This window comes from Haemaphysalis longicornis, unplaced genomic scaffold (assembly GCF_048455015.1).
Source record: "Haemaphysalis longicornis isolate Haplotype H1 unplaced genomic scaffold, Haemaphysalis longicornis Haplotype H1 scaffold_12, whole genome shotgun sequence".
NCBI classification, from domain to species: domain Eukaryota; kingdom Metazoa; phylum Arthropoda; class Arachnida; order Ixodida; family Ixodidae; genus Haemaphysalis; species Haemaphysalis longicornis.
In genome coordinates, this window is record NW_027526225.1 from 117,872,372 (window position 1) to 117,943,091 (window position 70,720).

The window sequence follows — 70,720 nt, forward strand, 5'->3', positions numbered from 1 at the left end:
TCCGTCCGTGTCCCTTTTTAGCGCAATCATTTTATTTAAAGGGATGAAGACCATCTGTTCAAACTCCACAAGCCGCAAGATCTGTCGAATAATTACAATGGAGCCCTATAGAGTTCTCAACAAAGTTTTATCACTAAATTAACATTTCAGGTGCAAGCCTGGGTGGCCATGAAATACTGCATTGACAAATCAATTTTTCTGCACTATTGAAACCAGCACCGAATGTCCGAAACCCTTGGGTATGTTGAGTACGGCAGAAGGAACCCTCTATTGGCAACTCCAAGTTCCGCGACGCAGTCTGGCAACACTAGTCAGAACAATCAATATGGCGTCGCAAAACAGGTCATCCGTCATAGCTTCCCTTGCGGCCGTAGACTGCAGCGTTGATTCGCGTTGTTTTGGCGAGGAATGGCCCATGATCTCAGCCGGCGACCTGATCTTGATCGGGGTCAATGATCGGAGCGATGAAAACGCCGGGATCGTCGCTATGTGCGTGCAAACGTTGGGGGGCGACCAAGGCACCGCATCGCATTTAGCTCAAGATGAGCTGCCTCTCTAGGGAGCTAAAAATCGAGGGAGGGCGGTGCGCACGTGCACCAAGGCTCTCAGAAAAGTGCAAGCACCTTGCTGCGGCTTTCATCAAGTGCTACAGGTAACACGTACAGTTTTAACTGCCACTGGTAGGGCTGTGACTGAGCTTCGCCGTCGCCTTATGAATGAACCTTCAGGGCATCATGAACCCCTTATGAACCCCGTTCAGGGCATCATAAGCCACGACAACACGCAAATTTAAATGCAAACCATTGCCCATATCTGCTCAGTGCTGAAAAAAAGTCGGTTTAGGACAACTTATATCGAATATCCGTAAACATTTTTTCGAAAAATATGGGGCTTGTTGTGACAACGCTTACAGCATGCAGCTTACAGGTGCTGGATAAACTTGTGAACCGAACATCTTACGCCGAGGCGTAATTTCCTAGGGCGTTGGGTAGCTGCCGGTGAAGTCAGATTCTATACAACCGGGCTGTTCATCAAAGGGCTCGACATTCGGGGCGCACGTTAAGTTTCCGCTACAGTTTTTTTTTTTCTCTAAAGTTCGTAATTTGGCGCTTTGAGACCCAAGTTCGACCATTTTGATTTGCAGGCGCCCGCGACGTTCGCTAATTAACTAGTACAAATTCGTATTACTTGGTTAGCAGGCGCGCGGATCACTGCTGCCGTTTGGAACATGCACAACTTACTCCCGGCAAACGACTAAACTAGAAGCTCACGTGCGATAAGAGTAAACACGAAAGGCAACACAGCGTGCGCCGATAAGATAATGTCGTGCGCTTGCTCCTTAGAAGCTGTGGGAGTCCTGCCCTTCACTGACTTGAGCGTCAAGTACGGCGAAGTGCACGCGTCCGGGGCGCGTGAAATAAATTGCCCGGACGCTCAGACGCGAAAGGGAGAAAAGGAGGAGTGCGAGTGGGAAAGGCGAAGGGCGCTTGGCTTTTCCGCCGTTGTGCACACTCCCCGCGCTCTGGGACCTGCCGGAGCCGCCTCAATCGGCATGTTGTATTTCGCTTTCTGCGACGGCCGCGCTGTGGATTGAACGCCTAATCATTCATATTCTAACGAAGTTACGAGTGCTTCAACCGTGCCTGTGTTGGATTTCGCGTTCTCAACAGGTGTTTCCCGCCGCTTATGCACTTACGTGAAGCGGCAAGTGTTTGGATCAAGCCGGTCGTGGTTTGGGTCACGACAGCCGGTCGTGGTTTGGATACACAGTGTGCGCTACCGCATCCGCTCCTCATGCTCTTACGTGAAGTGCTTCAACCGTGCCTCTGTGCGTGCTTACGCGTTCTCAGGCGTTGCCCGCTGCTGTAGATTTCGAAGTGCCTCAACCGTTCGCCAATCGCCGTGTATATGAACCGGGTGTTTCTCGAGCGTGTATCTAGATCTACACCATTCACCCTGTGGTGATCGACCGCTGCTGTAAAAGTTATAAAGTCAACCTTTAATTGTCAGGTGTTGCCCCCCGCTGTGGATTTCGAAGTGCCTCCTCAGCCGTTCGCAAATCGCCGCGTGGTTGGAACGGCTGTTTGTCAAACGTGGATCTGCACTGTTTACCCTACATGGAATCAGCTTAACCTTTGGCCCGAAAATTGCATTTTGTGCCCTGATTGTTTCTGCGATAGTGCAGACCACGGGTGCAGACAACCGTGTTGCTTCAGATATATTTTTTTCCTAGCGTTCCGTGCTGACGAGACGGCAATTTGAACTCCCTAAAGTTTCGTCAGGCGGAATGATAACTGGCCAGAGTCCTTCAGTGATTTACTATTGCTCTATTTCACGCGTCCGGGGCGGCCGCGCAGACGCGCATTTGAGGCCCGCTTCAAGCGCTGATTAAAAAAAAAAATTTCCCCCAGCTAACTAAAATCAAGGCTTCATTTCAAACAAGTATCTTGACATAATTAGCACCTAAGATATATCCTTAGCGCCTAACAAATATCTTAAAAAGCAGGTACATGCTTGAGCAGATATACGGGCAATCGCGCCGACAGAAAGTACCCGCGCGCATGCAATGTGACTCCATTACAATGAAAAAGCAAGTGGCTGCCGACGTGGAAGGTAGCAGTCGTCCTGAGCGAACTGCTTTGAGCAAACATGCATGGCGTGCGTCCCTTTTTTCTAATGCGTAGGTTCCGTCTCCAAAACGCCTCGCGAGGCGCGTCGTCTGCTTCTCGCGTGAAGCCGTAAAAGTATCCACTGCTGCACTTGCGTCGTGCCGACACATCAAAGGGGACGCAATAAAGCTCCTTACACGTCCGCTTTATTGTCTTCGGGTCTTCGTTCGGCGGTATCACGCCAACTACGCAGTTACGACGATATACAAGTGCGGTGCGCCATTGGGAAGTACGCAACCGGACCTGATCACGGCGATCCTCGCGACGGCCGCTAGGTGGCGAGCACAAACGCGGAGTCACCAATAGCTACTCACCGAAGCAGAGGCGTATTTTCCGCAGACGTACTCGTAGAAGTTGTCGCAGGGCTTCTTGGAATCGTCGATTGAGTTCGACATCTCCTTGATCCAGTTCTGGCACGTGGGTTGCTGGCACCCAATGTAGAGCCTGTAGAGACGCGCCACACTCGCCACGCTTATCAAAAGGAAACCTCGGCACTACGCGGCGCGGTGCAGTACAGATAGCTTTATATGACGTTGGAAATAATCTGTTCCGGACTCATGATGGTCCCAGAGATTGGTACAAATTGCATCCGGCTTATTTATCGCAGCGCTGGTGGAGCAGGCGTTGCGCAGTCACCTCGTCTTCAAACGTATATCGCGCGGCCATTCAATGTACTTCTGAGACCAGTGCATGCGTCATTATGTAGCACCCCACCTAACGTGGTAGAGCCTGCCAGCCATGGATTACCGCGGATACGTTGGTACGAAAATAGAAGCACACAATCAATCAATCAATCAATCAATCAATCAATCAATCAATCAATCAACAAAGATACAATCAACAGGGTTCATTTTGAGTGCCTCAGTCATTTGCAAACGTGCAAGAACATAGCAGGTGGAGTTAGTCCAGCACCACGAACTCTGCAGCTCTCAAAATGGCGGGAAAGCGTGGATGACCCGAAGTTGACATCAGTTCGGGAATGGCGTGTGAAGTGGCATAAGACGCGGTCAAACTACTATGACATTTGGTTTCTTTGTCAGAGACAAGGTTGAAGTGTTTTGTTATTTTGCGCGCAATCGTTCAGTATGTTTATCGAATGCAGAATATGGATCGGCCGCCAAACGACAATAAAAAATATCCCTCAGCTGAAGCCTTCTGCAGTAAAAAAAAAAAGAAGGGGGGGGGGGGGGAGCTTTTTCTAAACATGCGGTTCGTTTCCAACTACGTGTGCTGTAAAGATTGCTTTTCTGCATAGCGGCAGAGCTCCGCAAAGATGCGAGCCGTTTTTCAAAAGGGGCGCCTAAGTTGACCAGTTGAAGTCTTGCATGCGGTTCCCTTGGCCGTTTAAGCCACCACACTACGTGGAATAAAGGAGAACATCTCGTACTGCTTCCGGCCAGAACGACAACTATAGCGCAATCCCATCACACTGGTTTGCCGAGTTTTCTTTCCATCTCGGCTTTCAAAATCTCCGCTCTCTACCGTATCAATATCGACTGTTTGGTTTCTTCGTGCATACGTAACACAGATTAAACGCGTCAAAAGCCCTGTACACTAGCCCTACCCTGTAAACTAGCCCTACGGAATCCACAGTGTAGTGCCATAGCCAGCGTCCGTATAGTGGAGGGAGGGGTGTTTTGAGGCAAACGGCGCTTCGGACGGCGCTTCCTCGTTAAACATGCACGTAGGTCTTCCGGTAGAACTCACAACTGCACTGCGTATGTTTCTAAACTTAAGCCTGTTCAGGCAATTAGGCAACCAGGGACAATTCAAGCCCACGACCCATTCTCTCGAGTGAGCCTTTACTCCCGCGATCCTTCGGACGCCGTACATTTTGTGCCGGACCACTTGAAACAGTATTTGTTGCCAGCACGAGTTTGCCGCAATGGCGCCGTATTTCCTCGCACAATGCAAGAGAGGCCGAGTAAGCAGTAGAGTCGCGCATGCGCCTTGGTGCTTTGTGAGAACGATGTATTGCTATAGAGTGGTGGAAAGAAAAACGCAGGGTAATTTTATATTTTCGAACGTTACAGTATTCAGTCCCCCTTTCCTCGCATATTCTTTTGCCACTTTTGGCAGTCTTTGATTGCACGGTTACGGTTTCCAACCGCTGTTTAGGTGAAAGAGCTCATACGTTCCCTGCTGCAGAGAGGCTCACCGGATGGAGATGAGCGGTACCAGGCAGATGAGGATGGAGAGCGCGGTGGTGACCAGGACGCAACTTGCGTAGCGGCGCCAGTGGGGTCTGCCGTAGAAATTGTGGAACTGATCGGGGTGTTCCACTGCGGTCTGCACCGAAGGCGGTTGAGACTCCGACGAGGAAGAAGAAGATCCTTCTCGGCCCTTGGCCGGCTTGCTTCCCTCCTGAAGGGACCGTTCCGTGGGGTCCGTCGTGTTCTCTCTGGCGTCCCCGCGGCTGCCTGCCGCCTTCGCGCGAGAGAACTGTCTGGACATCTCGACTGGAGTTGCTGCCGAAGACAAGCAATTGGCAGCAAGAAGCACATTACAGCACACAGGGAAAAATCGGCGCCATTAAACGTTGTCCATACAATGATTCGGTATCGCCCATTCATTGCCCATACAAACATTGCCCATACAATGAATCAACAATGATTCTGCACCGATTGTAGCCACACTAACGGCAGAGTCCAATCAGCCGACAGCCGAAAGAATTAGCCTTTGCTATTACTCATAGAGAGTCTCTCTAAGGGCGCGGTGAATCTAACGCTACCTTCCTTATAATTTTCGGCCTAAGCTAAACGTATACGTGAAGTGGTCTTTTCAGAGCTAAGGGTCACTTTGCCCATTTTTTTCTTGGGGTAAGCTAATGCGACTTCAAATTGCCAGGGCTCGAACTCGCGACCACCCCATTTCACTTCAAGCATTATTGATCTGTGACACGGAAGCGGATGTCAATTAAGGTATTCGGAGCGCATTTGTGTTGGTGATGATCTGGTGGTCTTGTTGAGCCAATCACGTGACAGTTGCATGACAAATGCATTAGAAGCTTTCCCCAAAACGTAATACTATGGCATTGCCATCACGTAATACGTATTGGAGTACCATAACGTTATGGTACACTATCATATAAGGATGAAATGATGCCAATGTGCACTTAGGCACTGCACTTCGGAGATTACCGGTGTTCGCCTCTTACCTTCTCGTATGCTATCGCGAAGCCTTTGTTCAGCTGTATTTTGTGCGGGAAAATATTACGATGGCAATATCAGTAACACCCTCGAAAGAATGCAGGAAAGAAGACTGCGCTATTTCGAGCAGTTAGCGAGCACAGCGCTCACAGTTAGTAACGTTATTTCCCACCAATAACCTAGTTTAGCAAATGTGCCGACACGGGCAATGGAACGTTAAGCGCGTCTTTCCGCGCTTTATGCGACTGTCCTCCACAAATGAAGCTACTTGAAATAAGTAGCTTAAATGAAGAACTGGATGGCTGTGGGGAAAGTGTATGAAGGCAAAGACGAGCATTCAACAGAGGAAGCCATTCAAAAGCATCGCACTCAAAGTGATGCATGCTCTCCATTACAAAATGGCGGACCGGCCACACCGGCGGACGCCATTACTGGAAGCGACCAGGGTTACCCGGGACGATACATTCGTTGCTGTCACGCTCCCCCGCTTCTGAGCAGACTGACGGGCCGTAGGTGCGCGCAGTGACTTACTTGTGGCGTAAGTTAGAGCGGGGTGAGGCGGAGGTCCGCAGTGAGCTGCTGCTGTCCCTCGGTGAAGCCGTTCTTCCTCGAGAGCTGGCGCGTGAGGATGACGATGCCGATAGCGGACTCGCGGGAGCGGGGCCGCGCGCACACTTCGTCCCCTTCTTTTCCCTCCCGTCGGCATGGTGTGGAGCCTCGGGCCCCCGCATGGGGAAGGACTACTCCGAACATCCAGGGCTCACCGACTATCAGGAACGCCTCTAGCGACTCCTGCAAACGAATGCCCTCACTTGCCGGGCAGTACTTCATCGTATGCACTCCGATCAGTATCCCTCACCGAATGGCCTCGTTTGTGGCGCCCCCGCCGCACTTGCCCACTCTATGTGGGCATGCCCCCAAGATCCCTTCTCGTATGTAAATAGAGCTGAGCAGTGGGAGCGTGCGCTGGGCAGCTGGGACTTGGACGCGCAAACGCTCCTGGGACGGTATTCTCGGGTTTGCCCGTTTCGAAAACGTCCGTTTTGAGTCCCTTTTATTGTGACGTACTTCCAGTTGTAGGCGGGCTTTGGGTTGACTTTTGCGCAACTGTACTTGTAAACAAATTTTAAACGACTAAACCTATTTTAAACTATTGATTGACTGATTGTAGGGCTTAACGCGCCGACGCAACGCAGGCGATGAGGCGCGCTGTAGTGGAGGGCACCGGGCGTTTTTGCTTTTCGCCTCCATCAGAAAGGCGGCCGCCGCGGCCGGGAATCGAGCCCGCGACCTCGTGCTCAGAAGCGCAACGCCTTAGCCACTGAGCCACTGCGGCGGGTCCTACTTTAAACTATCTTTTATGTGTATTGTCCCGTCAGCGAACCAACAATAAGGCGACGAAAAATCGTCTGCTCCGAGGAGCCGTGCCTCATAGCTCCGGCCTGCTTGCATAGCGTCACAAACGGGTGTTCGCTTTTAGCCAATCAGGACTTGCTGAAAACGGACACTTTTGAAACAGACACAAAACGCACAAAACACGAGGGTACCGCCCCTCCTCAGAAGAGCTGCCACCGTCGCCGCCAGACTTCAACCGGCGGTCACCACGAACCGCTAAACCACAGGACTCAATATGTGTTTCTCTCTCTCTCTCTCTCTCTCTCTCTCTCTCTCTCTCTCTCTCTCTCTCTCTCTCTCTCTCTCTCTCTCTCTCTTAAGTAACTGCACTCCGGGCACCTCCGGTGCGATGGAGAGCGGTGAAGAACGATGAAGAATTAAACGTGGCGGTATGCTCCTGTCCCCAGCTAAACCTACCTAGAATGTATTAAACAACCCTTATTTACGAAAAGAATACTCAGAGCTAAGCTACGAGAGAATTTTTCTGAATGAAAAATCCCGGAAATAAAGAAGTAGACCTAATGGTTCTTGAACCCAGTAAGTAATCGTTGAAAGTCGCAACGCTACACGCTAGGCCGCAGAGGCCGAACAGCGGGCCCGTGTTAGCAGTTGATCAGCAAGATAGCGGCAGGGTTGAAGAAAACCACCAGACGGCGGGAGGAGCAACAGGGCTGCAGTGAATTGGAAATGGGCGAGGGAAGGAGGAATGCCTTTATGACAAAGAGAAGTCAGCCTCGCAGTGAGCTTGAGTTTGGCCATAAGGACATGAGAGGGACGAAAATGGACGAAATAAGCGAAGGCACAAAACCCCATACGAACACTAACAAACGCAGATGTATTAGTGTGAGCTTTGTTGGAGGCTACAGTTTGTCTGCCACCGTAGGTAGCACTTGCTCACTATCATCACCACCAGCTTGAGGTGATCACTTCTTCATTCCTTGTGCGTCATCGACGATCCCGCTTCATCGGAGATCATCATCAGTTCTTGGGCTTAATTGTCACCTTGGCTTCTCTGCCACTCGCGTCCGAATAAAGGAGCTACAAAGCCATGGTCTGGCCGCCTCCTATCTACGGCCTCACAGTGCGTATTTATTGTTCATTGGAAAAGGAAGATCCACCAACAGGCGTAAATTGACTCGCCTTGGGGGCGGACACCGGAAGGCCTGCTGGTGTAGGGGGAGGGGGTAGGGAGGAAAGAATACATAGGAATAGGAGGATATGGGAGAAGGTTGACATTGTAATGTATATAACACAAAAGAAAAAAAAACAAGAGAAAAGGAGCTAAACATTGTGGAAATTGGCATTATAGAGAAACACTACAGATATAGACAACACATGAATCTACAAAGGACAATGTTTAGCACACATGTAAAAGGGGTCACACACACACACACACACACACACACGCACACAGAAGTAGAGAAGCTGCTTCAGCAGCAGCACTCCACTACAGTCTGGGCAGTTAGGCGGAGTTGTAGTGGAGTGCACTGTGCAGCCCCGCGGTCCCCAGGTATCTACCCAGGCCCCCGAGCACTTGGTCCCGCTCTCTAGCACTGCCCGGGGGCCAAAGCAGCTCCTCAAGTGGCCGCACTCCTTGAACCACGACCAGGAGCTTTGCCCGCCCTGCCGCAAACTTTGGGCACTAGTAGAGTACGTGCCGCAGGGTCTGCACGGTCGCTCGGCCGTGAGTGCAAGCGGGGCTGGCCACCCGCACCAGTCGGTGCTTCCGCTCCGCCGTCCACGCGTTCCCCACGTGGAGGCGCAGGACGGCCGAGCGCAGTCGCCGAGGCAGGCGCGAGGCCCGCACAGGCGGCAGGCCCCCTCCGACACGCAGCCGCGGGTCTGGATGCCTGGTCCGGATGTGTCGCTGGATGAGCAGGCGGGCGTCGTCCGCTGCCGCCTGGGCCACCATGTCCGGGGGAGGCAGTGCGTGTGCCCCGGCAGCCAGCTCGTCCGCCCGCTTGTTGCCATCCAGCCCGATGTGGGCGGGAACCCACTGCAGAAGCACAGTTGAGTTCTCCGGTCCGCCAGCTGTGCCGCCTTCTCCCGGATGCCCTGCATCAACAGGGAGTGCGAGTCTCCGTCCCGAAGACGCACCAGGGCCACCCGGGAGTCGCACAGCAGGGCGCAGCGCTAGGGCAAGGGCTCCATCTCCAGCAGCAGGTAGGCCCAGTCCGACCCCTACCAGCGCAGCCGGGGCCGAAGAAGAGGCATAGGGCACCCGCGCCTGTCGGGTGGCCTCTCCCAGCACGGCGGCCGCTGTGGCCGACCCCTGCTGCTGCCGCACCGAGCTGTCCGTGTACACTAGGGCGGGGCCGTCTAGGTCGCCCCAGACAACGCCCCGAGCCAGCTGCAGTTGCCCGCAGTGGAGCGTACGCCGCTTGCTGCGCAGCCCCGGAATGTCCAGCCGCGCGTCAGCTGCCAGAACAGGAGCGTTGCGATTAGGTCTTGCGTCCACGGGGGCCACCACCTCCTCGTAGAGCCCCAGCATGTGCCCCATGCGCGAGTGGTGGCGGCCCCTCAGCCGCTGCAGCAGCGGACCGCATCCCTCGGCGCGCCACAGCCGGTCAATCTGGCCAAGCGTCCGCAGGTCAGCCGTCATCTCAAGGGTCCACGCCCCCGCCACGGCCAGCGTCTTCTCGCACGGCGAGCTCTGCGGTAGGCCGAGGCAAGCGCGGACCCCCTTGCTGTGGTCTCTTTCCAGCTGCCGCCAGGTGGTTTTCCGCAGGCTCACCAGCGGGAGCGCGTACATAAGGAGACCCACCGCCAAGGCACTGTACAGCCGGAGGGCCGTCCGCTGTTAGCAGCCACTGTCCCGGGCGCGTATTTCCAAACGCTTCGCTGCACAGAGCACCCACGTGACATGTCTGTTTGTGCGATGCAGAACGGTAATTAAACGTCGTCATTGGCTGCGCCCCAGACCTAAAGCGACCTAAAACATAGCAAATCACTATAATGAACAAAAACAACCCGTACATTTGAGTTTACAGAGAGAGAGAGAAATAAACGTTTATTTGCTGAAAAGACTAGCCAGGACTTGATCCTTGCCAGTCCGAGGTGGTAGGTCTCCTCAGTCCTGGAAACCTTTGGCGGTGGCTGCCGTCTTCGCCCGGTTCACCAGATTCTTCTGGTTCTCCGGATCCTCGTAGACGAGCAGTGCCTCCCACTTTTCAGCGATGTCGTGGTCACCGGTGGTAAGGGCGCTTGCAATATCTTGTGGTGCGGTAGTCAGGGTTGTTGAGGATGCTCGGCTATCCACAGGTGGGTCTGGACGGCGGTCATCGCAAGGGCACTCCAGGATCATGTGTGCCAAGGTGTCGGGTATGTCGCAGTAAGGGCAGAGATATGAAAATTGCGTGGGGTAGATGCGGTTCATGATTATTCCGTGTGTGTACGTGTTTGTTTGGAGCCGACGAAAGATTACGCTCTCTTCCTTGGTGAGGTCGGGGTGTGGTGGGGGATATCTCCTCCGCTCAAGTCGGTAGTGCTGAAGTATGGCCCTGTAGGTGATGGGTACGTCTGCTGCGCCCGTCGCAGCACGGATGTTGGGTGGCAGGAAGGCCCGGCTGGTGTGCTCTCGGGCTGCAGCGTGCGCTGCTTCGTTTCCCGCCATCCCTTCATGCCCCGGGATCCAGGTGACGTAGGTGTCAGGAAGTTGGGGGCGCGTCTTTAAGATATGAAGAGCCGTCGCGGACACGCGTCCTTTCTGGAAGTTCCGACATGCCGCTTGGGAGTCGGTGAATATCAATGCTCGGTCGCTGCAGGTCGTCATTGCCAAGGCGATGGCTGCTTCTTCTGCAGTTTCGGGGTTACGAGCCGGTATTGTTGCCGACGTCAATTCCCTGCCTCGTGGGTCCGTGACGCTTATTGCGAAAGCAGTGTGGTCTGGATATCGAGCAGCGTCTGTGTATCTGGTATTAGGATCCTTTTCATATTTCGGAGGAGTGCCTTCGATCTTGCCTGTCTTCTTTCTTTGTGGTAAGTGGGATGCATGTTACGTGGTATGCGTGCTATACAGATTGTCTCTCGGAGTTCCGATGGTAGTCTCGCTTTTTGGTCGGTGTCCGCGATGTAGGTTTCACTGTAATTGAGGAAACGGAGTACTGCTCTGCCTGTAGGAGTGAGCTTGAGGCGTTCGCGTTGGCTGGCTTTGTGGGCTTCGACCATCTCTTCCCACGTATTATGTACGCCTAATTTAAGGAGCTTGTCGGTGGATGTCATGAAAGGAAGGCCTAGAGCAGTCTTGGTTGCTTTCCTAATAATTATGTCCAATTTGTTTATTTCAGCGTTTTTTAAGGCTAAGTATGGGGTGCCATGCGTGATCCTACTGGTTATTAATGCTTGAATGATCCGCAAGGTGTCTTGTTCTTTGAGCCACCTTCGTTGATTCGCGATTCTTTTAACGAGGTGGGTGACTTGTGTCACCGTTTGTTGTAGCTTGGGAAGATGAGCTGCACCCGATCCATCCTTGTGTATGGTCAGACCTAGTACACGAAGGGAGTTGACCCTGGGAATTTCCACTCCATAAAGAGTGACGCTGGGATCCGGATCAAGAAGTTTAGGTGGTCGTCCTCGAGTTCGAGCCTTCAGCACGAGAAGTTCGGACTTCTCCGGAACACACTGGAGACCGCAAGAGTCCAAGTACTTTACTATCACGTCGATAGCCTCCTGCAGGGCATCCTGTTGTCTTCCAGTTGTAGGATCAGTCCTTCGATAGTTTGAAGTTTCTTTGGCAGGTGCAGCATGGCGATGTTAAAAAGCAGCGGGGAGACCACTGAACCTTGAGGCGTTCCTTTGTTTGGTAGGGGGAATTTTGCGCCTCGAAGGTTGCCGATGCCCACCGTTGCCGTGCGATTCGTGAGAAAGTTTTGAACATAACTGTAAGCTTTGGGGCCGCAATTAGTACTTTGCAGATTTTCGAGGATCTTTTCATGCTTGACATTGTTAAAAGCGCCCTTGACGTCGATAGCAAGTATACAGGACTTGTGATGGCGATCCAAGCGGTCTATGATGTCCTCCTTCAGAAGCAGAAGGATATCTTGGGTAGACAGATGCTGTCGGAACCCAAACATTGTGTCCGGTATGTACCCGTTGTCCTCGAGATATGGCGTGAGCTGATCATGGACCATGTGCTCAAGAAGTTTACCCGCGCAGGAAGTCAGTGATATAGGGCGAAGATTCTCAATACGTAGAGGCTTGTTTGGCTTAGGAATCATTGTCACATCCGAGTGCTTCCACGTTGCCGGTAGTTCGCCTGTTTCCCAACATACGTTAAAATACTCTAGGAGCGCTTGTGTTGCGTTTGGAGGTAGGTTACGGAGGAGCTTATTGGTAATCTTGTCTTTGCCGGGTGAAGTATTCCTTGTGAGTTTGGCCAGGGCTGCCTCCATTTCAGCTTTTGTGAAGGGTCTATCGAGGTCGGGGTTATGTTGGCCACGGTACGGATCAGTACTTGTCGGACTCGATGGGTTGTCACCGGCAAAATTGCGTTGAATCTCATCTAGTATGTCTTGTTGGGTGCCTGCGTATGAATGGACGATTTTTTGAAGGTCTTGCTTTTGCTGCATTTTTGTCCGTGTAGTCGCCAGAAGGCCTCGTAAAATATGCCAGGTCCTTTTTGTACTGAGGGTGCCCTGAAGTTGGTCACATGCCTTGTCCCAATTTTGCCGGTAGAGGAGGGCGCCATATTCTTCGGCTTTCTTAGTGATGGCGGCGATTTTCAGCTTGAGTTTTCTGTTGTGCTTTTGTCTTTTCCACCGTTTGAGGAGGCTTCTTCTTGCTTCCCAAAGGTGGGAAAGGTGTAGGTCAACAGCGGGAATATCTGTGTTCAGTTTAATTATTTTTGTGTGCTCCTCCGCTTTTTCAAGTATCTTAGAAAGCCATTTGTCAATTTATTCGATGTTTCCAGGATTGACGTCGGTACGGAAGGCTTTCCAATCTGTGATCTTTGCTGTCCCGGACCGAATGGTTCTTTTTCGGTGGCTTATCTCGAGTTGTAGGATGTGATGATCACTTCCTAACGTCTCCTCCAGTCGGGTCCACTCTGCCTGGTGGATGCCGTGGGTAAAGGTGAGGTCGGGATTAGTGTCTCTGGAGACGCTGTTGCCTACTCGGGTTGGTTGCAGCGGATCGTTCCAGAGACTTAAATTGTGAGATTGGGCGGCGTCATGTATGCGGGTCCCTTTCCTGGTTGTTGACGGGTACCCCCACACCGTGTGAGGAGCATTAAAATCACCCGCGATCACGACTTTGTGCCCTTTCGTGATGTTCCTGATTTTCCTTATAAATTGCTCGAAGTTCGCCAGTTGGTCTCGAGGGGGGCTGTAGACGCTTAAAATGAAGAGACTTTGCTGAGTCTTTCTGCCAGGTAAGATTTCGACAAGTGTATGGTCCACGTTGGTGTCCATGATTTCGTGCAATTGGGCGGTAAGGGTCTTTTTAGTCAGGACTGCGGTGCGCTCTGTTCTGCTGAAGGCGTTGTATCCTTGAAGGCGAATGTTAGTGCTGTACGTTTCCTGGAGGGCTATCGCATCTGGTTCATCTTGTTTAGTGAGTTCTAGGAGGTTAGGTATTTTGCGCTTGATAGATCTACAGTTCCATTGCCAGATTTTGGTTTGAAAGACGTCTGTGGTGCCGTTAGTTTGGACTGCCATCTTCGATAGATTCAATGTCAGAGAGCTCTTCTCGACTTAATGAGCAAGAACGGGAAGCGTCATGGCTATCTTTTCGTGCCTTTTTCCGCGCCGCAACTATAGGGCTGAGGATTGAGTCGAGCGTCGTTTTGGTGATGTAGTTCTTCCTGGCGTATGCGACGAAGTTGTCCATGATTACCGTGTTGTGGGATGCTTGCTCCGCAAAAGGCGCTATAGCTTTCTGGATTTCTGCCGCGACGACCTGCTGTATGTTTGCCATGATCCTCTGTTCAAGTGCGGCTATTCTGTCTTCAGTTAGTTGAATGACTCGCTCCTCTGTGAGTAGCACTCAGTGTTGTACGGAACGGCGTTACATGGAACCGCGTTCCTGGAACTAGTTCCTTTTTGGAGGAACGGAGGAACGCCACCGTTCCATTAAGGGTCGGTGGAACGGTAACGGTAACTCGTTACGTTTGTGAAGGAACGGCAGGAACGGCGTTCCTGTCGTTACATCGTTAGAATTTGGCTGTTTTGGATGTCAAGGATCGGGTACAAAAATCCACAAGTCGCTGCTGCGTTTCTCTTCCTATCAGACGGTCAATTTGCCCGCCCTTCAGCCGTAAATGCTTCCTCGAAAGTCAAAGGCAGAAGAATAACCACGCAGCAGGCCGCAGCTTGTGCCTGTTTTCATGCTGGTTAAACTTACGCGGCGTTCCACGGCTGAATTGCGTAGCCGCGAGAATGCTTTTCACCTTTCATCGTTTGCCTGGGGAGGCCAGGACGCGCGTCTAGCCGATAGAATTGGTCCCTGGCGGGGAAAGATTGTCTAATACGGGATCCAGAGATTTCGGTGTCGGACATTAGGCGCAGGACGTTTAGGCGCGGACATTTCTGTGCACGGACATTTTGGTGCACGACGTCTTGGCCCAGACATTTTGAGTCACGGGATGTCCCAGGCATTCTTTGAACATTTTAGCTTTAATATTGTAATTTCGTGACAAATTGATATGATTTTGCGTTCGAGACTTGTGCTTGCACCGCCGTCTGTGGAAACGAACGCTAAACCCTGGAGGAGCATTGCCACGTAAAACCCAATTTCTGTAGTAGATGGTAAAAATTTACGGTGTTAATTTGCATTCGTTCAACCTTTTTTTTTTAACCTTCATGTGAACAACCCTACTAATTTAAGTGTTACCAAAGCGCTTTGCTTTTACTTCATCCAACGTGCAAGACGCTGCTGCTTTTAATCCATCCTCCCCCCCCCTCCCCCACTGCAAAACATCCGAGAAAAAAAACATCAGAAACACGATGTAGATTAAGCGCGTGCGCATTCCGTTTTAATTATTTTCTCAATCAATCTCGTATTCGTTGCATTCGGTGCCGGTTCTACTTAGAACTTACCAACCAATGATCGCACTTACGGTGGCGTTACTTAGCGGAGGGGAAGGCTGAGCCCCGCCGGCTACCAGCCCCCTTGGTAGAGAGATAGGGTTGTCGCTTGTGGTTCACCATTGCGTCAACTGGACTTCGAAAACTTGAAGACGACTGTTGCCGCTCTCCTCACACTAGCCTATTCAATTTTTTTGCTCCTTATAATGGGAGAAAGCAATGTATGCCTGGAGTGTCCATGATATGCGCGACTTGAAGAGTTAATTCCCAATGGGGAGACTGAAGGCGAATAAAGAGCGATTCCTGGAGTGGGGGCGCCATCGGTATGACCGCGACGCGCGGAAGGGCGTAGCCAGCAAACGATAGTGGCCATTGTGTTATCAGCGGCTTTTTGGGTGGCTCTTTGTTGCACATTATAGAGGTTTCGTGAGCTCCTGGTGAATGTAAAGCTTTTTCCTGTATCACTGCGGTGAGGCTTCGGAGAATGTGAACTCCGCCACGCCTGTAGGATTTTCAGGGGAAACCGAAAATAATATGACTGAAAAAAAAAATCTGGTCGAGATTCGAGCATGCAGGCGGGGAGGGGAGGGGGGGGGGGGCGCTAGGACAAAGCATTAAAATGTGGTGAATGTATGCATGTAAACATAAAACGAAGGTTGGTTTTCCCGAACAGGATAGGTGCAATTTGTATGCACAACCCGTACGCGCTTAATCAACATTTAAGACATTAGAAGCTGCGGCTGTTTTAAAAAAGGCCCGTTCTTCCTCCACGGCAATATCCTAGACCAGCGTTCGCAAATTCATTTTAGCAAGGCAGCCCAGCCTACGTAATATCCTTCATAAGGTTTTCTGCATTCTGGGGGGCTAGCTAATGTTTGTTATGTTTTGGATATTGAGAGTGTGCATGTAATTTAAGTAATTTGAGGTTGTGTAATTTTTAAAAACTACAAAAAAGGCGTCGGACCATCGTAAACACCGGTTAATTGCCTTAGCTAAAAAGAGCGAATATAAATTAACAACCTGTCGTAAATGAAAAAAAAAGAACGTGTAAAGATTTTAATCGGCTGCATAACAGCAGTCCCCAGGAATAGGTATATTAAACAAAACTATATAAATGCAGAATTTATAAAAAAAACAAAAAATAAATTCACTGCTCCAGATCATTGTCCATAACCCACGTTAAGCGGAAATAAAAATATAACCGCTGTCGCAAACAGGCAAGCCCCGGATAATTTGGTCCCCAAAAAGTTTGCACACCGAAATGTCCGTACACCGAAATTTCCGCACCAAAACATCCTGCACCGAAATGTCCTAGACCCGTCTGGAGTTTGTCCGGTGCTCCCTGAAAAAATTCGCGTAGGAGATTTTCTTTTGATTATTTTTATCACCAGATAATCTGCTGCCGGCGGTGTTAATATTCGTATAATATACGTAGTTTGATGTGAGTTTTAAATTTCTCACTTAATTTCGCCCCAGGATTATCCGACACTATATTTTGATTTAAAAACCTAATTGTAACGTTAATGTAACGACACGTTCCAATTTTGAAAGTTGAACTGGAACGCGTTCGTTTTGCAATAAAGGAACTTGTAACGGGAACTCGTTTCCCGTTACAAGTTGGGAAGGAACGAGGAACGAGCTTTCGTTCCTATTTTAGAGGAACGTGTACAACACTGGTAGCACTTGTTGTGGAGGGCGTTTAGCAGCTTCTTGCTCTCGACAGCGCTGGAGCAGCTTATCAATGAGTGTTTGCTGGCTTTGGATCTTCATCTCTAAGGCTTTGATTGCAGCTTCGTCTTCGGAGCTTCTTCCAGATTCGCTTGCCACATTGGCGTAGCTTACTCTCTTTTGGGATGGAGCTCGCGAGCCGGATCGAGATTTCGAATGCGATCTGGATCTGTCTCTGCTTCTTCTCTGTGCGTTGTTATTGCTGCTTTTTGAAGTGGTGCTGTTGGCTGCTTGTAGATCCGGGAAGTCTTCTGTGCGGGGCCGCCATCCGCTCCGTGGATCTTGGCTCTTTACTTCCCATTGCTGCCGAACCTTGTGGGGGGGTGGTCCTGGCTTCAGCTTCTGCCTGCAGTCTGTTCCTGCCGTCTCATGCTGTTGTTTGCAGATTTTGCAGTAAGGCCGGCACTCGTGGTCAGGTGGTTGATTTGTCTGGCCGCATTTGTGGCAGAAGTTTTGAGCTGGATGCGGGCATATGTCTTGGCGGTGACCCAGCTCCCCGCAGGAGCGGCAGTACTGTACTGTCTTGCGATAGGGCCGGCAACGATAGTCCCCACTCTGATATGTCACGTTGAACGGTACATGCGGGCCGTTAAAGTAGATCACGGCTGCAGACGATTTTCCCAGCATTCGGGCTGCAACAACCGTATATCTCTCTGGCACGCGGAGTCCGTCCATGAGTTCTCCGGGACTGGTATTCGGTGGAACGCCGCTGATGACTCCCCTGCTGATCCATTCTGGTGTTTTCACATGGGCTCGCACGGTGCATATGTCTCGTCCTAGTTGTATGCTGCTGATTTCTCACAGAAAGTCGAAAGCCAGATCTTTCCTTGGAGTACTTGCAATGACGAGGTTTTCGATGCGCTGCACTTGAATGCGAACATTGTCGTAGAATTCCTTCTGCATGATTTTGCTTGCTCTTCCGATGGCGTTAGTAATTTCTGCGAGGGACCATTTTGAGAGTTGAAGGCCGGCTTGTGGGCGATAAATGATTTTCGTGTCGTCTACGGGCAATGGTGGCATCCGGGAACGTTTCTGCTGCGCCGTCTCCGGGGCCGAGTGCTGGGAGGTGGGTTGTGCGGCTGGTGGTGCTCCATGAGTGGCGGCGGTCTTGTTTCGTTTCCTTTCGGTCACTTTCCATTGATGCTGCAAATCGATTGTTCTGCCGCTATTTTCATCGTATGTCCACTTCGCTGGCGAGCCGCTTTCTTCGGTGGAGTCGGTGTGCATAGCGTTGTCTTCCTCGTTTTGTTCCTTGCTTTGCGCGTGCATCGCCGCGTCGGGTGCTTGGTTCATCGTGGGGTAGTGGGAGCTTGCGTCAGCGACGAGCAGCTGCGGCTGGACCGGCTCGTGGAGCTCTTGTCCAGCCGCAGCTTGCCGAGGAGAGCTCGTGCTGCTGCTCATGCGCGTGGTGCGCGCATGTGCCACTGGCTCCTCGAGGCGCTCTCCTCCGCCGGCCTTGGAACGTTGCTCTCGTGAGGCTTAGCCTGATGCGATATTTTAACTGCTTGAAATCTTGGCGTAAAATGCACTCACCGCGGCAAACGTGGCAACGGGAGATTCCTTGTGACTTGCCGGTGTTCTTGATGCACAACTGGGAAAGGTGAATGGCCTTTTTCCGCATGAAAAGTCGCAAAAGCGAGAGCTCGTGTGGAGCAGCTTATGACTCCATATCCCCCTGGCGGCAGTCCTCTTGAGTTTACAAAAAAAAGAATTAAGAAAAAAAAGTCAGGCAATGAAAAAAAAAAAAACTATGAGATAGACCTGCGGGGGCTCGAACCCAAGCCTTCAGCGCCAGAACTGAGTACTGCACATCAACGTCACAGAGCCGCAATGCGGGACTCCTTTTAGCAGGCGCTCAAAAGAATGGCGCGCGCAGTGACATCACACATGTCACGTGGGTGCTCTGTGCAGCGAAGCGTTTGGAATCACGCGTCCCGGGCCACCATCTTGTGCACTGCCGTTGTGGCCAGCTGCGCCCTGGCTCAAAGCTCCTTGGCTGCCTGTCGGAAGTTCAGCCGGTGGTCCAGGGCACGGAGCAATAATTATTGAGGAGGCGCAGCAGGGCTTGCTCCGGCGGTGCGATAAAGTCACGGCGCCGGGCACGGCACCGACGCGCCCTCTGTCGCGAGGCGCCAAAGGGAAAAGGCTCGCCGGTCCAAGGTCAGTCAGTGCGTAGCCGGCTACCACCGTGGGCAGACGACGCCGATGAATCCCTCGCGCGAATGGACTTTCATTGGAGTCGGCTTGCAGAAATCATCGCGTATCAAACATTTTTCGTAAGACTAAGGGGCTAATTTAAGGCCTAATTTAAGGCTTGAAGGTTAGTGTGATGGGCGATTCGACAGCGACAATTGCGATTTCAACAAAAAAGGAAAGGGGAGAAAATATACCCAACCGTCATATCTGTTGGCAGTGGCTTTATAAATAGTCGGTAGGACAACATACATTCTGGGCGAGAAACTAGGTGGTAAATTGTCGCCACTTCTTATGTTTTTCTAATATCTCGTAATTGTTTAAAGTTTCCTTTGGCATTGCGCCACTTCCCTTGGGTAACAGCAGCATTTTTAATTTTTGTTTGTATTTTGATTTGACTGCCATTTTAAACTACTAATTGTTCTTTTTTCTAATTTCAGTGATAATTCGCAAACCGAACCGGTTCGCGAACCGGTTCGGTACGTGATTTTGTCGAACTGGAACTGAACCGGAACGAAATGATTTCACCTGAACCAGAACCGTAATCGAACCGGTATTTTTTTCGGTTCGACACATTGATACATGCATGCATACATACATACATACATACATACATACATACATACATACATACATACATACATACATACATACATACATACATACATACATACATACATACATACATACATACATACATACATAGGCGCACACGCATACACATACACATACGCACGCATACACTATACATACGCACACGCATATATACATGCATGCATGCATACAAAAACAGGCGCGCGGACACATGCGTATGCCTCCAGACGCACGCGCGGAAACTGAGTAATATTAACAGGCGCGGATTAACTCCTCGGAACACTTAGTATGACGAAACTGCGTACTTATTGTTTGTAGGTTCGAATCCCTTGCTTGTGAAAACTTCGGTACGGTCAAGAGGACGGTTGTTTCGGGACATACATACATACATACATACATACATACATACATACATACATACATACATACATACATACATACATACATACATACAAACAGAAATAAGGGTTGGCAGTCAAGAAAACCTCGGAAAGCAAAGGGGAGGTTGTGGTAGGTCACTGAAACAGATAAAGAATTTGGAAAGAAAGAAAGAAAGCGTAGCAAAAATGCCCGCCAGGTGGGATCCGAACCCACGACCTCCAGAATACCGGTCTGGTGCGATAACCACTACGCTACCGGCGGGGCGATTTCCCCCCCCCCCCCCGCTTTCTGGGGTATTTATGTCAATGTAATTTTTTCCTGTGCTTGGGGTACATACATACATACATACATACATACATACATACATACATACATACATACATACATACATACATACATACATACATACATACATACATACATACATACATACATACATGCACGCATAAAAATAGCAGAGGGACGAGGAGGAAGAGGAGGAGGAATCACTTTATTGACGCTTAGGATGGTTTACGGAAGCCGCGTGGCCGCCGATTTCAGGCCAGCAGCGACATTGACAGCACGGGTGACCAGAAGTGTGGTGGTGGTAAAAACATTTATTCAAAAGATTTGAGCTTGAAAGCGGGAGAAGCCCCCAGTCCAGGGCCCCTGCGGCGGCTGCGGTCCTGCATGCTCGGTCCACCAACTGTCGCTGGTCCTCAGGGTCCGAACTGCACAGCGCGGCCTCCCACTGCTCGAGGGTGGGGGTGCGAATAATGGGGGCTGCTGGTGTGTTCTGGCAAGCCCACGTGGTGTGGTACAGTGTTGCATGTTCGCTGCAGTGTGGGCATGTTGGCGGATATATTGTGGGGTGTATGATGTGCAGGAAGCTAAGGTGGGGGTATGTGTTGGTCTGTAGTTGCTGCCAGGCTACAGCCTCTTCTCGGGTAAGCTTCTGGTGCGGTGGTGGGTAGGCACATCTGGCAAGGCGGTGGTGTTGCAGAAGTTCACGGTACTCTGGACCTCAGGGTCCGAGCTGCCCAGCCCTACCTGCCACTGCTCTTCATTAACTATGGGTGCAAAGGGGTCTTGGGGACATGCCCACATGGAGTGGATTAGCGTGGCTAGGTCCCCGAGGGAAGCAGACGCCGCTGTGCGTGGCGAGCAACATACACGACTCGGGAAAGTGGGGAGGGGGCGGAAAAGAGTATAATGTGGGGCAGTAACCATACGCCCTCCGGAGAGGGCCGTGATTCACTGCGCAACACACAATGTCTGAAAGCCAGCATAGCAAGACCAAGATTACACCGATTTCCCTAAAGTCGCCTTCACCTGCAAACACAAATACACTGCTTGGAAGACACAGGGACAATATCAGACATTTTATAGGAAAGTGTAGATGCTCTTAGACATTTTCTTTAATTTTTTTATGAATTTGTCTATACGCTGCACACAACTCCCCCAGTTTTCGTTCCACACGGGCGCGAGAACTGAGGGGCGGGGGGATAAGACATGTGCAGCTTCGCTGTAACAGCCCTCACGCTTCCACCGTTCGCGCTTAATGAGCGATTCCATCGGATCGGGGTGACAAATATACTCTCGAAATGATGGAGCCACACTGATAGCACAGAAATCCCGAATCACCCGCACACCCCAGGGCAGCTATGTTCTGCCGACTTTAGGCTAGCCCAAACCACTCGCTCCCACCCTCCCTCACACACTCCTCTCCCCTGGTGCCACGTCCTCCCTCCACGCATTCCCTATCCACCGACTTATGCACCCTGAGCACAACGCCGAGCATCGTGCTCACCTCACCTTCCCATCTGACAACCATCCTTCACACCGACGCGTACTCTACCACCTTCTGCGGATTCGGTGCTGTGGTCGGCCCAAACCCGCGGGATCAGAGCTAGGTTCCAGTGATCCCGCCATCCTCGAAGAGCGGTCCATCGCACGTGCTATTTCCTGAACCCCCGCTTACCTCTATTGGACAACGCAGTCTACGTCTTCACAGTTTCACAGATTCCGTGTCGGCATGTCAGTGATACCTCTCTAACTTCCTCACCTAACGTAATGCCTCTCGCCTTGAACCACTCCTTCCCACCCTCACGCGAGACGTGGCCCTTGTGTGGATTTCTGACCATGCCGACATTCCGGGATAACAGGCGCGCTCACGCCTCGGCCCTAACTCGCCTGTCCGACCGCTGGAGGGGCTGACAGCGAACCCGCGTCTTTAGAGCCCCGTTACGCTGACCATATCTTTTGCGCCCGGCTTTCCCGACGAATATTCCCACCACCCCAACTCTCCCTATCGCGGCACCAGGCTGCGCTGTGGCGGCAACTAAACAAATACATTACCAGCTCCTATTGAACGTGCCTTCGACAGTCACGATCCCCGACCCCTTGGAGAGCATCTTTCCTATAGAGTCTGTATCCGCAAGGGGTCGGGGATCGTGACTGTGGAAGGCACGTTCAATAGGAGCTGGAAATGGATTTGTTTAGTTGCCGCCACAGCGCAGCCTGGTGCCGCGATAGGGAGAGTTGGGGTGGTGGGAATATTCGAAGCCACGGACATTGTGCAGTCTTACGCATTGTCAGTGGGTCTTTATTGCACACCTCATAAGTCAGAATTAATAATTGTGCGCAAGCACCCACCTGCTCGAACGATTGAGCCCATCTCCTTACATTTGGACGGCCAGGACGTCAAACCCAGCTCTTCAATCAAAATTTTCGGTCTCACCATACAAGCAAATACGCGGAACAATCTGACCTTATCCAAATTGTCCGAGACGTTCACTCATGTTACGCACATGCTCCGACGCATCTCTAACCGCCATCGGGGCCTGAAAGAACAAGATATGATTAGACTGATTCGTGCACTTCTGATCTCTAGAGTTATCTACGTTGCTCCATACCTCTGCCTCACGAAAGGAGACTTGGACGCCCTTGACAAGTCCATACGCAAAGCATTCAAACAGTCATTGGGCCTACCTATGAACACCTCAACTCAGCGGCTTCTACAACTGGGTCTTCATAATATGATTTCAGAATTAATTGAAGGCCACCTTGCCAGCCAACGTGTCCGGCTCACTCAAACACCTGCGGGCCTTTGGTTACTCAAACGCCTACGACTCGCGCACCCAGCATCTCATCCTGCTCTTCTTGTCCTCCCCGAGGCTTGGAGATCTGCTGTACGGGTTCGCCCAATGCCGAAGAACATGCACCCTGATCTCCACCCGGGCAGAAGACAAGCACGGAGTCAAGCCCACGAGAACATCTATGGGAACCGTCTGGACGTCGCGTATACAGACGCTAGCTCGTATCCAGGCGGGCAGCACAAGGTTGCAACCGTCACCACCAAATCGGCCCTTATAATCTGTGCTTCAATTACCACGACATCCACGCATATTGCTGAGGAACTGGCGATCGCACTCGCACTTATTCACACCAAGAGCGCGGTCATCTTAACCGACTCCCAAGCTGCCTGTCAGAGCTTCTTGGCGGGGAGGGTGGCCCCCCCAACTTTCCGCCTCCTCTCGCAACATCAGCCACAAAGAAACGTCGCCCTCGTCTGGACACCCGCCCTCTGTACATTGACAGGCAATAATTTTGTCCATCATCAAGCCTGCGCACTCTCCTCCCAGGCCCCAGAAGAACAAGCGGAGTCCACACCACTGGTTACGTTTCAGGACATCACACATTACTATCGACTCGACAGGCAACAATTCCCTCAACCTCACTCCAAGCTGTCCAAATCAGAAGAAACGACTCTTCGTCGCATCCAAACGAATACCTTCGTCCATCCAATTCGCTTACACCACATGTTTCCTACTCAATTTCCCGCCCAATGCACTTTTTGCTCTAAGCCTGGCACACTCGTCCACATTTTATTAGAGTGTACGCATAACCCTGACCTCCCACCCTTTCCTTCCCCCCTCCCCCTCCATGAGCTGTGGGAGAACCTGATCACCAGTGACCACCTGGACGTCCAGCGACTACTGGCATCTAGGGCGTCGGTCGCCCGGTCGTCACTTGGATTCCCGGACTAGCGAACCACTCCTACTTTATTAGGCTCATTAAAGTTTCATACTACTACTACTACTCCCCGACCCCTTGAGCTAACCTTCCGCGGAGATGCCCCCGCCCTCCCGCAGTGTGCACGCCATAATACCCTCCTACCCACCTCTCCCGACCCCACAGTCAAAGCCTGGGCGGAACAGCTCACTGTCACATCGGCGCGCCTGGTCAGATACGGCAGATCGACCGCGCCGAAGCTGCGGCTGACGCATATGGATTCCTGAACTAAAGGCCTCACCGGTTTTAGCTTCTTTTTCGCTTTTGTACTCAAAAACGTTTATTCTACACTGCGTGCATTCGTCTCCTTTGTTTTTCATCCCGGAGTACCGAACCGCAACCTCTCCACACCCACACCATTCTTCAAACCTGTCCTCTCTCACCCTTCTTCCCCTCGGCGTAAGCCAAGAACCGCGTAGGAATAAATACTTCAAACAAACAAACTAACTAAAAGTAATAGCCACTCCACGAAAACGACGACGAAGACAGTTATCGTTGGTGCCTCGGGACACCTCTGTACACCAACGATTAAAACATTGATTCTTGCACCGTCAATAGATGTACCACATTACTTCTTGTAGCTTCTTCCCGAACAGGTACCATCATCTCATATCACAACGAAAACCGCTCTTCTACGCTGCACTTCGCGTGGCTGCGTTCTGTCATCATCACTGGTTGCTGCACAGGAATTCATGTTAACTTGCGAACAAAGATCATTATTCTTCAGAAAAGTTGTGCTTAATTTACCAGAGAAACTGTAATTATCGAATAGGGATGATTTTGCATGTTATTCAGGGCTTGCGATACCTCCGCAATCCCGCCATCGCTCGTGCAAACAAAACCGAAACTGAAACTGTGGCTCAGTCTCGACTGTGATTGGCTAATTTTTTGCACGCGCATTTAAGTGCGGTTCGCCTTTTCCGGGTCTCGCGATTTGCCGTGTTCGCGATGTCACGCAGATTTCTCTCGCATGCATCGTCTGCGCAGCAAGCTGCAACGACCGGTCATGTCCGATGTCTCTTTTTTCGTACGTATTCGTCTTGCAAGGATCAGTCGTTACGCTATCACCGTAGCACAATCGCGTAGAATCGACGTTGATTTCGCTGTGTTCGCCACAAGGCGATAGCGACGCTTGCGTCGCAGTTATCTGTACGTGTAATCGACGTTACTGAATTGCGAATGATCGAACCTTTCCCGCGCGCGCTATCTACAAATGTCATCGTAAACTCGTGTCCGATGAAGCTCGCATGAACATGCAACAGGAATCGTACCGCCGAAGCGCCAGGCATCTTTCGAGGGATGAAGACGTTTGCGACGGTGACGGTGAATGACTGTGCAATTCATATAACGGGCGTCGGCCGGAGCCTAGGCGCTTGCTCGCAGACGACGACTGAGTGGCGGGTTAGCGCGATCGTGTCTCGACGTCTGCCCAAACTGCCCCTTCGACGACTTGGTGAGTTTACCACGATTTTGATCACTTTTCTGGCAAATCGGAACACCTTTGTAGCCCTGTCAGATTGTTTTCAGCTAGTTGCAGAGGAATCGAGACTGTATTTCGTGTCTATTCTGCTCGTTTTCTTGTTTGAACACGGTGCCGCCATGTTATGTGTGGCGATGAATTACGACAGGGTAGCCTGCAAAATAAAGCTCGTGATCGTCTCCTTGCCGTCGATCATGAGTTGGATCACGATCACGAACGTGTTGCCGGCATTGCCAGGATTTGTTCGTGTCGCGATTGCTTAGTCTGAAGTGTAGTCAGATCGGTGTTTTTGCGCACGATCGGGAGAATGCCATCTCGCTGGGTGTCTGCACCGTTACCCGGGGTTCCTTCGGGGTTGGTGCTACCGATCTTGTCTTAATGAGCGTAGTGCTTGAACGTCACTCTTGATTATCAAGTTTTCGTTTTTCTTTGCATCATCCATCGTCTACGCGCCTTTGGGGGTGGTTTCGCGTGTTGTGTTTGCGGTTTCGACGTTATTCCGTTTAGCCTAACCATCAGGGGCATCTGAGCCGTGCCATTGGGAGGGTAGGAGGGGACTGGCCGCCTCCATTTCATTTTAGTTCGATGTTGCCACACAGATATTTCGCCTTGTGCCCTATTCTGTCTACCCTAATTATCTCATCCATTTGCTATTTTACGCACACCTTAATTGCACAATCTGGCCCCTATTTTCCTCCTACCCCATCTAACCGCAAAATGTTCTTACTCCCGCACTCACTGGCTGTCAGGATGTCCTGTCGACGCTTTTTCAAACTTATTTTTTGTTTCAATCGGCACACTAGTACTGCTGCCTTGACTGCAGCGATTGCTTTTGTGTGCGCGCGTGCGTGCGTGCGTGCTAAAACAGGGCGGTTTTGCTTATTGCGACTTTCCTTTTAATTCAACTAGATTATCGTGTGTGAAGATGTAACGCCAATACCAGTCGAGCGGCAGTGATCGTGGCTTCGTAAAGATACAAGCGCGTAAGGTCGTTGATGATCTGTCCTTTTTATCGCTTTTAAAGCAGAACTGCGCCGAGCAACGGATGGCTACTGACGTAGCTCTCTCGCTCTCTCCAATTTTTTTTTTTTGTTCGGTGTTGTTCTCTTGTTAAACCGCGCAGGTTTGCCTTCGGCTTTCATCTTCAGTCGTCGTCGTCCCGTCCACCGGTGCCTCTGTTGTCAGCGCGGCAAAAAATATTTCGCGCTAAGCGAAGCGGCTCGTCATCCCAGCCTTCTGGCCGCAGGGAAAGCTATGGCATCGCAGACTGGCTGCAGCTTCTTCGATGTACGGGATTCCGCCGACTGCTTCGAACGTGTCGGCGTCACGTCGGCCGCACAGCAAGCAGTGGACGCCTATTACAGGACGAGCAAGCAATCTGGCGAATACGGAGACCTGCCGTCTGTCCGGTCCTGTGCGGATGCCGTCGCCGCCCGACGTCAATACGACGACGGCGACTCCAAAGTGACCTTCGCCTTCGACGCCGACCCAGAATTATCCTACACGTTGTCCTCCGAGTCTTCGTACGCGGAGTCCTCGGCTGTGTTCGGCAACGCGGACTCCGACGAACCCTTTGACACCTCCAGCGAGTCTGAGAGACTCATGAAGATTCACGACCTGGCAGAGCAGATAGTGGCGAGTGAAGCCGCCTCGCAGATCCGCACGGACGTCTCCACCGCCGCTGCGGGAACCGAGTCATCACAGACGTCTCTTTCGAAGATTCAGGCGGAATCGCCGCTTATGCCGCTAGCCGAAGCGGCAGGCAGTTCGGCCCGTGCCTGCATCGTGTCGGGCTCGAACGAGGAGACTTCGAAGAGGAAGACCTCGCAGGGGGAAGTTCCGAAAGAGCGTAGCAGTGACACCGACAGTTCCCGCCGGCCTTCTGGCAGCAACCTCAATGCCTCGGCAGCCGACTCTCCTGGAGACTGTCCCGCGCCGGTGGTTGCGACCTCGCAGCAGACTCGTGGCCGTCGAAGGAAGCAGGCGGCGCCGTACAAGAGTCCCACGGCCGACGACCCGAACTTCAAGGGCGCCGTTGTTCACATGCGGCTCCAGATGGTGCGTGGACAACCGCATCTGAAGATGGAGCATTACTACAAGTGAGGAGGCGGGGTTTATACGACTCGTGCACTCTCTTTTCCGTGAACGTTGTCTGTCTTGAGTTGCGAAATATGTTCGCAAAGAACCGAAAAACAAATGTCGACAATCTTTGCCCCGGAGCGGATGGCATTAAGTCTGGAAACACGTATAGAATGTGTGTTTTTTTTTTTTTTTTTGGTACGAAGGAATGAAATAAAAAAAAACACGCCTGGCACTATGCGGCATGTTTCTCGAGTAGTGTGGCGCTTAGAGCTCGCTGTTGCGAATCATGTGGCAGATTGCTGGCAGCGCGTGGGTGTTGTCGACGCCGAAAAAAAAAATGGTACTTGCACCGGCGACACTGAAGTTGATTGCGGGCGACTTGCTGCGCTTGGAAGCCGTCGGCACACCGCATACGTCAGCACCAATTTAGTGAAACTCGTTGCAGGCGCCGTCGTTGGCAGTATGATTCGATTGGGAATTGACGTACCTTCCTGCTTGTTTGTTCTTTCGCGGTGGGTGCTTGGGTGACACCGATAGTTTTGCGAAGTTAGCCTCGGCAACTTGTTCTGCAACGCAAGACCGCCGTCGCCTATTGAAACCACGGCATGGGAACACCGTCTGTAGGCGACTTACTTGCCGATACTTGGCTTGTCGATTAGCATAAATGCAATAATCCCAAACGAGCTACATGCCCTCATCGCAAATGCCTTGCATTGGAAGCGTCAGACCAGCGCTGTGTCCGCGGCGGCATGTTGAGATAACTCCTTTCGTTGAAAGGGTTTCCAAAATAGTTACATTGCCAGTAATCCTTCGTCTATGTGTATTCGGTCGATACGGCGCTTCAGCACCGTCCTAAACTAGTAGTTAAGCTAAGTCCATCCGAAAAACTACCGTTGCCGTTCGGGGTCGAACCTGAACCCTTTAGCTCAGCAGCACAACGCATTTGCCTCTGAGTGGTGTGGGAACTTGGGAGTGCATGTTTTTAGGCTCTTATCCCGGAGTGGACATGCAAGTGATCTTACCATGCAATCTAAAGCGCTTGTTACGGTGTCTAGAGCTCGCTTCACGGTGTGGCGTCGGCGGATCGTAGTGGTCAAGTCGCTGAATATCCTTTCGCATTCTCCGCAAACAGATCTACTGCCCCGTTGTTCTGTGCTATTTTCCGGCCGATCGTGTGCCGTCCAGCTGAGGGACTGCTCTACGCCGGACTGGAGAAGTTGCAAAGGAAAGTCGTTGAAGAGGAAAGGGAAAAAAAGGGGGCTATTCCGTCCTTTTTGTTCAAGCTTCCCTGGGCAGCACTTGAAACACATTCAACTGCCACACTTATAGCGGCTTTGGTACGAACGGAAGTGTCGAAAATTCCGTTTCGATTCTTTCCGGTTTTTTTTTTTTTTTTTTTTTAACTGCAGGTTCTTGCGGCAATGAGCGCTTAGAACACGACCAGCGCTTTGTTGCTGCGATTCGGGTTCGGTAACGGGGACTTTGTTTGCTATGGCTAGATGTCCAGAAAAGTCCGTGCGTTGTCAAAAGAGCAACGCCAAGGACTCGCGGCCTTTCGTCCTGGCGGTGTGCTTGGCGTTCCTTGACAACTTGTCGTTCTGCGCACATTGCCGCTCCTTGCAGACAGTTAATTGCTAATTTGTTTGTTTTATTTGAATATTTATTTACTTGTTTTATTTATTTATTTTATTTTATTATTTAAATTTATTTAGTTAGTTTGTTTGTTAGTTAGTTAATTAGTTCGTTATTTATTTATTGTGAGTTCTCACCAACAGCGCTGGGTCTTGTAGGGTGATGCACTGTGTACTGTCTTGGGCAAAATTTCCTGGGCCAAGCCCATAGGGCGCAGACCACAAAGAATTCAGTGTACAAACTTCCGTTTCAAGCGAGGCTGGAACGTTTTGTGCCAGAAAGCTAGAGAAAGCACCTTTCTTTCTTACTGCCATAAAATAACTTTGTCACATTTAAAGGTGAAGCTTCTTATTTGAGTTCTTTGTAGTCCAGAAGTCTTAGGATTGGCGAATGAAATATATACGAAGGTGGTACATGCGGAATAAAAGGCATACAAACGGACACCGTACAAGGTAGGGTATTAAACCGGAGATGAGTAAAAATAACTGTGCAGGTGTGTGCAGAAGTGGAATGGGGACGAAGAAGGCAAACATTTCGTGCATGGTAGAGGTGGCTGGTAGTATAAAAAGAGATAACGCAATTCCTTGTGATGTAATCGTGCAGGTTACTCTCGAGTTAGGCTACTCGTGAACAAACCTTGAGTAGAGTGCATTTTCGTTCGTTTCAGTAACCTGCAGCGCCGGAGGATGGTGCGTCAGGACTACGCTGAGCTGAGCGAATCGGAGGACGATGTCGAATTCGCCAGAACGGATAACCCCGAACGCAAAGGTATACGAAGTTCCGTTCAGTTTACTTCTGTAGAGCTCTCTATGCGGGTCCCTTGTCGAGAAGCAGTGTACGAGGCTGCCTCTGTGTAGGTCCGGTATACATGACTGGAGGGAACGACGTGAAATCGAAGCAGAAAAATCGAACGTTGAAACTTCCGAATCAAGTAAATTTGGCACTCAAAAAAAAAAAAAAAAAAACCTAAAGCTAAGCAGCTAACTGCTTTGAGGGAAAAAATTGGCTGCGTATCTGCTCTTTTCGTTGCATATGTCGACGCAACACTAGTCGACTGGCGCCCCTGGCAAGTGAATGCATCCCTTCTATCCTATCTAGTGGAACCTTCCGTTGCTGTTGCCATTTGATTTTTTTAGAATTCCGCCAGGTAGCGCGGGCAACAGCAGGCGGCGGTTTTCTGCAGTTTATGTAGTATTTTATTTGCTATCCCAAAAAGCAAACATCCGTAAATTTTGAATGAAGAAACACTGCAAATATCACTCATGTATTGATTTTCTGCCTTATATTTGCGTAATGTCCTGTTCTTGTTCAGCTATGTTGACAAGTATGAACATTAACACTGGACTTAGGCGTTTACATTTGGCTGTGAGTATATGACTTGCGCAGCATATTTCACTTCGGCCGGCTGGCTGAATCGAGGGACGTACATACAGACAGACCAAAATTTTCCCGTTCAAGTAATCTAAGAAAGGCTATCGTCTTCAAAATAAAGGGACCCTGCAACGCGCTCCAATAAAACTTTATTTAGAGGCCAACCGGAGTTCCTAGGCGTCGGCCAGAATCCCCTGGGCTCTGGCAGAGTTTTCGGCCAATTAAATGCCTGGAGAAGGTAGTCAACGAATACATCCAGTACTTAGATTAGGGGGTCGCAATGTACCCCGCAGGCAAAAATTACTGCTCTACGCACATCAGATAACTTAGAAACTTGCTCGAAATATTGTTTCCTCTTTCCCGGTCTTGCCGTTGTTCGACCACTCGAATCACGTCCTTACAGCGGTGTAGCCTCTATTGGCCGTCTTTCCTTCATGTTGCAGCAATGAACGCATTCGATAGCCACTTCAAACGAAAGCCGCAAAAGCTAAGCAGAAACGGAAGGCGTATACTATCTGCTGCGACGAGCAAATCACGCAGTGCTGCTCCGTGCTGGCGATAACTTAAGCTTTCGCAGTGCTTCCAGCCGCGAAGGAAATGGTGAAGGCGTTTATCGGAGGTGCTGCAGAGTCTCTTTAAGCATGTAAGAAGTGAGAAGGAATTTTGTGACGTAGTATATTGTGGCTCAAAAAAGAAGGCGTGCCTTCTATTTTATTACTGATTCGGTTGTGGTAAGTGTTCCCACTGCTGCTTTCAGAACGAGTGGCTTGGATTTCCGCAGTGCTGCGAGAATGGTCTTATCATGGTTTGCGGAACGAAAAGTGCCCCTAAGCACGCGGGCGCGTTTGTCTGGTGCGATGAATTGAGCTATCATCGCACTCTTGGCGCACAGCATTTCCTTTGGGTTTGTAGCGAGGGCGTTGGCTTTGGACTTGGCCGCGGGTTCTAACGCACGCTATCACGGTCTACTCTGGGAGAGATGTGAAAGCCCGCGGACAAAACTATCCGGGCCTGCCAGTCATGGAGAACTTTCAGTAACAAGTTTCGGAGAGTCCGAGATGGTGGCTTGGGGCTGGCGCACCTGTATGTGCTACAGCTGGTAAACCGGTTTTTGTTTCGGTGAAATGTTCGCGACCCGCTCTTGCAGAGCGTCATGCAAGTACGGCTGGCGCGTGCTATACCGGAATGTGTCAACGATGGTGCATGCCTGGTGGCGTGTATGGGTATTTGAAGGAAATAGTTATGACGGCCGGTTTTCGCACGTTTTTCTGGCGGGTACCTGTCCTCTGTGACACGCCAAAAACTGTATAAGGACATTAGCGATGTTGTTTTCCCCGTCCCTATGTACAAATATCATTACCGTGCTGGGCCAGGCCAAAATGTGCTACCGTGCTGGGCCAGGGCCAAAATGTGCTAAAGCGCGTCGAAAGAATGGACGTTCACCCTGGAGTGAAAACTTTTTTCTTAAAAGTACACACAGACACTTTGTCTGTTGAAACCTGGATGCAGGATAGAGGGATATTTGCGCCATGGGGAATTCAGTGTTCAATTTGTAAACAGCCAGAAACGATAGAGCACGTTTTTCTGCATTGTTCGGCTGCGGTATTTTTGTGGAATGTTCTCCAGAGGACCCTTCATAAAGACTTCCCGCTGAGCCCCCATGGCATACGCTTTCTAGCTGTAAAAAACGCGGAGGGGGCACCCTTGGACCTCGTTATGTTGGTGGCCTTGCATAGCATATGGCGCTCGCGCATGGCCTGGCTCCACGGTGATGTGGACGCCCGCCCTACGCGGCAATGTTTTCGTAAGTCCATATCACAGTACTTTGAAGTGCAGGAGCGCAAGGCATGCGCTCCTGAGTGGCTGGCAACGATAGAACCCTTGGCTACGCTTAGGGAATTTTAGAGAGACATCAGCCTTCATATAGGTTGGTGGCTTGTCCCTTGAGTTGCTCATGTAAATAAGTTTGTTTTGTGTTTCCGTGTTGTGTCGAAGACCGGCATTAAATAAAAAAAACGATGATAGCTCAACGGGATAGACACCGGTTTCATAACGCGAGGGATCCAGATTCGATTCCCACCACGGGAAGCGTTGTGGTTTTTTTTTTTCTTTCCAATTTGGGGGCACATGTTATTGCTCAGTGTTCCTCGGCGAACTGTCGAGACGCAACGGATGAACGTGAAATTTGGGCGGGTGATTAGATGCTTCCCCGTTTACAAAAAAAAAAAAAAGCACTTTTATTTTTTTGCTGCGGCAGAGGCCACGGAATGTCATTCGAAAGCACGTGTTCTTGCACAAAGTTAGACAATACTATGCTGTTCTTGCCCGGCCGCTAATTAAATGGTTCACGATGGCGATCTTGCTGTTCGCTGTTGCTTTATTCACACATGCGGTCACTTTTTTTCGGTGGGCGTCACTGCAACACTCAATGTGGGAAAGTCAGCTTACAACAACCAAGCTAACACGATGATGATGACGGTGTTGATTGCTATTGGTTTCCTCTTTATAGCGGGGCGATGACATGTCATCTTACCAAAAAGGACTAATAGGCCTTTGTTTTATGCTTTTGGTTTAATCTTAGCTCTGCTTAGGGCAGACACAAAATACTTATTTTTTCTGTTACACGAGCTAGCTGTCCTAGGCAATATTCCCCTGTCTGCTTTTCCTCCACCAGCATTCTAATCTTCTTTTCATCGCCTCGACAGCCTTGAAGTTAACTTCCTCTGTGCTACCCTTGAATCATAGGGCTTCTGGAAGCCGAATATTTCCCTCATGTAGATAGACTGAAACCAATAAAGTCGGCTTCACCGTTGAACATAATTGCGTTGCTGAGAAGTCATATTTCTCGAAGAAAACTTCATCGAGTGATTAGTGAGAAGTTTAGGACAATAGTGTTAGGGAGACCTGCACCGATAACATCAGCGCCACAAAAGACTGCGGAAAGGGAAATAAGTTCGAGCAACCTTGATTGGAAAAAAGCAGAGCAAAAGGTTTCCCCCCAGACATCAGTGAGCCCGGACGGAATACCAATGCAAGTGATAAACCTACTTGGACCTAAAAGTAAGGAATCGTTTATGAGGGCAATAGATAAGGTGATAGAAACCAAACAAATACCAAAGGACTGGTTAGAAAGTAGGATGAATTTAATATATAAAGGCAGAGGAGACAAAGCCAGTATTCATTCATACAGACCACTCACAGTAACGTCAGTGGTGTATAGATTCGTAAATCAGGCGATAAAATCAGAAATTCAAGCATGGATGGAAGAAAATGAAATACTTGGGGAACTGCAGAATGGATTTAGACAAGACAGGCGACTGGATGACAATCTGTTCGTGATAACGCAATGCATTGAAATTGCGAAAGCACAGAATAGACCACTATGGATTACGTTCTTGGACATTAAAGGGGCATATGACAACGTAAACAGAGAACGGCTGTGGAGAATGCTGAAACTCCAGGGATTAGATGACGAGTTAGTACAGTTTCTTATAGCAATCTATAAAGACAATAGAGTGCACCTTACTTGGGAAGGACAGAAATGCGCCCAGCAGGTCAACATCCATCGGGGACTGAAACAGGGATGCCCTTTGAGCCCAATACTGTTCATGCTTTACATGGCAGGGTTAGAAAAGAAACTGGAAGAAAGTCAAGTAGGGTTTAGCCTAACCCATATGCTGCAAGGCGAAGTGGTACAACAGCATATTCCGGGAATGTTATACGCAGACGACATTGTTCTTTTAGCTGATAACCAAACCGATATGCAGCGGCTAATAAATATTTGCGGCCAGGAAGCCACTGACCTCGGATTAAATTTCAGTGCAGAAAAATCAGGAATAATGGTTTTCAATGACGCTACCACCGACGTAGTGTCTATCCAGCAAGGCGAATTACCTAGAGTGAAGGAATATAAATATTTGGGAGTGTGGATAAACGAAGGGGATAACTACTTAAGTACTCACGAGGAGCAACTTAAGGTTAAGGGAAATCGAAACGCAGCTATAATGAAGCATAGAGCTCTGTGGGGGTATAACAAATATGAAGTAGTAAGAGGAATGTGGAAAGGAGTAATGGTTCCGGGCCTCACGTTTGCGAAGGCTGTACTCTGCTTAAAATCAGACGTTCTATCAGGCCTTGAAGTAAACCAGAGAACGGTAGGACGTTTGGCCTTAGGCGCGCATGGAAAAACAACTAACGAAGCAGTTCAGGGAGATATGGGCTGGGCGTCGTTTGAAGTTAGAGAAGCTCAAAGTAAAATATGCTTTGAGATGAGGTTGAGGGCAATGGATCAACGAAGGTGGGCAGCTAAGGTTTTTAGGTACCTATACTTGAAAAGCGTGGACACGCAGTGGTTAAGGAAGACTAGAAGGCTAACGATGAAATACGGAAAGAACAGTGGGGAATCCAAAACAGCCAAGGTAACCAAAAAAGAGGCAAGGCAGATTGAAACGAATAAATGGAGGGAAAAAATGGAAGCTAAAACGTCGTTAGAGATGTACAGGGCTGAGAAGATGAACATCAGAAAGGAAAATTTCTACGATAATTCCCAGGGCAGTGCTTTGCTTTTTGAGGCTAGAGCAGGTTGCCTGCGAACTAAGAGTTTTGTGGGGAAGTATTCACAAAATGATGGGGTATGTGTGGTCTGCGGAAAAGAAACAGAAACTATGCGGCACATAGTGTTAGAATGTGAGGGTATCCATCCAAATCTACATGAAGGGAATATTGGGCTTTCAGAAGCCCTAGGATTTAAGGGTATCAGAGAGGAAGTTAACTTCAAGGCGGTCGAGGGGACGAAAAGAAGATTAGAATGCTGGTGGACGAAAAGCAGAGAGGGGAATATTGCCTAGGACAGTTACCACCTGTAACAGGGAAAAGAAAGTATTTCGGGCCTAATAAGCTTTAGGGCCTGCCATAAGCAGCGCTAGTATTAAACCAAGAGTGTAAAACATGGTTATATTAGTCCTTTTTGGTAAGATGACATGTCATCACCCCGCTTCAAAGGGGAAACCAATAGGAATCATCATCACCATCATCAACGTAAGCAGTACTATCAAAAAAATTCCTTGGGACACTTTGGTCCGCTTACGTGGTTTGAATGCGAAAGCATTACGACTTCCCCTAGCGATGCTTATCAAAGATTACGGCTGCACCGCCTGCGCGTCGTACTTGTTTCAAAAACCTACCGTAATACATATCTTTGTTTCATAAACTGTAGCATCACTCTTCACTTCATGTTGATTTCTTTTCTTCTTCACCGGCCATTTTCCCCAAACGTGACCACGCCTTAAAGGTGATGCGTGTTGTAAAATGCCACACTTGTTGATATTCGCAATCAGTCATACCCCGCACATTTGTTGATTGAATGCCCTGCCACCTCATATTGACACTGTCACCTATCCAGTCAAATTTCAAGAACTAATACACACTAACAGGGTATTGTAACTTCACTAAAAAGTGATTTCTTACTTGTGTGTAAGTATCTTTTTCAGCTTTTTGTCTTTTTACTGCTGTACATTTATTTTTGCCTCGCACCAACTTGTATTTTCTTTTTTTCCTATAACCTGTTGTTAGTTTTGTTTGCATTGTTCTTTTTTATGTTATCAGCCCCCTATGTAATATCCTCCCAGTGAGGGCCTTTAGGGGTACTTTGAATGAATAAATGAATCAGCTTCTATGCGTACAGTCCCGAATGGTCCGCGGTCTGGTAAGCAGCGAAGAACGAAAGCGAAGGCAAAGCACACACGACGTGGCAGCCTTCTGAATTATATGCAACCAGGACGAGCGCGGGCTTTCTGTCAAATTCATTTTTATGGGTTTGGGCCGACGGCGTGCCACATCTAGGTAGAGGAGTGTTTAATTTAGAGCGAGGTTATCGATGCCTCTGCCGTGTCCTTCGCATCAATGGAAAGGTGTGAACAGTCCAGAGTACCGCATGCTGAAGACAATAGCGGAGTCCTTCAATGCTTGCTTCTCTGGTCATGAAACTCCGGGCCAAGTTTCGTACGGGGACAAAGGCTACCGCGAGTGGCGCCACGACAGATCGGAGGGCATCGGGCGGCCGCCGCTGCTCTGTAGCCAAACCGGCAGGCAGAAACGCATGCCCGTTCGCACCAAATTTTTTCGCCACTCACAAAATGACAAGTCCATTTGAGCGGCCCACGACACGTAACGCGAAAGCGCACTGCTGATAAGGCGGCGAGCGTCGGTTTTATCTTACTCCGTGGTCCGTTCCCTGCCAAACGCGCTCTGACCACGCCCCCGACTGCCCTCCGGTCAACACCAGCGCCGCGGCGCGGCCTCCCTGGGCAGCGTACGAAGCTCTCCCATAGCGTGACGGCGAAGTTTCATGACCAGAAAGGCATTGAAGGACTCTGACAATAGCAAAATGCTGACTGATCAGCTTCGCACGGAGCCTCCGGCGACGCCACAGCGCCCATCTTCTGTTTAATCTTCACGCACTGGGGTGTTCGAAGTGCTTCTGTTTAGCGCGCATTAGGGGGGGCGGACGATCGCCTCTCGCCCAATTGTGCCCCCCTCCGACAGCCCTTTGTATACTCCGCGTTCACCTACCATTGACCCATAAGTGCTAAGTTACAAGCCGATCTTAATGCCGTGAAGACAAAACGCAGCTTTGTTCACTTTCTAACCTTTGGTAACTCACTAAGCTCCATTCCAGTCGCGGCGTACGGTTTTTGTTGAACCGAAAAAAGAACTCGCGTAAATATTGAAAAACAATCGAATTTTGCGCTTCAGTGGCAAAATATGGGCAACAGTGACGCAGTGGGGTTCGGCCCTAAAGACATAGCTTTCTGTTTGTTACTGCATGCTAGCCTTTGGTTATGCGATCAAATGAAACTGGAGGCCGCAGTATAGAGGTGCCGTCAGAAGTTATTGGAGCACGGGAGCTGTGGCCGAGCCGCATAGGAGCGCCGTGTAAGCAGCACCGGCGGCAAAACGAAAGGACGACGACACGCATGCGCGCCTACCGACGGCGGTAGCCCACCTATACGTCTCAAACCGTTTCTTTTAACCTGGCTTCGAGCATTCTTCGCAGCATACTGATCTCGGTGACGGCGCTGATAGCAGAGACTCATCTGGCAGCGTGTTTTTGGCACACTTCCAACGCACGCGAGCTGCCGGAGAAGCGGCGCTGCACAGGACTCTATGCTCACCAGAAAGGCATTGAATCGGCTGGGATCGGCAATGGCAGGGATCGGCAAAGGCAGGGATCGGCAATGGCCTTTTTTTTTTCTTCGAATATTTTTAGGTGTGTATGCTATCAGCGCCATCGCCGAGACCAGTGTGCTGCGAAGACATCTCGAATACAGGTTATAAGAAGTGTTTTGAGGTGTGTAGGTGGGCTATCGCCGTCGCCAGGCGCGCATGCGTGTTCTCGTCCTTTTGTTTGCCGCCGGTGCGGCTACACGGCGCTCCTATGCGGTTCGGCCACAGCTCCCGTGCTCCAATCACTTTTGACGGCGCCTGTACAATCGCCCAGTGATGCTTCTTGGCGCTGGCTTTTGTCGGCGGCCGTCAATGGCCCGAACGAGATTTTGTGACGTCATTAAAACGTCGCCGGAAAGTCGCTGGGGATTGGCCACTGCTTCGGCTGTTTTCTTTAACATTCCCATTATTCGTTTGAATTTTGCGATGAAATTGGTAACACTGTTACCGCGACGAAGCAGTCTCTTAATTAACCACCAGACTTGTAGTTTGTCTTCGTGGCCTCCTTAAGAAGGCTAGGGGATGTTGGTAGGCGACGAGCGAGTTCGATATTTATTTCCGCTTTCTTCTTGTTCTTCCGTCCTTTCAGGCAAACAGTGCGCCTCGTGCGCCACGAAGCTGACCCCTCTCTGGAGGGATGCCGAAGACGGCACACCGCTGTGCAATGCCTGCGGAATACGGTACGCACGCCCGTTCGCTGCATTGCGCAATAGTCACGTGCCGTGGGAACGGCGTCCGACGAGAAATGGGTGCCGGGATGGGTATTACAACGTCACGTGACTTTGGATTACGAGTGTACACCTACCGCCATGGCTGGGTGAATAACGCGCTGCGCTACTGCAGAACGAGGCCGCTGGTTCGATTCCCGTCGCGGCGGCTGTTTTCCTGATGGAGGAGAAAAGAGAAATTCCATGACGACGCCATCACGGACGATCGTGGTTATTGAAAAAGCGGCCGATTGCTAATAAATATTCCTAGGCCGAGTCATTTCACGCTCCTTTGCAGCCGATGTGCGTCGGCTGGAGCAGCGAGCGCTCAAACTTGCGTGAAGTCGCTCCTTGACCCGTGCCACGCTATACCGGCCGCGTGGTGTCGGTTTTAGCGGAAATAGCGGTTCTCTATTGGCGCCTCTTAGCCTCTCTCGCGCGCACCCCGATGCCTTGTGTGAAGCGGGCGTGACGTTTCGTGCCGGTACGTGCCCTAATAGTCTTAACCAGCATAGTTTCATACAATAACAACTAGAGAGGAATCTGTCGCTGCGATCGTCCGCCGCGATTGGCGTGATGGGCAGTCCTGGATTCGGATTGGCACTCGATGGCTTGCGGAAGTTATGGATTGGATCGTGCAGCGAGGTTCGTTTTCGTTTCGGACTTGCATGAACGCATGTGCCTATGTTGGAAGAAGCGTTCAAAAACGCGTTTCTCCTTGAACTGAATGCCGCACGCGTACCACTGACGCCGCCCTGGGTGGAAATGTTTTGTGACCATAGTTGCGAATTGGGTGGGTTATCAATTCATTGCCGGCTCAGCGAGCACGAAAACACAAATAACGGTGCTGTATACGACGAAGTTGCTTGCGAATTAGGAGTTGCGGCGCTGCTCATTCGGAAGAGGAATGTATTTTCGAAGTTAACGACGTTTGCGAGCTGCGTGGAACAGCCACGCTCTCCGTGCGAACGCCGGCTCCTACGGCATAGACCTAGACCAGCAGTACCGGCGGCTGATAGGAACGGAACTTTATGAATTTCACTTATTACAGCAAGAATAACTTCTCCAAAGGTAATCGGTTTCTTTTTCTTTGAGGGGGGGGGGGCATAAAACTTGTCTTAATATTAAAAAAATACGAGCGCCGAAACTTTGACAAATATTTTTAAAAGAAGTCCGGGTCCTGCTCTAGTTGGCGGCAAATGGCAAACCTAATCCGCAAACTTCCTCGACTCCGTCTGCTTTTTATTTAAACACGCAGTTTTATTTCGTACAAAGACCAGTTTTTGGTCACTAACTTTCTTGTTCGCCATGTAACTTGTGAACAGTGAACCGGGCAATAAGTTTTTTTTTTTTTTGTCAAAAAACACCATTTTCGCAGCCGTAGTCCTGTTTCCATCCAACTCAATCCAGTTCCAGAACTACCCAGCGAAGCATAAGCGCCGCCTCGGTGTTCGCGTTGGCACTAGCGCATGTTTTCCCTCTGGTTATAATTCTATGAAACTCTGTTAGCCAGTACCTAATGGTCAGTACGGGATTGTCTTAGCCGATGGCACATGTAGGGTAGGAAGTACGGTTGTCTTCAGCCTGCCGTGGCATTGTGCGTCTTTTGCTTGCTATTTCGTTCCGCATGCGTCATAACAAATCCGAAAATACATTCCAACGTTATCGCCTACGTGGAGGCACCGGAACTCTCTTCCCTTCTGCAACTTTCACAATGTGGCCCTTATTTTTTATCAAATCCAGTAAACACTCGTTATCACAACGCCTTCGGGACAGGGTACTAACTTCGTTCTAAGCAGTACTTCGTTAAAAGCGCAGGCTATTTTTCTGCCTTCACTGCAGTTCAACCGTGTGAAAAACTTCGGGGCAATGGTCATTTCGAATAAAGCGATTTCGTTGTACCGAGGGTTTCCTGTATACTCTCTCGTTCCGGGTCTCTTGCAGGTACAAGAAGTACAAGGTGCGCTGTTCGGGATGCTGGCACATTCCGAAAAAGAACGAGAACACCAGGAACAATTGCAGGGCGTGTGGGGCGACCCTGCAGTTCATGATACGCAAGTCGTTCCTGTAAGCTGCCCCGTGGTGTGCCGCCGTGGCGTGCACGCACTCCCTCCTCCTCCTCGTCGACATTTCTTTTCACCTGGCGAAGTTCCGCTGGCTTTGCAATTGATTGTAATATATAGGGTGCGATAGGATTATCGAAGCAATGTACGGTATATCGCGTTTACGTCGGTTTATGTTGTTGTTGTTCTCTACGTTGAAAGTATTTGCGGGAACATCAATAATAAACTGCTCTGCACAAGCGCTTGCCCGGCTTGAGTTATTGTGTCCTCTTTAGCGCTTTTTGCCATGTCGAAGGGCCTTTGTTCAGCCGGTGGTGACAAATATGGTGCGGAAACTTCGCGCCTTCCCATAGCAACTGGTAAGCAAACTTACGTCGGCTCAACAGGCCATGAAAAGGATAGAAGTAACGTTAAGGGAAAGAAAACGAGCTTCTTGGATCGGAGAATAACAGTCGAAGATACCATAGTTCAAATAAAAATAAATGGACTTGGACTGGCCATTGCTACGAATCAGCGGGCCCCAATGCTTCGGGATTTGTGCCGCACTCCTCGGCTGTGGGGCGAAGCCTCCACTAAGTGCGCCTTTCGAGCAGGCCTCCCGGTCGGTGAGAGAGAGAGAACAATTTTTTGAGCCAAACAAAATCGCGGCGACTACGTGCCGGATGGGGTGGTTCCCTCTTCACGGGACCCATATGCTTCCTCGGCTGCCTGGCCCCTGGAGATCAGGACGGGCTGGCCTTCCAACGCGGGGCTGAAGGTCAAGTCTCTGCATGTCTCGTCTGCCACCGCCGAAGTTTGAATCACGCATAGAGAGAGGCGACAGCGATCCGGACTTTCCCAGGCATGTAGCGGCGTGTTGGACCCGTCGGCTGCGAGCGTAGCCCCGTGTACATGGACGCGGCGGGGGCGGGTTGAGTTGAGTGTCGGGTTCAGCTTACCTCGACGCGTCCGAGTTTATATGAACCCCGTCCAAATAATGTAGGTGAGGGGAGCGGCGGGGTTCACGGAAAAGGGGCTACCGTATTTTCACGATTCTAACGCGCATCCTCTTTTGCTAAAAGGTAGCTTAATATTTGTGTGCGCGTTACAATCGGGCTCAAAACCGAAATAGGCTTTAAAGCGACCAGCAGCATTGCCATGCGCAACGGACACGAAGTACCCGCAAAATACAACCCAATCCAATAAAAACAATCCGTCAACACGAGTGAATTTCGGCGCACTGATTCCTCAGTGGCATGCCGCATACCCTGGTCAGCTGTTGCACATTTTTTTTGTGCTTCTGCTTAGCCCCTAACGCTTAGAATTATGAAGATCAAGGCACTTGAAATCGCAAGCAACTTCAGTGTTCCCCGCTATAATTTATTTCCAGCGGCAGCTGGATAAGCAACCTTGTGAAGCACAATTCTTTTTTGGCTTCCAGAGCTGCATGCCAAATAAAATCTCCCTCTTCCAGGTACGTGGTGTCATGTCTTTTCCATCTGCGCAGTAACGTCAGTGTCACTTTTTTTTTTTTGAATTTTCCTGCGCGAAGTTACCCGCGCGTTACGATTTGGGGCGCGTTAGAACCGCGCAAATACGGTATTCTGCTCCCCGCGGCCCGCCGACTCAGCCCGACGAGCGAGCTAACCCACCCCCTGCCTCCGAGTTGATTGGACTCGCCGCGACGGCTCTCTGACCCACCCCGTCCGCTTATACATGGGGGTGTCGAGTCCAAAAAACCTGTTTATTTCGACTCAACGCGCCCTCGTCGGGTCAATGTAAACGGGGCTCGTGAGTCACCGGCAGGGAGGTCCCCCTTCCTGGCCCGGATACATGGACCCGACGAGGGAGGGTCGAGTCGACTGGCGGGTTCAGCTACCTCGGCCCCTCATGCGTGTATACGAGCTCCATTCAAAGAGTCGAGGCGACGGGGCCGGGGGATTGCCGAAGAAGGAGCTACCGTATTTGCACGATTCTAGCGCGCACCTTCTTTTGCTAAAAGCTAGCCTTAAAATTTGTGTGCGCGTTACAATCGGGCTCAAAACCGAAACAGGTTCCAAATCGGCCAGCAACATTGCCATAGGCACGAGGTCCTTCCAAACTCCAATTCAATCCAATAAAAAAAATTTGTCAACACCATGCGAGTGAATTTCCGCGCACTCATTCCTGAATGACATACCTTGGTCAGCTGTTGCACATTTCTCTACTATTGAAGTTAGCCCGTCACACGTAGAATTATGAAGGTCAAGACACTTGAAATCGCAAACAGCTTCAATGTGTCCCACTATAGTTTAATTCCCTGCAGGAGATGGATAAGCAAGTTTACGAAGCACGCTTTATTTTTGGCTGCCACAGTTGCACGCGCAAAATAAAATCTCCTTCTAGGTAAGTAGTGTCATGTATTTTACACCTGCGCGGTAAAGCCGACGTCCAATTATTTTTTCGAATTTTCCTGCGCGAACCTACCAACGCGGTACAATCGGTGGCGCGTTATAATCGTGCAAATACGGTATTCAGCTCTACACGGCCCGCCGACTCAGCCCGACGAGCGCGTCAACCCACCCCCTGCCGGCGAGTCGAACGGACTCGCCCCGACGGCTTTTCGACTCACCGCGTCCGCTTATACATGAGTGCGTCGAGTCCAAAAAAAATTCCCGCGCCTTCCCGCGAGGGGAACACGAGTAAATGCAGAGCATTGGGGCCTCAGTACTGATTGAAGGCAGTGTTGCTTCCATCGCTTCTTCCGTGATGCTGGAGTAGCAGACACGAGTAAACGTGGGCACGAGCGTCAACCAAGGAAGGAAGGAGCAACGCAGTGACTGAAACACGAGCGACCGCTAGCCGCTATATTTGCAGCGCGCGCAGTAGAGGGAGAGCAGGACGGGGGGGAGAGCGCGCATGCGCAAGCAGCGCGCGCCCTTCTACGCCCCACCGCGCTGCTATCACGCACCTGTTACGCCGAGACCGCGACGGAGCGAACGGGCTGACTACGACGCATGCGCGCGCCAGCTGCTGTTGAGAGAGAGGAGGGAAGGAGAGGCGCACCTGCTGCGGACGCGGAGCTGTTGACACCGTCCGACGCAGAAAGAGGCGAGACTAAGAAATGCTCTGCATTTAAAACCTGTTTATTTCAACTCAACACGCCCTCGTCGGGTCAATGTAAATGGGGTTCCTGTCGGTGACTCGCGCTTGCAGCCTGAGCGAGAGATGAGCCGAAGCGTGTTTGGCTCCGTCGGCTGCAACACGCCGCTACATGCCTGGGAAAGTCCGGAAAGCCTGGGAAACTTCGGCGGTGGCAGACGAGACATACAGAGACCTGTCCGAAGGACGCGCAAGCCGTTGCGGAGACCTGTCTGCCCTCTCTGGGACCCAGCGTGCGCCGCTACTACCGACCGCTCACGAACTCTGGAAAGCGTTGTGTGTGTCTACCGTTCGTGTCGTGTGCACAATCTGGAGGGAACGCTTGTTTGACCGTTAGCGCTTTGGGTGTAAACAAGACCCCCCAAGCGCTGCAGTTCATTCCTGTTTGAGCAGTGAATCAATGCTGTCACTCTGCTCGAGTCTGTAACCTCGCCCGTCGGGGCATTGTTCTTGCCCGGCTTCGGCTTATCTCTCGTCATGCAGTAAACGAGTTAAGTTCACCTTGGGCTTCTGGTCTTCTTCAAGGCAGCAACATTGGCTGGCCGCTCGCTTCACCACGCTACCTCCCGCATAACGGAGGCGTCGGAGCTCGGCTCGGGGATCGGCTCGGGTGCGCCTTCCCGGCTGCAACACGATGCAGTGAGCCGAAATGACAACCGCTGAACCACCAGGGTAACAGTGTGTACCGAGAGAGGGGACTGGAAGAAGAGGAAGGCCAATAACCCCATAGAGGAACGAAATAAGGAAATTCGGGGGGCAAACAATGCACTCAGACAGCGCAGGGCAGGAACGGGTGGATGTCATTGGGGAGGCCTTCGTCCTGCAGTGAACCTAAGTAGGCTGTTGGTGATGTTCTGTCACCAACTAGCCCAAACATCTGCGTCGATTTGCTCTGCAGTGTTTAACAGTGGAGCTGTTGCTGCTGGCCGTAATGGGCGGCCTCATTAAAAAATTACACCATCTTCCCGTGGGGGGAAGCCTGAGGAGGATGTGAAGCAGCAGTGGGGGTTGGTTGGTGTGTAAGTAGAGTTGAAGTAAATAGTGTGAGTAGAGTTGATGTGTGGTGTTAGAGTAAGGCGACGCGTGGGTAGGGTGGTATGAATGTCTTTAATTAGGCAATGTAGGTAACGTCTAGTTGTGGTTGTCGTTTCGCCTTGAGTATGACTGCTTTGTGGTCCGTGAAGTGTAACGTCAGGGGATGTTGCAGGAGCGGTTCCATCTTGAAGTTACTGAAGACTATACGTCAATGCAGGTTCCCCGGATGGTTGTGGGTTGCTTGTGACGCCATGTACTGCATCATCCAGTCCTTCTTCATGAGGTCTACATTGAAGTCATGTGCGAGTACTAACGGCATGGTCTCCTTGTATGTAACCATGGCTTTATCGATGTACGTTTCAACGTTTGCACGCGAGAGGTTCGGTGCACGATACATGGTCATGATGACGATGTCAGTGCCTCTGTGGAGCGTAACGGCTGTGTGTTCACCGTTGTGGCTTTGACTCGTTAGCGGTAGCTTTAGATCCACTGCAGTTAGTGAGTGCTTAACGTAGATGGCTACACCACCGGAGGGGCGTTCCGCGTCATCGGTGCACACGATCACTCTGTAGCCATCAATGCTGCTCTGCGGGGCGTTCCATGTCTCGATGAGGCAGAGCACGGTGGCTTTGGTGAGAACGGGATCACGTTCGATAGATGTCTTTCATGTAACATCCTAGGGATCTGGTGTTTAGGAGCGCCAGAGTGATTCCCGTGTCCGGGTCCACATTGGTTTGCAAGGCGTGTAAGTACCGCTTGGTGATGGTGTCTAGCCAGTGGTTCTCGAGGCGCTTGAACTCGTCTAGCATGTTCTTAGACGCCGTCGCACGCGAGCTCGCGCACCGTGCGGCGCCCCCCTGCGCCTCGACCGCGGAAGACGTCGACCTCCAAGCGGAACCGCTGACCACGTACGGCGACATCCTGTCGTGGTACCGAGAGGGGCGCCGAGCGCTGCCTCCGCCTCACCCGAGGCTGGGCAGACGCGAAGGCGTCCTTCTCCGACAACTACAGACCCGCACGGTGCTCACGCCGGCCCTCGCCCGACACGTGTGCCCCGTATACTATGTGCAATTGCAGTGCAGTGTTTGCGCGCGTGAACCAGCAACTCTAGCCTACATCATGTTGGGCTGTGAAGTGCAGCAAGACGGTGCCGAGCCGGACTCACTACCGCCAGACATTGTGGACTACATCAGCTCCCCCGCTCTGCGGCGCAGCTGCTCGCCATCCAGCGGCTCGAGGACGCCCTGGCCCGGCAGGAGCGAACGGGGGACCCCCCCGCGGGAGCGGACTCACCTAGTAGCCGACGTCGCGGCGCAGGCCCACCCTCGAGGTCTACATAGCCACGAGCTAGATAGGGTGCGGAGAAGCCCTGCGTGGCCTTATCCGCACCCGCACGCCGGATATTCTCAATAAAGTCTTGTTCTCTCTCTCTCTTGTCAACGTTTCTGTCCTTGTGGGAGAAGTGGTGGTCCCCGGCAGCGTTGGTGAGGTAGAGGTTGTTGAGGTTGGTACAGCGGCTGAGTGCAACATACACCAACTTTTGCGGGTGGGTCCTGGCATACTCGTACACGATTGCGGAGTACGTTCCCCCTTGGGACTTGTGCACCGTTAAGGCGCTGGCCTGCACTAGGGGTATAGCTGTCTCCGCTTGCAGGCAACGCCAGACTTGCGGTGTATCGTGAGCGTGAGCGAGCGGGGTTCCATTGGAATCCATGTGCTTTCCACATCGTAACCGTTGCCCTTGGCCTCGTTCACCGCTTGCTTGGAACGCAGACGAGTGAGCTTTCCAGTTGATGGCACGTCAAACTGCAGCCACAGCCGTCTGGGTAGGTTGTTGTTGTTGTTGTTGTTGTTCCTGGTGCCTTGGCTCATACCCACGTGGGGGATTGGCCAGGAATCGGGCGTGAGAAGGGCTAATGCGCCCGCTTAAAACGCCGGAAAATTATAAACCTAGCGATTTATACGCAGAAAGAGAGAAAATGGAATTGGTTGAAGGTTGTAATTAGAGTCTGGGATAGACCAACTGAGCCTTTTGGACCGGTAAAAGTACATGCAAGAATCAAAGCTAACAGGGCAGGCGCCTGGTCTCGGAAACGTATGCATGAATGGCTGCAGCCACCCCTCGGTTACAATAACCTAAAGATGTGGTCCCAAAAGATAGTAGTACGGGCATGGAAATTGGCAGACCAATTGGTCGCAATGGTGTGGCAAGATGACGCTGCCTCACCATGGAAAAACCACGGCAGCGCAATAGGAAATTCTCTAAAGTCTCCTGATCACCGCAGACAGCACATTGGGAGGAGGAGGCTAGACCAGCCCGGTGCATATAAAAGTTGAGTTTAGGGACTGGACATCTGAAGGTAGTTAATGTGACCTCGCATTGATGAGATTCACAAAAACGGGTATTCCAATTATGTTTTAGATGGACATAATCTTCAAAATTAGTGATGATCTCTTCCTGCACTCTTGTTAGGCGTTGGTAGGTACGAAACCTTTCTCCTGCTACAATAAAGGGAATAGGGCATAGGTCAACTGGAGGGCCATCCAACGACGATCGCGCCAAGGAATCAGGTTGGCTGGTTGGTTGGTTGCCTCAGATTATGGCACATATCCACGCGGGGGATTGGCCAAGAAGCTTTGTACTTAATCAGGATGTGACCTATATTATTTTAGATCTCAAAATTTAGAAAAGGAAATACAGAACAGAAATTTTTAATATGTATAATATGAAGGTAGAGTCAGGAACAAAAATAAAATAAACGGAAACGCTTAGCTAGCTAGCAGGAAAACCGGCCTGTCGCCGCAACATAGGAGTGTAGGGCGGACACAACATCCCTGTGGCAGACTCCAAGGGCGGAAGCGCCTAGTGACAGGACCTCGGAACTAGATAGCGGAAGGTGGAGGCGCCTAAAGGTTGACTCCAGATGCGTGCGTCGCATTGGGGAGAAGCTGCGGCAATTAAACAGGAAATGTTCTATATTTTCCAGCTCGTCACAGAAAGGGCAATGCGGGGATGGGGCCAGACCAGATTTATAAAGATACAAATTTAATGGGGGAATTTCGCACCGAAGTTTAGTGATTGCTACCTCGCATAGCCTTGATTCACAAAACATCGGATTCCATGCATGACGAAGGTGGCTATAATCTCTAGAAGAGAGAAGGGCGTCTTGCCGACACGTTCCAGACAGCTCGACCAACGCAGAAGCAGACGGAAGGGTCTGGTTTCAGCTGTACTTCACCAACGCTGTACGGGGTCGGACATAACGCAGCAACCTACGTGTTGTTTTTAAATGCAGAGCATTTCAGTAACTCACGATGTCACCCGCGTTGACGTCCGTAGTCGTAGTCCGCACCCCTCCCCCTACACTATATAAAAAAAATACTATCCGGCGCCTGGTTTCGATCCCTCGACCCTGCGGGCGGAACGCAAGGTACATGGTGCTCTACCCACTGCGCCACAAAACCGACACAGAATGAAAGGCTACAAACGCGCCTTATATCCTTGACTCCTTCAAACTACGTCAAGAAGCTGCTGATACAACGCATTCACTACCACCAACTCCCCAAACACTAAACGTTAACGCAATACACCCACCCCCTATGCGACGCATTTACTCGAGTCCCCCTCGCGGGGAGATGGGCCCAATTTTTTTAATTGGCGCCGCGTATCGTAAAACGGACCATCGCGAAAAGGTTGCAGGTTCATAGGGCGTCTGCATACTTTGGCTCCGCCAGTCATAACGTGTGTTTTATGAGGTCAAAATACAGTCGGACGTAAGTATAATTTCGAAAATCGCAAGCCTCGGTCCGAGTCACCCGAGCCGAACTGGTTTCGCTATTCCGGGAAGGGGCTAAATGTGAAAATACGAAACGGGAAGGGCGTTTTGTACCGGGTTGAAGCGGCACGGAACAAACGAGAAGGTTCAAATGGGAACGGGTTCAAATGGGAACAGGCGAAAGGGTAAGGTCGTTTTGCGCCGGGTTGAAAAGGGGGGGGGGAACAAGCGGGAAGGATGAAATGGGAGTAGGTTCAAACGGGAACTTCCCGGCACGCCTCCCTCCGCTACTGGGCGCTCGCATTAAAGTCGCCCCGCTACCCCGAAACATGCACCCAGGTCTCCATGACGGTCGTCGCACCGCGCGAACCAACTACATCCGCACCCACTACCAGCATCTTCCGGACACGTTTTACGTCGATGCATCCCCATACCCCAACCGATCGACTTACGCCGTCGCGACTGTAGATAGCCAAAAACGTACCGTCGCCACTGCCTCCACGCGAGCCTCAACACAAACTGAAGCTGAAGAGATAGCCATTGCGCTCTCCCTTACCTCAACTCGTCGCGACTACCTGACAGTAATCACGGACTAAGAAAGCCTGCCGGCATCTCCAGAAAGGTCTACTTCCTCGCACTGCCCTACGCATCATTGAACACTCCACTTACCTCCCTGAGGAGTGCCACATATGGAGAGAGAGAGAGAAATGACCTTTATAAATTCGTCCTGCGAGAAAGGTGCGGGTCAGGCCACGCAGGGCTTCGCCGCACCTCGTCTAACTACCTGCGCTAGGTAGAGGGCGGAGCCCGAGGCGTCGTGCCCGGCCGGCCGCGCGGGTTACTCGGATCGCCCGCGCCGTCGCCGTCCGCTCGACCCCCGCGGGGGCCGGGAGGCGAGGGGCGCTGGCTTTCCTTTCGCCGTTGCAGCGCCAGAGCTGCCTCGAGCCGCTGGACGGCCCTGAGCTGGTTGCCGTGCTCCGGGGAGCCGATCAACGCGCGAATGTCCGGCGGGAGGCGGTCGCCTCCGTCGCGCGCGCACTGTTCGTTGCAGCCCCACATGATGTGGGCCAGGTCCGCGGGCACTCGCGCACACACACAGCACTCGGTCCGCTCGTAGAGTTCCGGGCACACGTGGCGCGCCAGCGCCGGCGTGAGAACGGTCTCGGTCTGTAACTGCCGCAGGAGCACCGCCTCCCCCCGGGACAGGCCGGGGTGTGGAGGCGGAAAAGTCCCTCTTTCGCGTCTGTACCACCGGAGCACTTCGCCGTAGGCGACGAGGGGCTCCCCTGCGTCTTCGTCGTGGTCGTCGTCTGCTTCCTCCCCGGAGTCTTCCGGGTTTCGGTCGAGGCGGGGGGGCGCGGTCCGGCACGTGGCGAGGACTCGGGCCGCGGCGTCCGCCTCTTCGTTGCGGTTGTGGTGGCCGTTGGGCAGCTCCCGGCCCGCGTGAGCCGGGAACCACCGGATGCTCGTGCTGTTGGCGGCCCCCTCCCGGATCCGAGAGAGGAGCCGCGCGGTGCTCCTGCACACCGTGCCCCTCGCGAAGTTGGAGATCGCCGACTTCGAGTCGCTGAGGACGGTCCGCGTGCCGGGCAGGGTCAGGGCTAAGGCGATCGCCGCCTCCTCGGCCTGCCGGGCGGTCGCGGCCCGCACGCACCCGGCGTTGAGCAGTTCTCCCGAGGTGGCCTTCAGGACCACCGCCACGAAGGTGTCGGCCCGCTCGCGGTGCTTGGCCGCGTCCACGAACACCGCTCCCTCGTCCTCGTTGTACGTTCTGGCGAGCGCGCGCGCCCGCGCCGACCGGCGTTCGACGTTTCGCTCCGGGTCCACGTTCCTCGGGAGCGGAGGCACTACGATACGGCGTGCGACGTCGTCTCGCAGCGGGACCAGCTCGTCTTCCGCCGCGGGACCGAGGGGCGGGCGGAGGCCCACCCGTTGCAGGATTTTGCGCCCGGACTTGGTGCTGCCCAGGCGCTCCAGCTGCGATACGCGCTGCGCTTCGCTGATCTCCACCAGGGTGTTGTGGACCCCCAGGGACAGGAGGGCGGCGTTGCTCGTGCCGTTCAGGAGGCCCAGGGCCGCCCGGTAGGACTTGCGGATGGCAGCGTCGATGCGCTCCCGTTCTTGCGCCTTCCACTGGTGAAAGGCGCCCACGTAGGCCACGTGGCTCACCACGAAGGCCTGCAGCAGTCGGAGGAGGCTGGCCTCGCGCATCCCCCTCGAACGCGTGGAGATCCGCTTCACGAGGCGCGTGGCTATGCCCATCTTCGTGATCATCTTCTCGATCGTGGTGCCGTTGCCGCGGTTCGCGTCCACGTGCATGCCCAGGACTCGAACGCTGGGGACCGACGGGATGGCCGTGCCGTCTGCCGCTCGTACGACGATGTTGCGCTCCGCCTCCGCTGCAGCGCGCTTTCGATACCGGCCCGGCGGGGGCAGGATCAGCAGCTGCGATTTTTGCGGCGAGCACCGCAGACCCGTGCCCGCCAGGCCGGCCTCGATGGTGCGTACCGCCTCCTGCAGCGTCGACTCGATGTGGCCGTCACTGCCGCCCGTGACCCACAGGGTGATGTCGTCGGCGTAGATGGAGTACCGGACGTCCGGGAGCTCGTCCAGGCGCCGGGCCACGCCGATCGTCACCAGGTTGAACAGGAACGGCGAGATGACCGAGCCCTGCGGGGTGCCGGTGCTTCCGAGCTCGCGCTCCTCCAGTTGCGTGCCCCCGACCTCCAGCCGCGCCGTGCGCCGGGACAGGAAGGCTCGGATGTAGTCGTAGGACCTGCGCCCCAGACCTAGGCGCGACACCTGGGCCAGGATCGCAGAGTGCCGCACCTTATCGAAGGCGCTCTGCAAGTCCAGGCTCAGGATCGCTCGGTTGTCCGCCGTGGGCCCCTCCGGGAGCGCCAGCACCTCGTGTTGCAGCAGCAGCATGGCGTCCTGCGTGCCGAGCCTCGCGCGGAAGCCCAGCATCGCGTCGGGATACAGCTCGTTATCCTCCAGGAACCGCTGCCACCGGGCGTTCAAGACGTGCTCCAGCACCTTGCCCACGCACGACGTGAGCGAGATGGGGCGCAGGTTCTCGATGCCCGGCGGCTTGTTCGGTTTGGGAAGCAGGATGGTCTTGGCCTTCTTCCACTGCTTGGGAAGGCTGCCCGATCTCCAGCACTCATTGAAGTACTTGGTCAGCGTCACCACCGCCGCGTCGTTCAGGTTGCGCAGCGCCTTGTTGGTCGCGCGATCCGGGCCCGCGGCCGAGCGGCAGTTCAGGGAGCGGGTCGCCTGGCGGACCTCCCACTCCTCGATGTCCCGGTCGAGGGCGGCGTTTGGCGGCCCGGCGTAGTCGGCATGCGTTTCGTGAGGGGTGGTCGGGAGGTACTGCTCGTTCAGACGCTTGTGCACCTCCTCTTCCCCCAGCTTCTTGATCGCGGTGTACAGGATCTGCGCCATGCGGTGACGCTGATACTCCTTGCTCTTGCTCTCGTCCATCAGGTGCCGCAGCAGCTTCCAGGTGCCGCCCCGGTGGAGCTGCCCGTCTGCCTCGCCGCAAAGCTCGTACCACTGCTGCGCGCACAGCTGGCGGCTGTATTTCTCGATCTCCCGGCCGAGCACCGCCACGCGCTTGCGCAGCGCGCGGTTGTGACGTTGGCGTTTCCAGCGCAGCTGCAGCGACCGCCGCGCCTCGAGCAGGTGCGCGAGGCGGGGATCCATGCGCGGCGTGTCCTCCGTCGTCTCGATCGTCGCCGTCGCCCCCTCGGCTGCGGCCACGAGGCCCTCCGTCCACTCCTCGATGTTCTCGATCTCTCCCAGCTCCGTTTCCCGGAACCGGTGCCAGTCGGTCAGGCGGTGCTGGACACGGCCGGCGCCGCCGCCGTCCCCGTCGTCACCGGAGCGGAGCGGTACCGTCACCTCGACGATGTAGTGGTCGCTTCCCAGGTTGTGGCCCGTGTTCCTCCACCGCGCCGTCCTGCCGCCCGGCAGGAGCGCGAAGGAAAGGTCCGGGTTGGTGTCCCGGGCCGTCGACGTGCCGATGCGCGTCGGGTGCGACGGGTCCGTGAGCAGCACGTAACCGGCCTCGGCGGCGTCTTCCAGCAGGCTCCTGCCCTTGGCCGACGTCGCCGTATACCCGAGCTCCCGGTGCTGGGCGTTGAAGTCGCCGCACACGACGACCGCCGCGTCCCTCTGCCCGGAGACCGCGTTGCGAGCCTTGTGCAGCAGCGCCCGGAACTTTTGCTGGCGGTGCTGCGGGTTGCTATATACGTTCACGACGAGGACGGCGGTGCCCGTCGCCCGCTTCTTCCGTCTGCCCGTGACTATTGCCAGTTCGGTCGCACAGTGCTCGATGGAACTGCCGCGGCCGCCCAGGAAATTCTCGTGTTTGACGAAGGCGATGCCCTTGCGGACGAACGTGCACACTCCTTGCGCCGCGCCCTTCCCGCATGCGCGGGCGCTCGGCGGGCTGGCGTGCGCTCTGTAACCCGGCAGGGACGTCGCGTTCGCGTCTTCGGCGTGCGTTTCCTGCACCATGATCACGTCGGGGAGGTCCGGCGCGGTCAGGGAGCGCAGGTGCTGTTGCAGGACTGCCTTCCGGCACCGGAAGCCGTTTGCGTTCCAGTGCCAGATCTTCAGGGTCGTGCGGTCGCGGCTCGTCATGGTGAATGTTGCTGAGAGGCTCCGTTGTCGAAGTGTTCTTGTATGGCGTTCATCTTGAGCGTCTTCATGTTTTCGGGACTGAATTGTTGCTGCAGCTGCTGTTGTAGCTGGGTCATCTGGCCGACGGCCTGGTTGACTTGCTGCATCATTTGGTTGAGGGCTCGGTCGATCCTGTTGGTGAGCCGCTTCTCCATGTTCTCCAGATCCTTGCCCCAGCGGTTCATCTGGTTCTCCAGCCGACGGCAGCGGTTACTCAGACCCGCGTAGCCCGGTGTCTTCGCGGCGCCGGTCGCCTTCGCCGACGCCGACGAGACGACTGACTCCGCGTCGTCCTCGTCCGCATCGATCTCCTCTTCGGATTCTTCGCGCTCTTCGCACTCCTGCACCCGTGTCTTAGGAGGGGTCGGGGAGGTCTGGCTTGCCGCCTGAGACGGCTGCTGCGGTTCCTGTCGCTGCCCGGGGGTGGGTTCCCGTGCCGCCTGTTGTCGCTGGGGTTGCGGCCGCGGAGCCTGCCCCTGCGCGGGGCACGCCGCCATGGTCAAAGTAGGCTTCGGGGCCTCGGAGGCGGGAGCGGCCTTCGCCTTCTCCAACCCCTTCTTCGGCAGTCCCCGTAGCTCTTCTAGCTGCTTGGAGAGCCGCTCGATCGTGATGCGCTGTTCGTGGATCGTCGCACGCATTTCGTTCACCATCTCGCGTAGCTCCGCGTTCTCCGATCCGTTAGGCTTCGCGGCCGGCCGCCTCGTGCTGTTGTGGCGTGAACGGGAGCGGCTCGCGCGCCTTCCCCTAGACGCCGATCTCTCGCGCCGCGCGGACTTGGACCGCCGCCGCGACGACGCAGCTGCGCCGCCGACGGCAACCGTCGCCCATGTGGGGCCACGTGACAGGTCTCTGTGCCTATCTCCGCGCGCCACGCCGGACGCGCTCCTGTCGCGGCTCTTCTCCCGGCTGCCGCCGCGCGCCGCGCGCTGGTCGAGCTCCGGGAAATCGTCTCTTCTAGAAATCCTGACCTTCAGCGCCGGCGGCGGCGGTGCCGACTTCGCTTGCTCCTCGTTGAGCTTGCGTTGCCACTGTCGCTTCTTGACTTGAAACGGGGTCTTGAACTTATTCTTGCAGCTCTTGGTGCCCGTGGCGTGCGGGCCGCCGCAGAGCTTGCAGTTGGGCTTGCAGCGTTGCTCGTGGTCTGGCCCCGGGTTCCGCTGCCCGCAGGCGAAACAGACCCGGGCGGTGGGGGTGGGACACACGTCCTTTCGGTGGCCGACTTGGCCGCACGTCTTGCACACCTCTCTGTGTTGCCGGTAGAGGTAGCACCTCGTAATCATTCCGCCGTACCTGACGTAGGACGGTACCTTCCCGCCGTCGAAGAGAATGACGACGGCCGTGGACTTGCCGAGGCGGTGGGCGTCCATCGCCGTGGGGTTGTGTCTGTTGACCACGAAGCGGTGGATGTTTTCCGCCGTGTCTTCGAGCCCGACGCCGCGGATGACGCCCCGGGACGAGTCCTCCGGGGCCGCCCGGTACGCGTAGGCCTCGTATGTCGCGCCTCCGATCGCGATTTCCTGGATCAGCTCGTACTGCAAGGTGCGCTCCTCGCTGGGCGTGCTAATCACCAAAATGTTCTGGGCCGCGTTGGGCGACACGGAGTCCTCCTCCAAGGCAGCCACGTCCACGCCTGCCGCCGCGAAAACGGCTCTCCGCAGGTCGGTCAGTAGCACCTTGCCTACCACGAGGCCGCCACGTGGTCGAACTACCACCCTGTTCTCGTCGCGGGAAGCGAAATTGGGCATCCTGGCCGTCTTCGTCATGACCGCGTTGACTTTGTTAGCGAACTGCGCCCGCGTGGGCTGCCGGGGCGTGCGGGGTTGTGAAGCGGAGTCGGGGCTCGGCTTACCGGTGGGCGAAGGGGCATGCTGCGGATGGGTCCCTTGCTTGCCCGCTTGGTTCTTGCGGCGGCGCAGGGGGACAACTTGAATCCACCCGGCGCGGTCCCTGTTGCCCGGGGCGGCGTCTTCGTCGGCGCGCGGACCCGCGTCGGCGTCGTCGTCGGTGCCGGGAACCGTAATGGCCGTCCTCCCCGAGCTGCGGTCCAGGCTGGGCCGTCGTCGGCGAGGAGAGTTGGCAGGTGTCGTATCCATTTCCGTGGAATCTTCGTAGGCGTCTTCTGCGACGTGGTGGCCCGCGGCCCCTGTCGGGGTGGGGCCCGAGGCGTCGCTCGTGGCGGCGGCCGCCGACGTGGCCGGCGCCATGCTCGGAGTGGTCGTATTCCTCGTTAGGCTTAGCCCGGCGGCCTCGCCTCACTCGAGAAAAACACTCGTAAATCGGCCAGAGATGGGCGAAAATGCCCAAATCTGGTATCGACGTGCTCCGGACGTTAAAAGGAACGCGTACGTGCAGGTTTGGGACAGCTGAGGCGGGATGGTCCTCCGAAAAGTAGTATAATCGACGGAGCCGATGTGTCGTGCGTTCACTCACCTCGGCGACCGCAGCGCCCTCCGCCACATATGGACCCCTGGCCATTGTGGGTTGGCCGGCAATGAAGCGGCGCACGACGCGGCCCGAAAAGTGGTGCACCGGGCCATTGCCTCCGACTCCCCTCCTCCCACCCTGGATTCCCACCCCCTACTCACCTACAATGACATTCTCACACACTACAAGCTCTCTCGTCGCACCTTCCCTCCACCTCACCCGTCTCTAACAAAAGCTGATGAAATCACTGTCCGTCAACTTCAAACCCGGACCTTCCCTCACAATACACTTCGGCATTTGATCTTCCCCACCTCTCACTCACCACAGTGCAAGTTTTGGAGGAAGAAGAAGAAGCAGAAGGTTACTTTATTTGGAAGCCCGAGTTCCCCCTCTGAATCACCGATTTCGAATACTTACGGTGGAGACTTTCTTGAGAGCCTATGGCGCGGGGTTAGCAGGGCACAATTTATCTTTGTAGCTGAGCCAGCTGTGTTTCTGGCGGCCCAGTGGCCCAGGTCCTATCGACCGCAAGTTACTCTAGCACAAAGCTTGGTGTCTCCATTAGGGGTTGCGCTCAATAACATACTTCCATCTCTTGATAGGGGTCATACGATAACGGTCAACTTCCGGAACATCTTTCCCCAAAATGCTAAAATGCTACCTGCCAGACTGCTCAATGGTATCCTAGAAGATCATTTGGCCTCAATTCAGCAAGATACTATCATTTATACAGATGCTTCTCAACGAGATGAAAAATCCGGAATAGGTATAGTTTCCCCTTCCCTAAATTGGTACTTTTCGGTTCGTCTGGTGGATTTTACCCCAATATTCTATGCGGAATTCTTGGCAATTGTGTTGGCACTACGAAAGCTTCACATATCGGTATCGTCTCCACTCATAATTACAGATTCCCTATCCGTAGGCTTAGCCCTTTCTTCTCCGAAAGACTCACCTCTTCTACGGACGTTTCGGTCACTTCTGCCACCTCATATTACTGAAGTTGACCTTCTTTGGGTCCCTGGGCATGCGGGAATCACCTTTAATGAAACCGCAGATTCTCTGGCAAGGCTAGCACTCTCCGGGCCTGTTGTCGATGTCATTGAGACTACGCCTCTATTAGCCGCCGCAAGGTTCCGTAGATTGTTGAAACTGCAAAGGCAGCACGAATCAGTCCTATTGTCGTTGCGAGATTTCTGTCATCTCAAATTCTCCTGGAAACCGAATTGGTGCCCCTCACGCGACCTGGAGGTGATAGTAACGAGCCTTCGATGTCGTGTGCCCCAGTTGAACAGATACCTCCACAGGTCTTGTCTGGCGCAGTCTGCCATGTGCAGTACGTATACTGTAATGAAGAAGAGTCTGTGGACCACTTCCTTTTGTCCTGTCGACGATTTTCAAGCCTCAGACGTCAGCTCCTTGAGGTGCCGCTTCATCGCCTGGGGTTGGCATTATCAGTGCCGGTTATTTTATCATTTGGGGCTTCAGAAACTGGATATGGCCGCCGGGATGTTTGTTCTGCTCTTCTGCGCTTTATAGAAAATTCCAAAAGATTCACAACCTAATTCGTATCTTATTCTGGAACCTCACCAGAGCCCTCCAAACGTTTCCATTGCCGTTTTTTTTATTATTATTATTCTCCTCCTCCTCCTCCTCCTCCTCCTCCTCCTCCTCCTCCTCCTCCTCCTCCTCCTCCTCCTCCTCCTCCTTCTTCTTCTTCTTCTTCTTCTTCTTCTTCTTCTTCTTCTTCTTCTTCTTTTTCGTCTTTCTTTCTTTCTTTCTTTCTCTATTTATTTTGTTTCAATATTGACTAATTTCCAATCTCGATTCCTCAAAAAACAAGAAGAAAAAAGCTTCCAAAATTTTCTAACTTTCCTTGAATCATCCACCTAGGCAGCAATCTCATTCGAATTAGCAACTGATGTTTGGCCGATCCCCTGATTGGGTATGCGCCATTTTGTGAAGGAACAACAACAACAAGGTTCTGTTCCTTGCGCTCTCGTTTTTTTCGCAAGTTTTCCTCTCTAAAAACTGCTTTCTCGGCACGATATCTTCAAGGATGGGGGATAATGAACCACCTCTTTCCCCCGACCCTGCACAGCGGTCGGCGTCGTCGCCGCTGCCGGGAGCCGACAACCTGGATTCCCCTGACTGCCACGAATCCTCGGAAGGCTCCATGACTGAGGAAATGGACTCGGACAGCGAATTCACCGTCGTCACAGGGCGTCGTTCGAAGAGGAAACTCCGCCGCACCTCAACGACAAGTGAGACGATGGCCGGAATGCCCACTGGTCCGAAGGTCGTCACGGTTGGTTATGTGCCCGTCAAGAAGACTGGTAACCTAAATACGTTGAACCGTCAAAAACTGACAGAGTACTTTCGCCGGGTTGCGGTTAACCAGGTCAAGGAAATCCGTATCAATGCCCGATTGAACGTGCTAACGGTTGATGTGACCACCGACGGCATCATAGACACCTTGAAGGCCATCACAGGGTTAGGAAACATCCAGATGCGTTCGTTCTTGGCTCACGGAAAGGAAACAACGACTGGTGTCATCTCTGATGTAGACCTGGAGATCAACGACAGTGACCTAGTGCAGCTCCTTTCATCAACGGTCCCGCATCCTGGACATTCATCGCATCGGTCGCTCGCGGTGCGTGAAGGTGGTGTTTCAGTGCGATTCGCTGCCATCGTCTGTGAAGGTAGGCTACGTGCGACATCGTATGCGTCCGTATGTGCCACGGCCCCTTCAGTGCCATAAGTGTCAGAAGCTAGGTCATGTCAGTGCTGCTTGTAAGAATGCCGTAGCATGCAAGCGGTGTGGTGATGCTCATGACCATGTTAACTGCAAAGGCACGCTGAAATGTGCAAACTGTTCGGGTCCTCACGAGGCAACCTCTAATGAATGCCCAAAAATGATGCATGAGCGTCGAGTTCTGCGCACGATGGTCAGAGATAACTCTACGCACAGAGATGCTACAGCGTCCGTTCGGAGACGTCGTCGAAGCTCCCGTCGCAGTCACGCAGTATATCTCGCCCCAGGGATTTGCAAACCACAGCGGCGCCACCGTTGGCGCCACCCCCACAGGTGTTGACACAGGAAGAACCACGACCTCCTCCGGTTACTCCTCGTCGAGCAAATATTGCGTCTGGAACTGTATCCGCCGACGACTGGTCTCTCTTGCCGCAAACGGCTTCTGATGCAAACAAGTCAGCCATTGTAGTGAAAGGCCCACATGAAAAGCACAGCAATGAAGAGAGGCTCGCCGATGAGAAGGTGTTACGCATGCTTAAGCAGCGGCTAAACACTATGCGAAAACTCACCGCTGGTCTGAAAAGTCAATCTGCGAAAATTGTAGTGCAGGCTCTAGATGCGTTGGAGCCGCTCATTGAGGCACTCCAGTGATTTATTATGGCGCAACAAACCGGCATAACTTTACTGGAAGAGAGGCTTCACAATTCTTTCGTGATGCAATGGAACGCAAGAGGACTGCGAGGGCGTATGTCAGATTTTCGGCAGCGCATGTTTCAATACAAGTTCCCAGTTGTGGTTATATGTGAGCCAAACATATCTGCCCCGTTTCGTCTCTCCGGTTACGTTCTCCTGTTGTCACAGAAGGAAGGAATACCCAGCAAGGTATTATTATGCGTACGAAAGGACATACCTTACGTCAGACATGCGCTTTCTGCTCATGCTTCAAATGAATATATTTGCGTGACGTTGACGCACAAGCGTCGAGTCATTTCGGTCATCGGGGCTTACATGCCTCCACGCGCGGACGTTGACTTCACGTACCTGAGCTCTGTGGTGCACACTTGTTCCGGTCCACACATTATCGTCGGTGATTTTAATGCCCACCACCCCCTTTGGGGCAGTGCGGCTACTAACAAGAAAGGAAATCACCTTGCAGACTTTATTCACGACGAAAGCTTCGTGGTTATTAACGACGGTTCCCCTACCTTTCTTCGTGGGCTCTCGTACAGTAGTTGCAATGCTTGGACCTTGCAATCGTATCAAAGACTCTGTCGACATCTGCAACTTGATGTTGTGATGTTGAGTCACATGCAAGTGACCAGATTCCGACCTACGTACAACTGCCCTGGTTCCACACGTCAGATGTCCCTAGGATACGTTGTACTGATTGGCGGAAGTTTACGTTGATGGTTGAGGAGTCATGCACAACTATTACATCGGAGTCCGATGTAGAAAGCCTCATATTGTCTGCTATGGAGTGCACCACGCAGTACGTTAGCACTCCCAAACATCGAACACCCATAGATGCCGTGTACGAAGAACTCCGTGTCATAAGACGCCGCGCAGAGAGGAGGTGTAGAAGGACCCAGGCTGCAGCAGATCTAACAGAATGTCGCCGCGTGCAACGGAAAATACGATGTCATTTAGAAAAGCTTGGAAGAGAGCAGTGGAGGCGATTTTGCTCTTCATTAGATCCGCGCAAGCCCCTTTCAAGAATTTGGCAAGTGGTGCGAAGTCTCCAGTACCACCCGAAGCAACTGTACCCTTTTCGTGCTTTGGCTCTAAGCACAGGAAAAAGCGAAGTAGAGGTAGCTGAAGCATATTGTAAAATGCTTGTTGATGGATCCCACGCCCTGCTTCCCAGTACACAAAGGCGTACACCGCAGACCACAGACGACCGCCTCAACGTTCCGTTCTCGATGCAAGCACTGGATGCCGCTCTTTCAGCCTCCTGCCGTTCATCTGCTCCAGGACCTGATGGTGTACGGTACTGCGTACTGCGAGACCTTGGCGGCGAAGGTCGGAAAGCTCTCTTATCATGGTTCAATGCAACGTGGATCTCCAGCTCTGTCCCCAACCACTGGAAATGCAGTCGAGTGGTTGTTCTACTGAAGCCAGGAAAATCCCCCTTGGAGCTTTCCTCATACAGACCCATCGCCTTGGCAAGCTGCATCGGAAAGGTTATGGAGAGAATGGTGCTGGCTCGACTCGAATGGTTTCTTGAGAAAAACAACATTTACCCGGATGTCATGACAGGATTCCGAAGAGGACGATCCTCTATAGACAGTGTCATCGATCTGGTGTCCTCAGTGGAGCAAGAAAGAAACCGCCGCCGAATCGCGGGCGCATTGTTTTTTGACATCAAAGGCGCCTATGACAACGTGCTCCCCAATGCTATTATGGATGCTCTAGAGATTTTGGGTGTAGGCGGCCGACTCTATGAGTGGATTTCCAGTTACCTTACGGGTCGCACAATCTTCATGTCCACGTCTGCCGGTGACACAGGACGCCACCAGGTTAATCGCGGTGTTCCACAAGGAGGAGTACTGAGCCCCACCCTCTTTAATATTGCCCTAATCGTTCTCGTGGACGAAATGCCTGAAGTCGTCAGAATCACTATGTATGCGACGATATCTGCATCTGGACTTCTGGTGTAACTCGACCGCAGCTGCGAGCCCGTTTACAGCGAGCCGCACCAACGACGTGTCGGTACTTGTGCCGTCAAGGTCCGAGTTTAGCGCCAGAAAAATGCGCCGTTCTTGCATTCACCAGAAAGTCGATGCTCCGGTATCCTATCATTATTAAGGGGACACTGATACCTTACGTCGCGCACCACAGATTTTTGGGAGTGACTGTAGACCGCGGTCTGTCATGGACGAAACACATCGCCTTGTTGAAGACTAAACTTACAAGCCTTGTACGTGTCCTTCGCTTCGTGGCGGGGATGAGATGGGGTCCATCTGAGAGCGCTCTTCTCCAGTTGTACCGGAGCCTGTTTTTGGGGCATCTTCGTTACAGCCTGCCAGCCATTTCAAACCTGCGAACCTCTCCCCGGCGCACATTGGAGGGTTTGCAAGCACAAGCCCTCAGAATATGCTTGGGACTACCACGATGTACCTCTACTGTGGGCACAATTGCCGAGGGAGGCACGTGTTTTCCAATGGATGCACTTCTTTTGGGTGAACCCCTTCGAGTCTACCTTAGATGTTTCACAAGGCATGAACACCATCCATTATCGGCTCTTCCTACTACGTGTTCGAGAAGTAGTTTTGCGGCAGCCATTTTGCAACACCAACATAGGATCCCATCAGGTTTCGCCCCAATGGTGGTTTCCCAGAATCCTTTGTGGGTACTATCAAAACCGTCAATCCACCTTTCCATCCCGGGAGTTGGGAAGAAGTCCTCTTTGCCATCAATAGCCCTCAAACAGTTGAATCTAGCGTTCTTGACAGAGAAGTACGCCGGAACTGTACATGTTTATACTGATGGCTCTGTGACTGCATCCCGGTCTACCGCGGCTGTGGTAATTCCAAGCCTATGCGTTACCCGAGGATTCACGCTAGACCACAAGACAACTTCTACTGCCACTGAGTTGGTTGCCATACGGGAGGCAATTCGTTTAGTCTCCCGTGAATCACTTCAAGCTTGGACCCTGTTTTGTGATTCCAAGCCAGCACTCCAGGTCCTCAACGGAGTTATGAGGCAAGGACCTTATTATGCCCTTGCTGCGGAAGTACTCGAATTAAGCTCATTGGCACTGCAACAAGGACATGTCCTCACCATACAGTGGGTACCAGGCCATTGCGGGCTAGCTGGTAACGACTGGGCTGACCAGGAGGCAAAGAAGGTTTCTTCAAATGCAGACGTTGTACGTCTGCCCTTCGCAAGGACGGACACGACCGCCCTTCTGTCTACCATTCTCCGCCACACCTCGACGAGTCACTGGTCCCACCCTGGCAATCGTCATAGAAGACTACACCGACTGGACCCCGACTGCAAGTTTCGGTTACCTCCTGGTATTCAGCGAAACTACGCCACGCTGTTTCACCGACTACGGCTTGGCGTATACCCGTCGCTTCAAGCACCTCATTGGCTTTACGAGTGACCCCCGACTGTGAGACATGCCATGTACCAGAGACTATTTCGCATGTCCTCTGCCACTGTCCACGCTGTGTGCATCTTCGAGAACAATTATCGAGAACATTGGCCCGTTTGGACTGTCGTGTGGTGTCGGAGGAAGTGCTGCTGGGACCTTGGCCAGACGCGAAGCGTTCCCACAAGGCATTTAAAGCTGTGCTGACATTTCTGCGCAGCAGCGGCCTCTCAGAGATATTGTAGTTGAGGTAGTATCGGTATAGGCATCTTATATACATTGCCATTTATTTATTTCTCCGCCATCTTCATCTCTCTCGTCCTCTATCCACACTCTTTCCTCCCCTTTCTCTTCCCACACACAGAATAGCTGGCCAGATATACTACCATCAGGCCGACCTTTCTGTGTTTTGTCATTTCAATAAAATTCCTCTCTCTCTCTTGTCCCGAAAGGGTACTCTTTATCACATAATCTGGGAATGCTCCCACACACCCGACCTCCCTCCCAATCCCCACGGTACCCCTCCACTTCACAGTGGGCGGCGCAGCTGTCCAGATCTGAACCCGGCTCCCAGCTTAACCTGGTGAGACGGGCCCGGACTGCCAGCCAGAGCCAGGGACTCCTGACTAAGGAGTCTCCCCACTGGTCTGCCTCCATACACGGAGTCGTACTGGGCTTCAATAAAAGTTTTATTCTCTCTCTCTCTGTAGCCTGGCGTCAGCTGCAGGCTAATGCATTCCCCATCCCTGCAGTATTGAGCCACATTTAACCCGTCCTTTAAAATGATCAATGCAAGTGGTGCACCCAAGGAACCGCACTCACTCGCATGATTTGGGCTTGTGATGCTCAGCCACGAACTATACGAGCATGCTTACGAATTGCCAGTGCGGAGAAGTGGGAGACCTGTTTGCTTAGATCCGACCCCGAAATGCAGGTCAAGGTCGTCCAACTGGCCGAAGATGACGCTCGCGCCCAAGGGGTGCATGCCGCCATCTGAGGGGGAGGAATTCAGGAACGCTTCCACTTCCCCTTCCTCCTTTCACCCAGTTTAGGGCAAAATAAAGTTATCACCATCATCACTGGAAGAGACAATGGCCGTCCCAGGCGTCACAGGCGAGTATCCAGCAGCTTTTTTTTCCGATGCTTGTTGTGTTCTTCGCTACGCGGCGCTTACCGATGTGGGAGACTGACCAGAAATCGGGAAATTTGACTGATTATTGCCATTATTGCGCCCGATTTGATTAAAAAAAACGCAGGACACAGAAAAAGGAAACCTAAACACAAAAAAAGAAATGCAACACGCACAAAAAATAAAAGGAACCCACAGAAAAAGAAAAGCACTGACAAACAGAACATAAGCACAATGTGATTACAACCATAACATAAGGGAAACTGGCGAATCACTGCTCCACACTTCTGACAGCTGTGACGTTGAGTGCAAACCGTATCCATTTTTTTCGTTACACCTCAGGTGGCCAATGACAACGTTAGTTTTAAGTTTCTTTTAGATTATTCATGACTCGTCACCATACATTTATTTGCCCTTTAGCCGTGTCTTCAAGTTGTCGGTTGTCAATTCGAGGTCATGACTCACTGCCTTAAATTTGTTGCTAACCACAAGAAGTTAAGATCATCTGTCCCGGCTCATAACTAAGATTAGCTCTTCATAGGGACAGACCCCAAATGGCGACATACGGTGATTTTATTAGTTCGAAAAATGGCCTTTCAAGATTAATTTAAATCACGTTGAATATTGAAGGTACCCGCTTCAAACCACGCAACTGCGGCTGCGCAATAACCACTGCATTTTTTTTTGTAAATTACAAGACTGAACGTTTCCACTGAAATTAGATTTATTGCAATTGTATATTTTTAACCAAATCTTAAGGCACGCACCCCCGGGGCTCAACTGATTAATTTGTAGCGTGGCGGTAACTAGTCTCTAATTATCAAGGAGCCCACAGTGCCAAGGTGCAGAGAGACTTCCTGTCCAGGGTGCCACGAATACGCTTCTAGGTCGTGACTTCGAGAATACTTGGCGTGAGGGCAGAGGTCAAGCCATCGCCAAAGGGCTTCGGTAGAGCCGTGGGCACGGATGGAGCGTCATCATGAGACCCTGGCTTCCACTGGCCGCTTGCCGGCAGGAACGTCCCGTGCTGTGGTGGAAGAGATGAGCCTGGTGGATCCAGATCGTCGTAGCACCCTTGCGAGTTATTCCGCAGAACTGGCGGCGCGTGGCTGCCTCCCACGCGCGATGACGAGGCGGCAGAGGGCCCGGGCAGCTCTTTGTCCGAAGAGGGCCTGTGGCAGGCGAACGGCAACGCATCACCCGTCGACGGCGGTGGAGGCGCACACATCACGAACGCACCTGGAAGCGATAGCCGGCCACCGGAGGACATGGAGGTGTTTGCAGTGACTCGGTGGCTGGGGAACCGTGAACGGCGTCTTGCGAAGTCAGCGCCCGGGGTAGTTGGATCAGCGGCCCCTGGAGTTACGCTGAGGGAATGCGAGGGCCGTGGACGACGCTGAGTTGGCAAAGCCTAAAGCGTCGTCGGGCTGTGTGCAGTGAACCCTAGAGTGCTGTTCGAACAAGCCTGCGCGAGCTCTTGACTTGGGGGCGTCTCGCGCTAGATTGTAATCCTGATGATGATGACACTTACCAAAACACGCATGCCAGATCGGCTAATCACCTTACAAAAAATTATTTGTTTAGGTTTCCGGCGTTCGTTCTTCTCCCAGCAGGCGATGCAAGCTGGGCTGGGGTGAAAAATGTGGCTGTAGTGACGCCAGGAAGTTCCTCCATCCCAACTTCTGGCATGGTGGGGAAGCAGCTGAGGACAAAAAATTAACGCAAATTATTGGATGATGGATGGATGGAATAAACTTTATTTAAGACGAGCTTTAGGTGCTGATGTTAGGGGCACCTGCCCTGTGGGGGGTCTTCTTCAGTCCGGAAAACCCAGGTCCTCGCTGGCTGCTCTTGCTCTTCGTACCAGGTCTCGCTGGTCGGAGAGGTCTGAGCTGGTCAGCCGGGCCACCCACTGCTCGTAGGTGGGGTTGGGGTTTGGGGGGAGGCTAGGGGTTTGTGAGCACTCCCATACCATATGGTATAGCGTGCTGGGCTGGGTGCAGAATTTGCAGGTTCCGGGATAGAGGGTGGGGTGGATTGCGTGTAGAATGGTGCCATGCGGGTATGAGTTTGTTTGTAATTGGCGCAGAGTGGTGGCTTCGGTGCGGGTCAGTTCGGGGTGAGGTGCAGGGTAACTTCTGCGCTCGTGGCGGTGGTGAGCCAAGATGTCTGTGTAGTTTAACAGCGGCTCAGGTCTTGGAGCGTTGCCCTCTTGAGAAATGGCCCGGAGTGTATGTGCGCGGGCCGCGGCGTGCGCCGCTTCATTTCCCTCAAGGGACTCGTGTCCGGGGGTCCAGACAAGTTGGATTTGCGGTAGCGTCTTAGCAGAACGTAGGATGTTGAGCGCAGAAGGACATATTCGGCCAATAGTGTAGTTTCTGCATGCTGCTTGGGAATCTGTAATTATCGTGAGGAATTCCTCTTCATCCTGGTGGGGGGCAGTAGTTGCGGCCAATGCGATGGCTAGTTCTTCAGCAGTTTCTGTGCTTGTAGTGCCAATCGTTGCTGCTGTTAGTTCTGTTCCATGGGAGTCAATTACACTGATTGCGTGAGCGGGTTTGTGCGGGTACGGGGAGGCGTCGGTATACCGGGTGTCAGGTTGCCCAGCATACTTATTTTGGAGGGCTCTGACGCGGGCGGCGCGTCGTGCATGGTTGTAGATGGGATTCATGTTGCGTGGTATTGGAGCGACTCTGATGGTTTTCCGGATGTTGAGAGGGATGCGCTGTTTCTGGTCCTGTGGTGGCGGAACCATGTATCCCAAGCGGGCGAGGGTAGTGCGTCCAGTTTTGGTGAGTTTGAGGCGTGACAGCTGAGCGACATTGTGGGCCTCTTGTAATTCTTCCCATGTGTTGTGAAGTCCAAGTTGGAGTAATTTGCGTGTGGCCGTTTTCGGGGGTAGACCCAGTGCAGTTTTGTAGGCTTGCCTAATCATAATGTTTAGCTTCTCTTTTTCAGCATTTTTTAGGGCTAGGTATGGCGCACCATAAGTCATTCGACTAATCAGGATAGCTTGGATTATGCGCGTGGTGTCGGCTTCTTTGAGGCCGTATCGGCGATGAGAGACCGGCCGAATGATGCTGACCAACTGATTCAGAGTTTGTTGTAGATGAAGAATGGTGTGAGAGCCGGAGCCGTCCTTCGGGATGTTGAGGCCTAGAATTCGGAGGTGAGATACTTTAGGTACAGGTTGGTTATTTATGTGCAGGTCAGGATCCGGGATTGCTTGTTCCTGGCTTTTGCGAGTTCTTTTACATAGCGTGAGGAGTGCGGATTTTTCAGGGGCGCATTCTAAACCACGAGATTGCAAGTATCGTTGGGCAATCTGTATTGCTTCTTGGAGAGCGTCTTGTTGGGTGCCTGTGGAGCCCATGGGGGTCCACATAGTCAGGTCATCTGCGTATATTGCATGCTTTAGGTTTGGGATGCGTTGAAGGAGAGGTGGCAGATCCTTCATGGCAATGTTGAATAATAGGGGGGGATATGACTGAGCCCTGTGGGGTTCCCTTTGGTATTGTTGAGAAAGTGGGGGAGCGAAGGTGTCCGATGCCTATTGTTGCAGTGCGGTCATTGAGGAAAGAGGATACGTAGTCGTAGGTCCGTTGGCCACAGTTTGTTGAAGCCAGGCCAGCGTAGAGAGCGTCGTGGGAGATGTTGTCGAAAGCTCCCTTGACGTCTAGAGCCAATATGGATTTCTTGTTTTGATTGCTGAGGTTGTCTATGATGTCTTCTTTTAGTTGGAGTAAGATGTCCTGTGTTGATAGGTGTGGTCGGAAGCCGTACATCGTGTCTGGGAAGTAGTCATTCTCTTCTATGTGTGAAAGTAGTCGGTTGTGAACTAGATGCTCAAAAACCTTTCCGATGCAAGAAGTTAGTGATATTGGGCGAAGGTTTTTGGGGGTGAGGGGCTTGCCTGGTTTTGGAATTAGCGTAATGTCGGCATGTTTCCATTGTGGAGGTAGGGTGGCGGCTATCCAGTGTTCGTTGATATAGTCGAGGAGGTTTTCAAGGGCTATGTAATCCAGGTTGCGAAGTAATTTGTTACATATCTGGTCTCTTCCCGGGGTGGTGTTGCGGGTAAGTTTTCTGATCACCGCTTCGATCTCAGCCATTGTAAAGGGTTCGTCCATGGCAGGATTGGCTTGACCAGTGTACGGCGGGGTCTTATAAGTCTTGGGGGAGGTGGTCGGCTTTAATTCAATGGGGTTTCGGAGTTCGTTGAGCAGGTCGTCCTCTGTTCCCTGGTAGTTGTGCATAAGCCGTTGAAGCTGGTATGCTGTGGCTTGCTTGGACGTACCAGTCCCCATTAGGGAGCGTAGCAGATGCCATGTGCGTCGAGTACCCAGTGTTCCTTGCAATTTATCACATAATTGTGTCCAGTTTTGCTGGCTGAGCCGTTGTGCGTATGCTGCAGCCTCTGCGGTTAGCTTAGCGATGCGAATCTTTAGACGGCGGTTAGTGCGGTGTTTTTTCCATCTTTTGCGTAAGCCACGGCAGGCGTCCCATAGGTGGAGGAGGTGCGCGTCCGCTGCGGGGTGATCTTCAGTCAGAGTCAATTCTTTGGTGTGTTGCCGGGCCGATTCGAGTAGTTTGGAGGTCCATTCTTCTAGGTTGGTGATGGGGTCTACGGGTGTTGCCTCACGGAAGCTCTTCCAATTAGTGAGACGGGCTGTTCCAATTTTACACTTCTGGTTCGGATTATGTGGATACTTCAAAAAGCGTTAGCATCGCATTCCACAAGCGTTCGTCTGTGGATCTTCGTAAAGGCTTCTTGGCCTCCCTAACGTGAGCATCTGCCGCTTTCCTTCGGCTTCAGATGCCCGCAACTATTCGCGCCGAGATGGAACACAATTGTCCCCTGGTGAAGGCGTATAAGGAACCGCTCTTATAGCAGCGATGCCGCTTTCCCGACGGCTGCTCGTTCGCGTTGCGCAAGATGCGTGAAACGCACTGGCTGGATAAAAAAAGAACTGACTGCTTTACTGGCCTGAATACCTCTATCTGCTGATTTTAATCGAGGAACGTACCGTAATTACCCGATTCTAACGCGCCCCCGATTCTAACGCGCACGCGATTTTCCAGGCAAAAAACCGAAAAAACTTGCACCTCCGTTTGTAACGCGCAGGGAACTTTGTGAGCAAGAAAAACGAATGCGAGAGAAACGGGTGATTTATTCCCCGAAGAAATCTCACTCATCTCACTCCTCGTTGCTCTCCGAGAGCTCCTTGTCGCCTTCCGCTGACCGCAACATCTCGTCCTCGGTGCCGTCAAGCGCGTTCGCGATGCCACACTTCTGAACGAACGTTCAACCATGTTCGATGGGATCGTGGCCCACGCCTGGCATGCCCATCCCGCGAGCTTCTCCAGAGGCATACGCTTTAGCCAACCGCTCGTTGTGAACGCGTGGGAGCCGCTCGTAAGCCGCGGAAGCGGCGCACCTTCGTTGCCGCTGCTGCCATTGCTGTTATCAAGCACTCAAGTGGAATAATTTGACGATTTGTGTGAACGCCGAAAGAAAAGCCTAGGCGCCCAGATCCGAAAAATTGTTGCTAAAAGCTTTGGTGCCATCTTGCGATGGCGATGGCAATGGGTGGAACGAAATTTCAGCTGTTTCGGCAGTTTCGGTTTCGTATCCGATTCTAACGCGCATGCGATTTTTCGGCCTATTTTTGCGGAAAAAAGGTGTGCGTTAGAATCGGGTAAGTACGGTAATCATCAGCGCCCGTGGCGGGATAGCGACGGGATAACCGTGAAACGTCGTCGCCGGAGACATCACTTGCCGAATGAAACGTGTGGATGACTGCTTCGACACTTTGCAGTTTTCTTTCCGGCGAGTGCAGTCGTCTTCCCTCCTGGGAACTGCAGGGTGTTTTGTTGAAGGTGCGCATGAGGTTGTTATTATAGGCCAAAAGTGACACGAAAACAGGCAAGAGAGACGAGGACACCCGTGCATACACATACATACGCCATCCCATTGTAAAAATTTGCGCCTGTCCCTTGAAAATATGAAACAAACAAAAATAATTACTCGGCATGGGAGCCGGGCACCACCTCCAAATTTACGGAAGCGTATTTTACACGTGTGAAGAGGCGCCCGTTGAAAAAATGATCCATGTTTGTTTTTTTTTGAAAATACTGTTTTTGACAGTCGCCCCTCAGTGTGATACTTAGAGATGTGTTTATTTTTAATTATATTGAACGGATATTTCTCGCGCATGCGCGAGGCTACTTCGTACGGATTCGCGCGGATCGTAAACAGGAAATCCCGCTCGGCGAAGTGGACGGGGGGGGAAAATGCTAGGAGGAGGAGGAGAAACAATTTTTATTGCAGAGCATGTAAACTCGCTGTATGAACCCTCTTCACGTGATTCCATATGCTACCTTCCCCACCTTGTCCCTGGTAACCAGCCGTATACCCTCCAAGGCGGGGCTGGACAGCAAGATCTCCCATCGCTCGCTAGGAGTAAGGGTGGGGTTCTTAGTGGAGGAATTGCAGATGGGGGGTGAGTGTTTTGGGCTGATGTCGCACTCTCTTATCATGTCGCGAAGAGTTCCGAGAGAGAGAGAGAGAGAGAGAGAGAGAGAGAGAGAGAGAGAGAGAGAGAGAGAGAGAGAGAGAGAGAGAGAGAGAGAGAGAGAGAGAGAGATCAAACTTTATTTAAAGCAGCCCATGTCCTGGCTGCCGAAAAAGGGGGTTCTGGTGACCGTGGAATGCGTTCAGGCGAGAATTCCGCAGGTGTCAGGGCCCCGATGGAATGTGGGATGATAAAAGTTGTGGATGAAGAAAGTGAGGTGATCGCCTGGCGCGAGGACAAGTCCAGTGAGTGTGTTTAACGTCGGGATAGGCACCACAGACCTGACAGCGGGGCGTGCCATCTCGGGTCATTATATAGTGGAGAACTAGGTTACAAGGAAGGAAGAGAGTCTGATCCTGGCGGATGTAAGTGCCTTCGCGGCGTGTGA

General features: G+C 52.4%; 2 protein-coding genes and 1 pseudogene across 4 annotated transcripts in view; 1 reads left to right on the forward strand and 2 right to left on the reverse strand.

The window, feature by feature from the left end:
• LOC144161814 (neprilysin-1-like) overlaps window positions 1-5,123 on the reverse strand; it is a 31,671-nt gene extending 26,548 nt beyond the window's left edge. Inside the window, exons 1-2 of the mRNA XM_077692412.1 lie at window positions 4,828-5,123; window positions 2,984-3,113 (exon numbers count right to left, since the gene is read on the reverse strand). Coding sequence (XP_077548538.1) covers window positions 2,984-3,113; window positions 4,828-5,123 — 426 coding nt within the window. The remainder of the gene's footprint in view (window positions 1-2,983; window positions 3,114-4,827) is intronic.
• A 3,552-nt stretch (window positions 5,124-8,675) lies between these two features.
• On the reverse strand, window positions 8,676-11,679 carry LOC144161815 (uncharacterized; annotated as a pseudogene).
• A 13,477-nt stretch (window positions 11,680-25,156) lies between these two features.
• LOC144163369 (uncharacterized) lies at window positions 25,157-40,981 on the forward strand. 3 transcript variants are annotated; one of them, XM_077694327.1, is made up of 5 exons: window positions 25,157-25,636; window positions 26,787-27,762; window positions 30,045-30,145; window positions 38,562-38,652; window positions 40,624-40,981. In XM_077694327.1, exons 1-5 carry the CDS (start codon window positions 25,483-25,485, stop codon window positions 40,748-40,750), a joined length of 1,449 nt encoding a protein of 482 aa, XP_077550453.1. In that variant the 5' UTR covers window positions 25,157-25,482; the 3' UTR covers window positions 40,751-40,981. The 3 variants fall into 3 exon arrangements, with proteins under 3 accessions (XP_077550453.1, XP_077550454.1, XP_077550455.1); XM_077694329.1 differs by lacking the exon at window positions 25,157-25,636 and adding an exon at window positions 25,999-26,017; XM_077694328.1 differs by lacking the exon at window positions 38,562-38,652.
• The last annotated feature ends 29,739 nt before the right edge of the window (window positions 40,982-70,720 follow it).

Coding starts and splice junctions, on each gene's coding strand:
- LOC144163369 (XM_077694327.1), top strand. CDS start 25,483: ATGAAGACGTTTGCGACGGTGACGGTGAATGACTGTGCAATTCATATA. Junction 25,637..26,786: donor ACTGCCCCTTCGACGACTTG/GTGAGTTTACCA, acceptor TAAACCGCGCAG/GTTTGCCTTCGGCTTTCATC. Junction 27,763..30,044: donor AAGATGGAGCATTACTACAA/GTGAGGAGGCGG, acceptor CGTTCGTTTCAG/TAACCTGCAGCGCCGGAGGA.